Source organism: Vipera berus (genome assembly GCF_964194415.1).
Source record: "Vipera berus genome assembly, chromosome: 2".
Taxonomy (NCBI): Eukaryota; Metazoa; Chordata; class Lepidosauria; order Squamata; family Viperidae; genus Vipera; species Vipera berus.
Window position 1 is genome coordinate 141,467,178 of NC_138203.1, and position 72,089 is coordinate 141,539,266.

Here is a 72,089-nt window from a genome sequence, read left to right on the forward strand (position 1 = left end):
GTTTTTACAAATCAAGCATTTTTTGGTGTCCGGGCAAGTAAATTTCTGATGCCGGGGTCAGGGATTTTTGTGCCCAGGGGGTGAAATTTTTTTTTTGACCCAAATGTAAAAATGGACACTAGAATTAGTTTCGGGGTTGAATTTCGTCCTTAAAAATGGTGCTTTTTATAGTTTTTAAAAATCAAGAATTTTTTGGTGTCCGGGCAAGAAAATTCCTGATGCCGGGGTCAGGGATTTTTGTGCCCAGCGGGTGAAAATTTTTTTTTTGACCCAAATGTAAAAACTGACACCAGAATTAGATTCAGGGTTGAATTTCATCCTTGAAAATGGTGTTTTTCATAGATTTTAAAAATCAAGATTTTTTTGTGTCCGGGGAAGAAAATTCCTGATGCCGGAGTCAGGGATTTTTGTGCCCAGGAGGTGAATTTTTTTTTTGACCCAAATGTAAAAACGGACACCAGAATTACATTCGGGGTTTAATTTCACGCTTAAAAATGGTGTTTTTTATACTTTTTAAAAATCAAGCATTTTTTGGTGTCCGGGCAAGTAAATTTCTGATGCCGGGGTCAGGGATTTTTGTGCCCAGGGGGTGAAATTTTTTTTTTGACCCAAATGTAAAAATGGACACTAGAATTAGTTTCGGGGTTGAATTTCGTCCATAAAAATGGTGGTTTTTATAGTTTTTAAAAATCAAGAATTTTTTGGTGTCCGGCTAAGAAAATTCCTGATGCCGAGGTCAGGGATTTTTGTGCCCAGCGGGTGAAAATTTTTTTTTTGACCCAAATGTAAAAACTGACACCAGAATTAGATTCAGGGTTGAATTTCATCCTTGAAAATGGTGTTTTTCATAGATTTTAAAAATCAAGATTTTTTTGTGTCCGGGGAAGAAAATTCCTGATGCCGGAGTCAGGGATTTTTGTGCCCAGGAGGTGAATTATTTTTTTTGACCCAAATGTAAAAACGGACACCAGAATTACATTCGGGGTTTAATTTCACGCTTAAAAATGGTGTTTTTTATACTTTTTAAAAATCAAGCATTTTTTGGTGTCCGGGCAAGTAAATTTCTGATGCCAGGGTCAGGGATTTTTGTGCCCAGGGGGTGAAATTTTTTTTTTGACCCAAATGTAAAAATGGACACTAGAATTAGTTTCGGGGTTGAATTTCGTCCTTAAAAATGGTGGTTTTTATAGTTTTTAAAAATCAAGATTTTTTTGGTGTCCGGGCAAGAAAATTCCTGATGCCGGGGTCAGGGATTTTTGTGCCCAGCGGGTGAAAAAAATTTTTTTGACCCAAATGTAAAAACTGACACCAGAATTAGATTCAGGGTTGAATTTCATCCTTGAAAATGGTGTTTTTCATAGATTTTAAAAATCAAGATTTTTTTGTGTCTGGGGAAGAAAATTCCTGATGCCGGAGTCAGGGATTTTTGTGCCCAGGAGGTGAATTTTTTTTTTTGACCCAAATGTAAAAACGGACACCAGAATTACATTCGGGGTTTAATTTCACGCTTAAAAATGGTGTTTTTTATACTTTTTAAAAATCAAGCATTTTTTGGTGTCCGGGCAAATAAATTTCCTGATGCCGGGGTCAGGGATTTTTGTGCCCAGGTGGTGAAATTTTTTTTTTGACCCAAATGTAAAAATGGACACTAGAATTAGTTTCGGGGTTGAATTTCGTCCTTAAAAATGGTGCTTTTTATAGTTTTTAAAAATCAAGAATTTTTTGGTGTCCGGGCAAGAAAATTCCTGATGCCGGGGTCAGGGATTTTTGTGCCCAGGAGGTGAAAAAGATTTTTTGACACAAATGTAAAAACCGAGGCCAGTATGAGATTCGGGGTTGAATTTCATCCTTAGAAATGGTGTTTTTTATAGATTTTAAAAATCAAGATTTTTTTGTGTCCGGGGAAGAAAATTCGTGATGCCAGGGATTTTTATGCCCAGCAGGTAAATTGTTTTTTGACCCAAATGTAAAAACAGACACCAGAATTAGATTCGAGGTTTAATTGCATCCTTAAAAATGGTGTTTTTTATACTTTTTGTAAATGAAGATATTTTTAGTGTCCGGGGAAGGAAATTCCTGATGCCGGGGTCAGGGATTTTTGTGCCCAGGAGGTGATTTTTTTTTTTTGACCCAAATGTAAAAACGGACACCAGAATTACATTCGGGGTTGAATTTCATGCTTACAAATGGTGTTTTTTATAGTTTTTAAAAATCAAGCATTTTTTGGTGTCCGGGGAAGAAAATTCGTGATGCCGGGGTCAGGGATTTTTGTGCCCAGGAGGTAAATTTTTTTTGACACAAATGTAAAAACCGAGGCCAGTATGAGATTCGGGGTTGAATTTCATCCTTAAAAATGGTTTTTTTCATAGTTTTTAAAAACCAAGAATTTTTTAGTGTCCGGGGAAGAAAATTCGTGATGCCGGGGTCAGGGATTTTTGTGCCCAGGGGGTGAATTTTTTTTTTTGACCCAAATGTAAAAATGGACACTAGAATTAGTTTCGGGGTTGAATTTCGTCCTTAAAAATGGTGCTTTTTATAGTTTTTAAAAATCAAGAATTTTTTGGTGTCCGGGCAAGAAAATTCCTGTAAAAATTCCTTTTTGACCCAAATGTAAAAACGGACGCCAGAATTAGATTCGAGGTTTAATTTCACGCTTAAAAATGGTGTTTTTTATAGTTTTTAAAAATCAAGCATTTTTGGTGTCCGGGGAAGAAAATTCCTGTTGCCGTGTTCAGGGATTTTTGTGCCCAGCGGGTGAAAATTTTTTTTTTGACCCAAATGTAAAAACTGACGCCAGAATTAGATTCAGGGTTGAATTTCATCCTTGAAAATGGTGTTTTTCATAGATTTTAAAAATCAATTCGTGATGCCGGGGTCAGGGATTTTTGTGCCCAGGAGGTAAATTTTTTTTGACCCAAATGTAAAAACAGACACCAGAATTAGATTCGAGTTTTAATTTCATCCTCAAAAATGGTTTTTTTCATAGATTTTAAAAATCAAGATTTTTTGATGTCCGGGGAAGAAAATTCGTGATGCCGGGGTCAGGGATTTTTGTGCCCAGGAGGTGAAAAAGATTTTTTGACACAAATGTAAAAACCCAGGCCAGTATGAGATTCGGGGTTGAATTTCATCCTTAGAAATGGTGTTTTTTATAGATTTTAAAAATCAAGCATTTTTTGGTGTCCGGGGAAGAAAATTCGTGATGCTAGGGTCAGGGATTTTTGTGCCCAGGAGGTGAAATTTTTTTTTTGACACAAATGTAAAAACCGAGGCCAGTATGAGATTCGGGGTTGAATTTCATCCTTAGAAATGGTGTTTTTTATAGATTTTAAAAATCAAGATTTTTTTGTGTCCGGGGAAAAAAATTCGTGATGCCAGGGATTTTTGTGCCCAGGAAGTGAAATTTTTTTTGACCCAAATCTAAAAACGGATGCCAGAATTAGATTCGAGGTTTAATTTCACGCTTAAAAATGGTGTTTTTTATAGTTTTTAAAAATCAAGCATTTTTGGTGTCCGGGGAAGAAAATTCCTGTTGCCGGGTTCAGGGATTTTTGTGCCCAGCGGGTGAAAATTTTTTTTTTGACCCAAATGTAAAAACTGATGCCAGAATTAGATTCAGGGTTGAATTTCATCCTTGAAATTGGTGTTTTTCATAGATTTTAAAAATCAAGATTTTTTTGTGTCCAGGGAAGAAAATTCGTGATGCCGGGGTCAGGGATTTTTGTGCCCAGGAGGTAAATTTTTTTTGACCCAAATGTAAAAACAGACACCAGAATTAGATTCGAGTTTTAATTTCATCCTCAAAAATGGTTTTTTTCATAGATTTTAAAAATCAAGATTTTTTGGTGTCCGGGGAAGAAAATTCCTGATGCCGGAGTCAGGGATTTTTGTGCCCAGGAGGTGAATTTTTTTTTTTGACCCAAATGTAAAAACGGACACCAGAATTACATTCGGGGTTTAATTTCACGCTTAAAAATGGTGTTTTTTATACTTTTTAAAAATCAAGCATTTTTTGGTGTCCGGGCAAATAAATTTCCTGATGCCGGGGTCAGGGATTTTTGTGCCCAGGTGGTGAAATTTTTTTTTTGACCCAAATGTAAAAATGGACACTAGAATTAGTTTCGGGGTTGAATTTCGTCCTTAAAAATGGTGCTTTTTATAGTTTTTAAAAATCAAGAATTTTTTGGTGTCCGGGCAAGAAAATTCCTGATGCCGGGGTCAGGGATTTTTGTGCCCAGGAGGTGAAAAAGATTTTTTGACACAAATGTAAAAACCGAGGCCAGTATGAGATTCGGGGTTGAATTTCATCCTTAGAAATGGTGTTTTTTATAGATTTTAAAAATCAAGATTTTTTTGTGTCCGGGGAAGAAAATTCGTGATGCCAGGGATTTTTATGCCCAGCAGGTAAATTGTTTTTTGACCCAAATGTAAAAACAGACACCAGAATTAGATTCGAGGTTTAATTGCATCCTTAAAAATGGTGTTTTTTATACTTTTTGTAAATGAAGATATTTTTAGTGTCCGGGGAAGGAAATTCCTGATGCCGGGGTCAGGGATTTTTGTGCCCAGGAGGTGAATTATTTTTTTTGACCCAAATGTAAAAACGGACACCAGAATTACATTCGGGGTTTAATTTCACGCTTAAAAATGATGTTTTTTATACTTTTTAAAAATCAAGCATTTTTTGGTGTGCGGGGAAGAAAATTCGTGATGCTGGGGTCAGGGATTTTTGTGCCCAGCGGGTGAAAAAATTTTTTTTGACCCAAATGTAAAAACTGACACCAGAATTAGATTCAGGGTTGAATTTCATCCTTGAAAATGGTGTTTTTCATAGATTTTAAAAATCAAGATTTTTTTGTGTCCGGGGAAGAAAATTCCTGATGCCGGAGTCAGGGATTTTTGTGCCCAGCGGGTGAAAAATTTTTTTTTGACCCAAATGTAAAAACTGACACCAGAATTAGATTCAGGGTTGAATTTCATCCTTGAAAATGGTGTTTTTCATAGATTTTAAAAATCAAGATTTTTTTGTGTCCGGGGAAGAAAATTCCTGATGCCGGAGTCAGGGATTTTTGTGCCCAGGAGGTGAATTATTTTTTTTGACCCAAATGTAAAAACGGACACCAGAATTACATTCGGGGTTTAATTTCACGCTTAAAAATGGTGTTTTTTATACTTTTTAAAAATCAAGCATTTTTTGGTGTCCGGGCAAGTAAATTTCTGATGCCGGGGTCAGGGATTTTTGTGCCCAGGGGGTGAAATTTTTTTTTTCACCCAAATGTAAAAATGGACACTAGAATTAGTTTCGGGGTTGAATTTCGTCCTTAAAAATGGTGCTTTTTATAGTTTTTAAAAATCAAGAATTTTTTGGTGTCCGGGCAAGAAAATTCCTGATGCCGGGGTCAGGGATTTTTGTGCCCAGGAGGTGAAAAAGACTTTTTGACAAAAATGTAAAAACCCAGGCCAGTATGAGATTCGGGGTTGAATTTCATCCTTAGAAATGGTGTTTTTTATAGATTTTAAAAATCAAGATTTTTTTGTGTCCGGGGAAGAAAATTCGTGATGCCAGGGATTTTTATGCCCAGCAGGTAAATTGTTTTTTGACCCAAATGTAAAAACAGACACCAGAATTAGATTCGAGGTTTAATTGCATCCTTAAAAATGGTGTTTTTTATACTTTTTGTAAATGAAGATATTTTTAGTGTCCGGGGAAGGAAATTCCTGATGCCGGGGTCAGGGATTTTTGTGCCCAGGAGGTGAATTTTTTTTTTTTGACCCAAATGTAAAAACGGACACCAGAATTACATTCGGGGTTGAATTTCACGCTTACAAATGATGTTTTTTATAGTTTTTACAAATCAAGCATTTTTTGGTGTCCGGGCAAGTAAATTTCTGATGCCGGGGTCAGGGATTTTTGTGCCCAGGGGGTGAAATTTTTTTTTTTGACCCAAATGTAAAAATGGACACTAGAATTAGTTTCGGGGTTGAATTTCGTCCTTAAAAATGGTGCTTTTTATAGTTTTTAAAAATCAAGAATTTTTTGGTGTCCGGGCAAGAAAATTCCTGATGCCGGGGTCAGGGATTTTTGTGCCCAGCGGGTGAAAATTTTTTTTTGACCCAAATGTAAAAACTGACACCAGAATTAGATTCAGGGTTGAATTTCATCCTTGAAAATGGTGTTTTTCATAGATTTTAAAAATCAAGATTTTTTTGTGTCCGGGGAAGAAAATTCCTGATGCCGGAGTCAGGGATTTTTGTGCCCAGGAGGTGAATTTTTTTTTTGACCCAAATGTAAAAACGGACACCAGAATTACATTCGGGGTTTAATTTCACGCTTAAAAATGGTGTTTTTTATACTTTTTAAAAATCAAGCATTTTTTGGTGTCCGGGCAAGTAAATTTCTGATGCCGGGGTCAGGGATTTTTGTGCCCAGGGGGTGAAATTTTTTTTTTGACCCAAATGTAAAAATGGACACTAGAATTAGTTTCGGGGTTGAATTTCGTCCATAAAAATGGTGGTTTTTATAGTTTTTAAAAATCAAGAATTTTTTGGTGTCCGGCTAAGAAAATTCCTGATGCCGAGGTCAGGGATTTTTGTGCCCAGCGGGTGAAAATTTTTTTTTTGACCCAAATGTAAAAACTGACACCAGAATTAGATTCAGGGTTGAATTTCATCCTTGAAAATGGTGTTTTTCATAGATTTTAAAAATCAAGATTTTTTTGTGTCCGGGGAAGAAAATTCCTGATGCCGGAGTCAGGGATTTTTGTGCCCAGGAGGTGAATTATTTTTTTTGACCCAAATGTAAAAACGGACACCAGAATTACATTCGGGGTTTAATTTCACGCTTAAAAATGGTGTTTTTTATACTTTTTAAAAATCAAGCATTTTTTGGTGTCCGGGCAAGTAAATTTCTGATGCCGGGGTCAGGGATTTTTGTGCCCAGGGGGTGAAATTTTTTTTTTCACCCAAATGTAAAAATGGACACTAGAATTAGTTTCGGGGTTGAATTTCGTCCTTAAAAATGGTGCTTTTTATAGTTTTTAAAAATCAAGAATTTTTTGGTGTCCGGGCAAGAAAATTCCTGATGCCGGGGTCAGGGATTTTTGTGCCCAGGAGGTGAAAAAGACTTTTTGACAAAAATGTAAAAACCCAGGCCAGTATGAGATTCGGGGTTGAATTTCATCCTTAGAAATGGTGTTTTTTATAGATTTTAAAAATCAAGATTTTTTTGTGTCCGGGGAAGAAAATTCGTGATGCCAGGGATTTTTATGCCCAGCAGGTAAATTGTTTTTTGACCCAAATGTAAAAACAGACACCAGAATTAGATTCGAGGTTTAATTGCATCCTTAAAAATGGTGTTTTTTATACTTTTTGTAAATGAAGATATTTTTAGTGTCCGGGGAAGGAAATTCCTGATGCCGGGGTCAGGGATTTTTGTGCCCAGGAGGTGAATTTTTTTTTTTTGACCCAAATGTAAAAACGGACACCAGAATTACATTCGGGGTTGAATTTCACGCATACAAATGGTGTTTTTTATAGTTTTTACAAATCAAGCATTTTTTGGTGTCCGGGCAAGTAAATTTCTGATGCCGGGGTCAGGGATTTTTGTGCCCAGGGGGTGAAATTTTTTTTTTGACCCAAATGTAAAAATGGACACTAGAATTAGTTTCGGGGTTGAATTTCGTCCTTAAAAATGGTGCTTTTTATAGTTTTTAAAAATCAAGAATTTTTTGGTGTCCGGGCAAGAAAATTCCTGATGCCGGGGTCAGGGATTTTTGTGCCCAGCGGGTGAAAATTTTTTTTTTGACCCAAATGTAAAAACTGACACCAGAATTAGATTCAGGGTTGAATTTCATCCTTGAAAATGGTGTTTTTCATAGATTTTAAAAATCAAGATTTTTTTGTGTCCGGGGAAGAAAATTCCTGATGCCGGAGTCAGGGATTTTTGTGCCCAGGAGGTGAATTTTTTTTTTGACCCAAATGTAAAAACGGACACCAGAATTACATTCGGGGTTTAATTTCACGCTTAAAAATGGTGTTTTTTATACTTTTTAAAAATCAAGCATTTTTTGGTATCCGGGCAAGTAAATTTCTGATGCCGGGGTCAGGGATTTTTGTGCCCAGGGGGTGAAATTTTTTTTTTGACCCAAATGTAAAAATGGACACTAGAATTAGTTTCGGGGTTGAATTTCGTCCATAAAAATGGTGGTTTTTATAGTTTTTAAAAATCAAGAATTTTTTGGTGTCCGGCTAAGAAAATTCCTGATGCCGAGGTCAGGGATTTTTGTGCCCAGCGGGTGAAAATTTTTTTTTTTGACCCAAATGTAAAAACTGACACCAGAATTAGATTCAGGGTTGAATTTCATCCTTGAAAATGGTGTTTTTCATAGATTTTAAAAATCAAGATTTTTTTGTGTCCGGGGAAGAAAATTCCTGATGCCGGAGTCAGGGATTTTTGTGCCCAGGAGGTGAATTATTTTTTTTGACCCAAATGTAAAAACGGACACCAGAATTACATTCGGGGTTTAATTTCACGCTTAAAAATGGTGTTTTTTATACTTTTTAAAAATCAAGCATTTTTTGGTGTCCGGGCAAGTAAATTTCTGATGCCGGGGTCAGGGATTTTTGTGCCCAGGGGGTGAAATTTTTTTTTTCACCCAAATGTAAAAATGGACACTAGAATTAGTTTCGGGGTTGAATTTCGTCCTTAAAAATGGTGCTTTTTATAGTTTTTAAAAATCAAGAATTTTTTGGTGTCCGGGCAAGAAAATTCCTGATGCCGGGGTCAGGGATTTTTGTGCCCAGGAGGTGAAAAAGACTTTTTGACAAAAATGTAAAAACCCAGGCCAGTATGAGATTCGGGGTTGAATTTCATCCTTAGAAATGGTGTTTTTTATAGATTTTAAAAATCAAGATTTTTTTGTGTCCGGGGAAGAAAATTCGTGATGCCAGGGATTTTTATGCCCAGCAGGTAAATTGTTTTTTGACCCAAATGTAAAAACAGACACCAGAATTAGATTCGAGGTTTAATTGCATCCTTAAAAATGGTGTTTTTTATACTTTTTGTAAATGAAGATATTTTTAGTGTCCGGGGAAGGAAATTCCTGATGCCGGGGTCAGGGATTTTTGTGCCCAGGAGGTGAATTTTTTTTTTTTGACCCAAATGTAAAAACGGACACCAGAATTGCATTCGGGGTTGAATTTCACGCTTACAAATGGTGTTTTTTATAGTTTTTACAAATCAAGCATTTTTTGGTGTCCGGGCAAGTAAATTTCTGATGCCGGGGTCAGGGATTTTTGTGCCCAGGGGGTGAAATTTTTTTTTTGACCCAAATGTAAAAATGGACACTAGAATTAGTTTCGGGGTTGAATTTCGTCCTTAAAAATGGTGCTTTTTATAGTTTTTAAAAATCAAGAATTTTTTGGTGTCCGGGCAAGAAAATTCCTGATGCCGGGGTCAGGGATTTTTGTGCCCAGCGGGTGAAAATTTTTTTTTTGACCCAAATGTAAAAACTGACACCAGAATTAGATTCAGGGTTGAATTTCATCCTTGAAAATGGTGTTTTTCATAGATTTTAAAAATCAAGATTTTTTTGTGTCCGGGGAAGAAAATTCCTGATGCCGGAGTCAGGGATTTTTGTGCCCAGGAGGTGAATTTTTTTTTTGACCCAAATGTAAAAACGGACACCAGAATTACATTCGGGGTTTAATTTCACGCTTAAAAATGGTGTTTTTTATACTTTTTAAAAATCAAGCATTTTTTGGTGTCCGGGCAAGTAAATTTCTGATGCCGGGGTCAGGGATTTTTGTGCCCAGGGGGTGAAATTTTTTTTTTGACCCAAATGTAAAAATGGACACTAGAATTAGTTTCGGGGTTGAATTTCGTCCATAAAAATGGTGGTTTTTATAGTTTTTAAAAATCAAGAATTTTTTGGTGTCCGGCTAAGAAAATTCCTGATGCCGAGGTCAGGGATTTTTGTGCCCAGCGGGTGAAAATTTTTTTTTTGACCCAAATGTAAAAACTGACACCAGAATTAGATTCAGGGTTGAATTTCATCCTTGAAAATGGTGTTTTTCATAGATTTTAAAAATCAAGATTTTTTTGTGTCCGGGGAAGAAAATTCCTGATGCCGGAGTCAGGGATTTTTGTGCCCAGGAGGTGAATTATTTTTTTTGACCCAAATGTAAAAACGGACACCAGAATTACATTCGGGGTTTAATTTCACGCTTAAAAATGGTGTTTTTTATACTTTTTAAAAATCAAGCATTTTTTGGTGTCCGGGCAAGTAAATTTCTGATGCCAGGGTCAGGGATTTTTGTGCCCAGGGGGTGAAATTTTTTTTTTGACCCAAATGTAAAAATGGACACTAGAATTAGTTTCGGGGTTGAATTTCGTCCTTAAAAATGGTGGTTTTTATAGTTTTTAAAAATCAAGATTTTTTTGGTGTCCGGGCAAGAAAATTCCTGATGCCGGGGTCAGGGATTTTTGTGCCCAGCGGGTGAAAAAAATTTTTTTGACCCAAATGTAAAAACTGACACCAGAATTAGATTCAGGGTTGAATTTCATCCTTGAAAATGGTGTTTTTCATAGATTTTAAAAATCAAGATTTTTTTGTGTCTGGGGAAGAAAATTCCTGATGCCGGAGTCAGGGATTTTTGTGCCCAGGAGGTGAATTTTTTTTTTTGACCCAAATGTAAAAACGGACACCAGAATTACATTCGGGGTTTAATTTCACGCTTAAAAATGGTGTTTTTTATACTTTTTAAAAATCAAGCATTTTTTGGTGTCCGGGCAAATAAATTTCCTGATGCCGGGGTCAGGGATTTTTGTGCCCAGGTGGTGAAATTTTTTTTTTGACCCAAATGTAAAAATGGACACTAGAATTAGTTTCGGGGTTGAATTTCGTCCTTAAAAATGGTGCTTTTTATAGTTTTTAAAAATCAAGAATTTTTTGGTGTCCGGGCAAGAAAATTCCTGATGCCGGGGTCAGGGATTTTTGTGCCCAGGAGGTGAAAAAGATTTTTTGACACAAATGTAAAAACCGAGGCCAGTATGAGATTCGGGGTTGAATTTCATCCTTAGAAATGGTGTTTTTTATAGATTTTAAAAATCAAGATTTTTTTGTGTCCGGGGAAGAAAATTCGTGATGCCAGGGATTTTTATGCCCAGCAGGTAAATTGTTTTTTGACCCAAATGTAAAAACAGACACCAGAATTAGATTCGAGGTTTAATTGCATCCTTAAAAATGGTGTTTTTTATACTTTTTGTAAATGAAGATATTTTTAGTGTCCGGGGAAGGAAATTCCTGATGCCGGGGTCAGGGATTTTTGTGCCCAGGAGGTGATTTTTTTTTTTTGACCCAAATGTAAAAACGGACACCAGAATTACATTCGGGGTTGAATTTCATGCTTACAAATGGTGTTTTTTATAGTTTTTAAAAATCAAGCATTTTTTGGTGTCCGGGGAAGAAAATTCGTGATGCCGGGGTCAGGGATTTTTGTGCCCAGGAGGTAAATTTTTTTTGACACAAATGTAAAAACCGAGGCCAGTATGAGATTCGGGGTTGAATTTCATCCTTAAAAATGGTTTTTTTCATAGTTTTTAAAAACCAAGAATTTTTTAGTGTCCGGGGAAGAAAATTCGTGATGCCGGGGTCAGGGATTTTTGTGCCCAGGGGGTGAATTTTTTTTTTTGACCCAAATGTAAAAATGGACACTAGAATTAGTTTCGGGGTTGAATTTCGTCCTTAAAAATGGTGCTTTTTATAGTTTTTAAAAATCAAGAATTTTTTGGTGTCCGGGCAAGAAAATTCCTGTAAAAATTCCTTTTTGACCCAAATGTAAAAACGGACGCCAGAATTAGATTCGAGGTTTAATTTCACGCTTAAAAATGGTGTTTTTTATAGTTTTTAAAAATCAAGCATTTTTGGTGTCCGGGGAAGAAAATTCCTGTTGCCGTGTTCAGGGATTTTTGTGCCCAGCGGGTGAAAATTTTTTTTTTGACCCAAATGTAAAAACTGACGCCAGAATTAGATTCAGGGTTGAATTTCATCCTTGAAAATGGTGTTTTTCATAGATTTTAAAAATCAATTCGTGATGCCGGGGTCAGGGATTTTTGTGCCCAGGAGGTAAATTTTTTTTGACCCAAATGTAAAAACAGACACCAGAATTAGATTCGAGTTTTAATTTCATCCTCAAAAATGGTTTTTTTCATAGATTTTAAAAATCAAGATTTTTTGATGTCCGGGGAAGAAAATTCGTGATGCCGGGGTCAGGGATTTTTGTGCCCAGGAGGTGAAAAAGATTTTTTGACACAAATGTAAAAACCCAGGCCAGTATGAGATTCGGGGTTGAATTTCATCCTTAGAAATGGTGTTTTTTATAGATTTTAAAAATCAAGCATTTTTTGGTGTCCGGGGAAGAAAATTCGTGATGCTAGGGTCAGGGATTTTTGTGCCCAGGAGGTGAAATTTTTTTTTTGACACAAATGTAAAAACCGAGGCCAGTATGAGATTCGGGGTTGAATTTCATCCTTAGAAATGGTGTTTTTTATAGATTTTAAAAATCAAGATTTTTTTGTGTCCGGGGAAAAAAATTCGTGATGCCAGGGATTTTTGTGCCCAGGAAGTGAAATTTTTTTTGACCCAAATCTAAAAACGGATGCCAGAATTAGATTCGAGGTTTAATTTCACGCTTAAAAATGGTGTTTTTTATAGTTTTTAAAAATCAAGCATTTTTGGTGTCCGGGGAAGAAAATTCCTGTTGCCGGGTTCAGGGATTTTTGTGCCCAGCGGGTGAAAATTTTTTTTTTGACCCAAATGTAAAAACTGATGCCAGAATTAGATTCAGGGTTGAATTTCATCCTTGAAATTGGTGTTTTTCATAGATTTTAAAAATCAAGATTTTTTTGTGTCCAGGGAAGAAAATTCGTGATGCCGGGGTCAGGGATTTTTGTGCCCAGGAGGTAAATTTTTTTTGACCCAAATGTAAAAACAGACACCAGAATTAGATTCGAGTTTTAATTTCATCCTCAAAAATGGTTTTTTTCATAGATTTTAAAAATCAAGATTTTTTGGTGTCCGGGGAAGAAAATTCCTGATGCCGGAGTCAGGGATTTTTGTGCCCAGGAGGTGAATTTTTTTTTTTGACCCAAATGTAAAAACGGACACCAGAATTACATTCGGGGTTTAATTTCACGCTTAAAAATGGTGTTTTTTATACTTTTTAAAAATCAAGCATTTTTTGGTGTCCGGGCAAATAAATTTCCTGATGCCGGGGTCAGGGATTTTTGTGCCCAGGTGGTGAAATTTTTTTTTTGACCCAAATGTAAAAATGGACACTAGAATTAGTTTCGGGGTTGAATTTCGTCCTTAAAAATGGTGCTTTTTATAGTTTTTAAAAATCAAGAATTTTTTGGTGTCCGGGCAAGAAAATTCCTGATGCCGGGGTCAGGGATTTTTGTGCCCAGGAGGTGAAAAAGATTTTTTGACACAAATGTAAAAACCGAGGCCAGTATGAGATTCGGGGTTGAATTTCATCCTTAGAAATGGTGTTTTTTATAGATTTTAAAAATCAAGATTTTTTTGTGTCCGGGGAAGAAAATTCGTGATGCCAGGGATTTTTATGCCCAGCAGGTAAATTGTTTTTTGACCCAAATGTAAAAACAGACACCAGAATTAGATTCGAGGTTTAATTGCATCCTTAAAAATGGTGTTTTTTATACTTTTTGTAAATGAAGATATTTTTAGTGTCCGGGGAAGGAAATTCCTGATGCCGGGGTCAGGGATTTTTGTGCCCAGGAGGTGATTTTTTTTTTTTGACCCAAATGTAAAAACGGACACCAGAATTACATTCGGGGTTGAATTTCATGCTTACAAATGGTGTTTTTTATAGTTTTTAAAAATCAAGCATTTTTTGGTGTCCGGGGAAGAAAATTCGTGATGCCGGGGTCAGGGATTTTTGTGCCCAGGAGGTAAATTTTTTTTGACACAAATGTAAAAACCGAGGCCAGTATGAGATTCGGGGTTGAATTTCATCCTTAAAAATGGTTTTTTTCATAGTTTTTAAAAACCAAGAATTTTTTAGTGTCCGGGGAAGAAAATTCGTGATGCCGGGGTCAGGGATTTTTGTGCCCAGGGGGTGAATTTTTTTTTTTGACCCAAATGTAAAAATGGACACTAGAATTAGTTTCGGGGTTGAATTTCGTCCTTAAAAATGGTGCTTTTTATAGTTTTTAAAAATCAAGAATTTTTTGGTGTCCGGGCAAGAAAATTCCTGTAAAAATTCCTTTTTGACCCAAATGTAAAAACGGACGCCAGAATTAGATTCGAGGTTTAATTTCACGCTTAAAAATGGTGTTTTTTATAGTTTTTAAAAATCAAGCATTTTTGGTGTCCGGGGAAGAAAATTCCTGTTGCCGTGTTCAGGGATTTTTGTGCCCAGCGGGTGAAAATTTTTTTTTTGACCCAAATGTAAAAACTGACGCCAGAATTAGATTCAGGGTTGAATTTCATCCTTGAAAATGGTGTTTTTCATAGATTTTAAAAATCAATTCGTGATGCCGGGGTCAGGGATTTTTGTGCCCAGGAGGTAAATTTTTTTTGACCCAAATGTAAAAACAGACACCAGAATTAGATTCGAGTTTTAATTTCATCCTCAAAAATGGTTTTTTTCATAGATTTTAAAAATCAAGATTTTTTGATGTCCGGGGAAGAAAATTCGTGATGCCGGGGTCAGGGATTTTTGTGCCCAGGAGGTGAAAAAGATTTTTTGACACAAATGTAAAAACCCAGGCCAGTATGAGATTCGGGGTTGAATTTCATCCTTAGAAATGGTGTTTTTTATAGATTTTAAAAATCAAGCATTTTTTGGTGTCCGGGGAAGAAAATTCGTGATGCTAGGGTCAGGGATTTTTGTGCCCAGGAGGTGAAATTTTTTTTTTGACACAAATGTAAAAACCGAGGCCAGTATGAGATTCGGGGTTGAATTTCATCCTTAGAAATGGTGTTTTTTATAGATTTTAAAAATCAAGATTTTTTTGTGTCCGGGGAAAAAAATTCGTGATGCCAGGGATTTTTGTGCCCAGGAAGTGAAATTTTTTTTGACCCAAATCTAAAAACGGATGCCAGAATTAGATTCGAGGTTTAATTTCACGCTTAAAAATGGTGTTTTTTATAGTTTTTAAAAATCAAGCATTTTTGGTGTCCGGGGAAGAAAATTCCTGTTGCCGGGTTCAGGGATATTTGTGCCCAGCGGGTGAAAATTTTTTTTTTGACCCAAATGTAAAAACTGATGCCAGAATTAGATTCAGGGTTGAATTTCATCCTTGAAATTGGTGTTTTTCATAGATTTTAAAAATCAAGATTTTTTTGTGTCCAGGGAAGAAAATTCGTGATGCCGGGGTCAGGGATTTTTGTGCCCAGGAGGTAAATTTTTTTTGACCCAAATGTAAAAACAGACACCAGAATTAGATTCGAGTTTTAATTTCATCCTCAAAAATGGTTTTTTTCATAGATTTTAAAAATCAAGATTTTTTGGTGTCCGGGGAAGAAAATTCGTGATGCCGGGGTCAGGGATTTTTGTGCCCAGGAGGTAAATTTTTTTTTTTACACAAATGTAAAAACGGAGGCCAGTATGAGATTCGGGGTTGAATTTCATCCTTAGAAATGGTGTTTTTTATAGTTTTTAAAAATCAAGCATTTTTTGGTGTCCGGGGAAGAAAATTCGTGATGCTGGGGTCAGGGATTTTTGTGCCCAGGAGGTGAAATATTTTTTTTTGACCCAAATGTAAAAACGGACTCCAGAATTAGATTTGGGGTTGAATTTCATCCTTGCACATGGTGTTTTTCATAGATTTTAAAAATCAAGATTTTTTAGTGTCCGGGGAAGGAAATTCGTGATGCCGGGGTCAGGGATTTTTGTGCCCAGGAGGTAAATTTTTTTTGACACAAATGTGAAAACCGAGGCCAGTATGAGATTCGGGGTTGAATTTCATCCTTAAAAATGGTTTTTTTCATAGTTTTTAAAAACCAAGAATTTTTTAGTGTCCGGGGAAGAAAATTCGTGATGCTAGGGTCAGGGATTTTTGTGCCCAGCGGGTGAAAATTTTTTTTTTGACCCAAATGTAAAAACGGACACCAGAATTACATTCGGGGTTTAATTTCACGCTTAAAAATGGTGTTTTTTTATACTTTTTAAAAATCAAGCATTTTTTGGTGTCCGGGCAAGTAAATTTCTGATGCCAGGGTCAGGGATTTTTGTGCCCAGGGGGTGAAATTTTTTTTTTGACCCAAATGTAAAAATGGACACTAGAATTATTTTCGGGGTTGAATTTCGTCCTTAAAAATGGTGCTTTTTATAGTTTTTAAAAATCAAGAATTTTTTGGTGTCCGGGCAAGAAAATTCCTGATGCCGGGGTCAGGGATTTTTGTGCCCAGGAGGTGAAAAAGATTTTTTGACACAAATGTAAAAACCGAGGTCAGTATGAGATTCGGGGTTGAATTTCATCCTTAGAAATGGTGTTTTTTATAGATTTTAAAAATCAAGATTTTTTTGTGTCCAGGGAAGAAAATTCGTGATGCCGGGGTCAGGGATTTTTGTGCCCAGGAGGTAATTTTTTTTTGACCCAAATGTAAAAACAGACACCAGAATTAGATTCGAGTTTTAATTTCATCCTTAAAAATGGTTTTTTTCATAGATTTTAAAAATCAAGATTTTTTGGTGTCCGGGGAAGAAAATTCGTGATGCCGGGGTCAGGGATTTTTGTGCCCAGGAGGTAAATTTTTTTTTTACACAAATGTAAATACCGAGGCCAGTATGAGATTCGGGGTTGAATTTCATCCTTAGAAATGGTGTTTTTTATAGTTTTTAAAAATCAAGCATTTTTTGGTGTCCGGGGAAGAAAATTCGTGATGCTGGGGTCAGGGATTTTTGTGCCCAGGAGGTGAAATATTTTTTTTGACCCAAATGTAAAAACGGACGCCAGAATAAGATTCGGGGTTGAATTTCATCCTTGCAAATGGTGTTTTTCATAGATTTTCAAAATCAAGATTTTTTTGTGTCCGGGGAAGAAAATTCGTGATGCCAGGGATTTTTATGCCCAGCAGGTAAATTGTTTTTTGACCCAAATGTAAAAACAGACACCAGAATTAGATTCGAGGTTTAATTGCATCCTTAAAAATGGTGTTTTTTATACTTTTTGTAAATGAAGATATTTTTAGTGTCCGGGGAAGGAAATTCCTGATGCCGGGGTCAGGGATTTTTGTGCCCAGGAGGTGAATTTTTTTTTTTGACCCAAATGTAAAAACGGACACCAGAATTACATTCGGGGTTGAATTTCACGCTTACAAATGGTGTTTTTTATAGTTTTTAAAAATCAAGCATTTTTTGGTGTCCGGGGAAGAAAATTCGTGATGCCGGGGTCAGGGATTTTTGTGCCCAGGAGGTAAATTTTTTTTGACACAAATGTAAAAACCGAGGCCAGTATGAGATTTGGGGTTAAATTTCATCCTTAAAAATGGTGTTTTTCATAGATTTTAAAAATCAATATTTTTTTGTGTCCGGGGAAGAAAATTCCTGATGCCGGAGTCAGGGATTTTTGTGCCCAGGAGGTGATTTTTTTTTTTTGACCCAAATGTAAAAACGGACACCAGAATTACATTCGGGGTTTAATTTCACGCTTAAAAATGGTGTTTTTTATACTTTTTAAAAATCAAGCATTTTTTGGTGTCCGGGCAAGTAAATTTCTGATGCCGGGGTCAGGGATTTTTGTGCCCAGGGGGTGAAATTTTTTTTTTGACCCAAATGTAAAAATGGACACTAGAATTAGTTTCGGGGTTGAATTTCGTCCTTAAAAATGGTGCTTTTTATAGTTTTTAAAAATCAAGAATTTTTTGGTGTCCGGGCAAGAAAATTCCTGATGACGGGGTCAGGGATTTTTGTGCCCAGGAGGTGAAAAAGATTTTTTGACACAAATGTAAAAACCGAGGCCAGCATGAGATTTGGGGTTGAATTTCATCCTTAGAAATGGTGTTTTTTATAGATTTTAAAAATCAAGATTTTTTTGGTGTCCGGGGAAGAAAATTCGTGATGCCGGCGTCAGGGAGTTTTGTGCCCAGGAGGTAAATTTTTTTTGACCCAAATGTAAAAACAGACACCAGAATTAGATTCGAGTTTTAATTTCATCCTTAAAAATGGTTTTTTTCATAGATTTTAAAAATCAAGATTTTTTGGTGTCCGGGGAAGAAAATTCGTGATGCCGGGGTCAGGGATTTTTGTGCCCAGGAGGTAAATTTTTTTTGACACAAATGTAAAAACCGAGGCCAGTATGAGATTCGGGGTAGAATTTCATCCTTGCAAATGGTGTTTTTCATAGATTTTAAAAATCAAGATTTTTTTGTGTCCGGGGAAGAAAATTCGTGATGCCAGGGATTTTTATGCCCAGCAGGTAAATTGTTTTTTGACCCAAATGTAAAAACAGACACCAGAATTAGATTCGAGGTTTAATTGCATCCTTAAAAATGGTGTTTTTTATACTTTTTGTAAATGAAGATATTTTTAGTGTCCGGGGAAGGAAATTCCTGATGCCGGGGTCAGGGATTTTTGTGCCCAGGAGGTGAATTTTTTTTTTTGACCCAAATGTAAAAACGGACACCAGAATTACATTCGGGGTTGAATTTCACGCTTACAAATGGTGTTTTTTATAGTTTTTAAAAATCAAGCATTTTTTGGTGTCCGGGGAAGAAAAATCGTGATGCCCGGGTCAGGGATTTTTGTGCCCAGGAGGTAAATTTTTTTTGACACAAATGTAAAAACCGAGGCCAGTATGAGATTCGGGGTTAAATTTCATCCTTAAAAATGGTGTTTTTCATAGATTTTAAAAATCAATATTTTTTTGTGTCCGGGGAAGAAAATTCCTGATGCCGGAGTCAGGGATTTTTGTGCCCAGGAGGTGATTTTTTTTTTTTGACCCAAATGTAAAAATGGACACTAGAATTAGTTTCGGGGTTGAATTTCGTCCTTAAAAATGGTGCTTTTTATAGTTTTTAAAAATCAAGAATTTTTTGGTGTCCGGGCAAGAAAATTCCTGATGACGGGGTCAGGGATTTTTGTGCCCAGGAGGTGAAAAAGATTTTTTGACACAAATGTAAAAACCGAGGCCAGCATGAGATTTGGGGTTGAATTTCATCCTTAGAAATGGTGTTTTTTATAGATTTTAAAAATCAAGATTTTTTTGGTGTCCGGGGAAGAAAATTCGTGATGCCGGCGTCAGGGATTTTTGTGCCCAGGAGGTAAATTTTTTTTGACCCAAATGTAAAAACAGACACCAGAATTAGATTCGAGTTTTAATTTCATCCTTAAAAATGGTTTTTTTCATAGATTTTAAAAATCAAGATTTTTTGGTGTCCGGGGAAGAAAATTCGTGATGCCAGGGATTTTTGTGCCCAGCAGGTAATTTTTTTTTTTACCCAAATGTAAAAACAGACACCAGAATTAGATTCGAGGTTTAATTGCATCCTTAAAAATGGTGTTTTTTATACTTTTTGTAAATGAAGATATTTTTGGTGTCCGGGGAAGGAAATTCCTGTTGCCGGGTTCAGGGATTTTTGTGCCCAGCGGGTGAAAATTTCTTTTTTGACCCAAATGTAAAAACCGAGGCCAGTATGAGATTCGGGGTTGAATTTCATCCTTAGAAATGGTGTTTTTTATAGTTTTTAAAAATCAAGCATTTTTTGGTGTCCGGGGAAGAAAATTCGTGATGCTGGGGTCAGGGATTTTTGTGCCCAGGAGGTGAAATATTTTTTTTTGACCCAAATGTAAAAACGGACTCCAGAATTAGATTTGGGGTTGAATTTCATCCTTGCAAATGGTGTTTTTCATAGATTTTAAAAATCAAGATTTTTTTTGTGTCCGCGGAAGAAAATTCGTGATGCCAGGGATTTTTGTGCCCAGCAGGTAAATTGTTTTTTGACCCAAATGTAAAAACAGACACCAGAATTAGATTCGAGGTTTAATTGCACCCTTAAAAATGGTGTTTTTTATTCTTTTTGTAAATGAAGATATTTTTAGTGTCCGGGGAAGGAAATTCCTGATGCCGGGGTCAGGGATTTATGTGCCCAGGAGGTGAATTTTTTTCTTTGACCCAAATGTAAAAACGGACACCAGAATTACATTCGGGGTTGAATTTCACGCTTACAAATGGTGTTTTTTATTGTTTTTAAAAATCAAGCATTTTTTGGTGTCCGGGGAAGAAAAATCGTGATGCCCGGGTCAGGGATTTTTGTGCCCAGGAGGTAAATTTTTTTTGACACAAATGTAAAAACCGAGGCCAGTATGAGATTCGGGGTTGAATTTCATCCTTAAAAATTGTTTTTTTCATAGTTTTTAAAAGCCAAGAATTTTTTAGTGTCCGGGGAAGAAAATTCCTGATGCCGGGGTCAGGGATTTTTGTGCCCAGGAGGTGAAAAAGATTTTTTGACACAAATGTAAAAACCGAGGCCAGTATGAGATTCGGGGTTGAATTTCATCCTTAGAAATGGTGTTTTTTATAGATTTTAAAAATCAAGATTTTTTTGTGTCCGGGGAAGAAAATTCCTGTTGCCGGGTTCAGGGATTTTTGTGCCCAGCGGGTGAAAATGGTGTTTTTTATACTTTTTGTAAATGAAGATATTTTTGGTGTCCGGGGAAGGAAATTCCTGATGCCGGGGTCAGGGATATTTCTGCCCAGGAAGTGAATTTTTTTTTTTGACCCAAATGTAAAAACGGACGCCAGAATTACATTCGGGGTTGAATTTCACGCTTAAAAATGGTGTTTTTTATAGTTTTTAAAAATCAAGCATTTTTGGTGTCCGGGGAAGAAAATTCGTGATGCCAGGGATTTTTATGCCTAGCAGGTAAAAACTTTTTTGACCCAAATGTAAAAACAGACACAAGATTTTTGTGCCCAGGAGGTAAATTTTTTTTGACCCAAATGTAAAAACAGACACCAGAATTAGATTCAGGGTTGAATTTCATCCTTAGAAATTGTGTTTTTTATAGTTTTTAAAAATCAAGCATTTTTTGGTGTCTGGGGAAGAAAATTCGTGATGCCAGGGATTTTTATGCCTAGCAGGTAAAAACTTTTTTGACCCAAATGTAAAAACAGACACAAGATTTTTGTGCCCAGGAGGTAAATTTTTTTTGACCCAAATGTAAAAACAGACACCAGAATTAGATTCGAGTTTTAATTTCATCCTTAAAAATGGTTTTTTTCATAGATTTTAAAAATCAAGATTTTTTGGTGTCCGGGGAAGAAAATTCGTGATGCCTGGGTCAGGGATTTTTGTGCCCAGGAGGTAAATTTTTTTTTTGACACAAATGTAAAAACCGAGGCCAGTATGAGATTCGGGGTTGAATTTCATCCTTAGAAATTGTGTTTTTTATAGTTTTTAAAAATCAAGCATTTTTTGGTGTCTGGGGAAGAAAATTCGTGATGCCAGGGATTTTTATGCCTAGCAGGTAAAAACTTTTTTGACCCAAATGTAAAAACAGACACAAGAATTACATTCGAGTTTTAATTTCATCCTTAAAAATGGTGTTTTTAATAGTTTTTGTAAATGAAGATATTTTTGGTGTCCGGGGAAGGAAATTCCTGATGTCAGGGATTTTTGTGCCCAGGAGGTGAATTTTTTTTTGACCCAAATGTAAAAACGGATGCCAGAATTAGATTCGTGGTTGAATTTCATTCTTAAAAATGATGTTTTTTATACTTTTTAAAAATCAATCATTTTTTGGTGTCTGGGGAAGAAAATTCCTGTTGCCGGGTTCAGGGATTTTTGTGCCCAGGAGGTGAAATTTTTTTTTTGACCCAAATGTAAAAACGGACGCCAGAATTAGATTCGGGGTTGAATTTCATCCTTAAAAATGATGTTTTTTATACTTTTTAAAAATCAAGCATTTTTTGGTGTCTGGGGAAGAAAATTCCTGTTGCCGGGTTCAGGGATTTTTGTGCCCAGGAGGTGATTTTTTTTTGACCCAAATGTAAAAACGGACACCAGAATTAGATTCGGGGTTGAATTTCATCCTTATAAATGGTGTTTTTCATAGATTTTAAAAATCAAGATTTTTTTGTGTCCGGGGAAGAAACTTCCTGTTGCCGGGTTCAGGGATTTTTGTGCCCAGGGGGTGAAATTTTTTTTTCACCCAAATGTAAAAATGGACACTAGAATTAGTTTCGGGGTTGAATTTCGTCCTTAAAAATGGGGTTTTTTATAGTTTTTAAAAATCAAGAATTTTTTGGTGTCCGGGCAAGAAAATTCCTGATGCCGGGGTCAGGGATTTTTGTGCCCAGGAGGTGAATTTTTTGTTGTTGACCCAAATGTAAAAACGGATGCCAGAATTACATTCGGGGTTGAATTTCACGCTTACAAATGTTGTTTTTTATAGTTTTTAAAAATCAAGCATTTTTTGGTGTCCGGGCAAGTACATTTCTGATGCCGGGGTCAGGGATTTTTGTGCCCAGGGGGTGAAAATTTTTTTTTGACCCAAATGTAAAAACCGAGGCCAGTATGAGATTCGGGGTTGAATTTCATCCTTAAAAATGTTTTTTTCATAGTTTTTAAAAACCAAGAATTTTTTAGTGTCCGGGGAAGAAAATTCGTGATGCCGGGGTCAGGGATTTTTGTGCCCAGGGGGTGAAATTTTTTTTTTGACCCAAATGTAAAAATGGACGCTAGAATTAGTTTCGGGGTTGAATTTCGTCCTTAAAAATGGTGCTTTTTATAGTTTTTAAAAATCAAGAATTTTTTGGTGTCCGGGCAAGAAAATTCCTGATGCCGGCGTCAGGGATTTTTGTGCCCAGGAGGTGAAAAAGATTTTTTGACACAAATGTAAAAACCGAGGCCAGCATGAGATTCGGGGTTGAATTTCTTCCTTAGAAATTGTGTTTTTTATAGATTTTAAAAATCAAGCATTTTTTGGTGTCCGGGGAAGAAAATTCGTGATGCTAGGGTCAGGGATTTTTGTGCCCAGGAGGTGAATTTTTTTTTTGACACAAATGTAAAAACCGAGGCCAGTATGAGATTCGGGGTTGAATTTCATCCTTAGAAATGGTGTTTTTTATAGATTTTAAAAATCAAGATTTTTTTGTGTCCGGGGAAGAATATTCGTGATGCCAGGGATTTTTGTGGCCAGCAGGTAATTTTTTTTTGACCCAAATGTAAAAACAGACACCAGAATTAGATTCGAGGTTTAATTGCATCCTTAAAAATGGTGTTTTTTATACTTTTTGTAAATGAAGATATTTTTGGTGTCCGGGGAAGGAAATTCCTGATGCCGGGGTCAGGGATATTTCTGCCCAGGAAGTGAAATTTTTCTTTGACCCAAATGTAAAAACGGACGCCAGAATTACATTCGGGGTTGAATTTCACGCTTAAAAATGGTGTTTTTTATAGTTTTTAAAAATGAAGATATTTTTGGTGTCCGGGGAAGGAAATTCCTGATGTCAGGGATTTTTGTGCCCAGGAGGTGAATTTTTTTTTGACCCAAATGTAAAAACGGATGCCAGAATTAGATTCGTGGTTGAATTTCATCCTTAAAAATGATGTTTTTTATACTTTTTAAAAATCAATCATTTTTTGGTGTCTGGGGAAGAAAATTCCTGTTGCCGGGTTCAGGGATTTTTGTGCCCAGGAGGTGAAATTTTTTTTTTGACCCAAATGTAAAAACGGACGCCAGAATTAGATTCGGGGTTGAATTTCATCCTTAAAAATGATGTTTTTTATACTTTTTAAAAATCAAGCATTTTTTGGTGTCTGGGGAAGAAAATTCCTGTTGCCGGGTTCAGGGATTTTTGTGCCCAGGAGGTGATTTTTTTTTGACCCAAATGTAAAAACGGACACCAGAATTAGATTCGGGGTTGAATTTCATCCTTATAAATGGTGTTTTTCATAGATTTTAAAAATCAAGATTTTTTTGTGTCCGGGGAAGAAACTTCCTGTTGCCGGGTTCAGGGATTTTTGTGCCCAGGGGGTGAAATTTTTTTTTCACCCAAATGTAAAAATGGACACTAGAATTAGTTTCGGGGTTGAATTTCGTCCTTAAAAATGGTGTTTTTTATAGTTTTTAAAAATCAAGAATTTTTTGGTGTCCGGGCAAGAAAATTCCTGATGCCGGGGTCAGGGATTTTTGTGCCCAGGAGGTGAATTTTTTGTTGTTGACCCAAATGTAAAAACGGATGCCAGAATTACATTCGGGGTTGAATTTCACGCTTACAAATGTTGTTTTTTATAGTTTTTAAAAATCAAGCATTTTTTGGTGTCCGGGCAAGTACATTTCTGATGCCGGGGTCAGGGATTTTTGTGCCCAGGGGGTGAAAAATTTTTTTTCACCCAAATGTAAAAACCGAGGCCAGTATGAGATTCGGGGTTGAATTTCATCCTTAAAAATGTTTTTTCATAGTTTTTAAAAACCAAGAATTTTTTAGTGTCCGGGGAAGAAAATTCGTGATGCCGGGGTCAGGGTTTTTTGTGCCCAGGGGGTGAAATTTTTTTTTTGACCCAAATGTAAAAATGGACGCTAGAATTAGTTTCGGGGTTGAATTTCGTCCTTAAAAATGGTGCTTTTTATAGTTTTTAAAAATCAAGAATTTTTTGGTGTCCGGGCAAGAAAATTCCTGATGCCGGGGTCAGGGATTTTTGTGCCCAGGAGGTGAAAAAGATTTTTTGACACAAATGTAAAAACCGAGGCCAGCATGAGATTCGGGGTTGAATTTCTTCCTTAGAAATTGTGTTTTTTATAGATTTTAAAAATCAAGCATTTTTTGGTGTCCGGGGAAGAAAATTCGTGATGCTAGGGTCAGGGATTTTTGTGCCCAGGAGGTGAATTTTTTTTTTGACACAAATGTAAAAACCGAGGCCAGTATGAGATTCGGGGTTGAATTTCATCCTTAGAAATGGTGTTTTTTATAGATTTTAAAAATCAAGATTTTTTTGTGTCCGGGGAAGAATATTCGTGATGCCAGGGATTTTTGTGGCCAGCAGGTAATTTTTTTTTGACCCAAATGTAAAAACAGACACCAGAATTAGATTCGAGGTTTAATTGCATCCTTAAAAATGGTGTTTTTTATACTTTTTGTAAATGAAGATATTTTTGGTGTCCGGGGAAGGAAATTCCTGATGCCGGGGTCAGGGATATTTCTGCCCAGGAAGTGAAATTTTTCTTTGACCCAAATGTAAAAACGGACGCCAGAATTACATTCGGGGTTGAATTTCACGCTTAAAAATGGTGTTTTTTATAGTTTTTAAAAATCAAGCATTTTTGGTGTCCGGGGAAGAAAATTCCTGTTGCCGGGTTCAGGGATTTTTGTGCCCAGCAGGTGAAAATTTTTTTTTTGACCCAAATGTAAAAACTGACGCCAGAATTAGATTCAGGGTTGAATTTCATCCTTGAAAATGGTGTTTTTCATAGATTTTAAAAATCAAGATTTTTTTGTGTCCAGGGAAGAAAATTCGTGATGCCGGGGTCAGGGATTTTTGTGCCCAGGAGGTAAATTTTTTTTGACCCAAATGTAAAAACAGAGACCAGAATTAGATTCGAGTTTTAATTTCATCCTCAAAAATGGTTTTTTTCATAGATTTTAAAAATCAAGATTTTTTGGTGTCCGGGGAAGAAAATTCGTGATGCCGGGGTCAGGGATTTTTGTGCCCAGGAGGTAAATTTTTTTTTTTACACAAATGTAAAAACCGAGGCCAGTATGAGATTCGGGGTTGAATTTCATCCTTAGAAATGGTGTTTTTTATAGTTTTTAAAAATCAAGCATTTTTTGGTGTGCGGGGAAGAAAATTCGTGATGCTGGGGTCAGGGATTTTTGTGCCCATGAGGTGAAATATTTTTTTTTGACCCAAATGTAAAAACGGACTCCAGAATTAGATTCGGGGTTGAATTTCATCCTTAGAAATGGTGTTTTTTATAGATTTTAAATTTCAAGATTTTTTGGTGTCCGGGGAAGAAAATTCGTGATGCCAGGGATTTTTATGCCCAGCAGGTAAATTTCACGCTTACAAATGGTGTTTTTTATACTTTTTAAAAATCAAGCATTTTTTGGTGTCCGGGGAAGAAAATTCGTGATGCCGGGGTCAGGGATTTTTGTGCCCAGGAAGTAAATTTTTTTTGACACAAATGTGAAAACCGAGGCCAGTATGAGATTTGGGGTTGAATTTCATCCTTAAAAATGCTTTTTTTCATAGTTTTTAAAAACCAAGAATTTTTTAGTGTCCGGGGAAGAAAATTCGAAATTTTTTTTTTGACCCAAATGTAAAAATGGACGCTAGAATTAGTTTCGGGGTTGAATTTCGTCCTTAAAAATGGTGGTTTTTATAGTTTTTAAAAATCAAGAATTTTTTGGTGTCCGGGCAAGAAAATTCCTGATGCCGGGGTCAGGGATTTTTGTGCCCAGCGGGTGAAAATTTTTTTTTTGACCCAAATGTAAAAACTGACACCAGAATTAGATTCAGGGTTGAATTTCATCCTTGAAAATGGTGTTTTTCATAGATTTTAAAAATCAAGATTTTTTTGTGTCCGGGGAAGAAAATTCCTGATGCCGGAGTCAGGGATTTTTGTGCCCAGGAGGTGAATTTTTTTTTTTGACCCAAATGTAAAAACTGACACCAGAATTACATTCGGGGTTTAATTTCACGCTTAAAAATGGTGTTTTTTATACTTTTTAAAAATCAAGCATTTTTTGGTGTCCGGGCAAGTAAATTTCTGATGCCGGGGTCAGGGAGTTTTCTGCCCAGGGGGTGAAATTTTTTTTTTGACCCAAATGTAAAAATGGACACTAGAATTAGTTTCGGGGTTGAATTTCGTCCTTAAAAATGGTGCTTTTTATAGTTTTTAAAAATCAAGAATTTTTTGGTGTCCGGGCAAGAAAATTCCTGATGCCGGGGTCAGGAATTTTTGTGCCCAGGAGGTGAAAAAGATTTTTTGACACAAATGTAAAAACCGAGGCCAGTATGAGATTCGGGGTTGAATTTCATCCTTAGAAATGGTGTTTTTTATAGATTTTAAAAATCAAGATTTTTTTGTGTCCGGGGAAGAAAATTCGTGATGCCAGGGATTTTTATGCCCAGCAGGTAAATTGTTTTTTGACCCAAATGTAAAAACAGACACCAGAATTAGATTCGAGGTTTAATTGCATCCTTAAAAATGGTGTTTTTTATACTTTTTGTAAATGAAGATATTTTTAGTGTCCGGGGAAGGAAATTCCTGATGCCGGGGTCAGGGATTTTTGTGCCCAGGAGGTGAATTTTTTTTTTTGACCGAAATGTAAAAACGGACACCAGAATTACATTCGGGGTTGAATTTCACACTTACAAATGGTGTTTTTTATAGTTTTTAAAAATCAAGCATTTTTTGGTGTCCGGGGAAGAAAATTCGTGATGCCGGGGTCAGGGATTTTTGTGCCCAGGAGGTAAATTTTTTTTGACACAAATGTAAAAACCGAGGCCAGTATGAGATTCGGGGTTGAATTTCATCCTTAAAAATGGGTTTTTTCATAGTTTTTAAAAACCAAGAATTTTTTAGTGTCCGGGGAAAAAAATTCGTGATGCCGGGGTCAGGGATTTTTGTGCCCAGGGGGTGAAATTTTTTTTTTTACCCAAATGTAAAAATGGACACTAGAATTAGTCTCAGGGTTGAATTTCGTCCTTAAAAATGGTGCTTTTTATAGTTTTTAAAAATCAAGAATTTTTTGGTGTCCGGGCAAGAAAATTCCTGATGCCGGCGTCAGGGATTTTTGTGCCCAGGAGGTGAAAAAGATTTTTTGACACAAATGTAAAAACCGAGGCCAGTATGAGATTCGGGGTTGAATTTCATCCTTAGAAATGGTGTTTTTTATAGATTTTAAAAATCAAGCATTTTTTGGTGTCCGGGGAAGAAAATTCGTGATGCTAGGGTCAGGGATTTTTGTGCCCAGGAGGTGAAATTTTTTTTTGACACAAATGTAAAAACCGAGGCCAGAATGAGATTCGGGGTTGAATTTCATCCTTAGAAATGGTGTTTTTTATAGATTTTAAAAATCAAGATTTTTTTGTGTCCGGGGAAGAAAATTAGTGATGCCAGGGATTTTTGTGCCCAGCAGGTAATTTTTTTTTGACCCAAATGTAAAAACAGACACCAGAATTAGATTCGAGGTTTAATTGCATCCTTAAAAATGGTGTTTTTTATACTTTTTGTAAATGAAGATATTTTTGGTGTCCAGGGAAGGAAATTCCTGTTGCCGGGTTCAGGGATTTTTGTGCCCAGCGGGTGAAAATTTCTTTTTTGACCCAAATGTAAAAACTGATGCCAGAATTAGATTCAGGGTTGAATTTCATCCTTGAAAATGGTGTTTTTCATAGATTTTAAAAATCAAGATTTTTTTGTGTCCGGGGAAGAAAATTCCTGATGCCGGAGTCAGGGATTTTTGTGCCCAGGAGGTGAATTTTTTTTTTGACCCAAATGTAAAAACGGACACCAGAATTACATTCGGGGTTTAATTTCACGCTTAAAAATGGTGTTTTTTATACTTTTTAAAAATCAAGCATTTTTTGGTGTCCGGGCAAGTAAATTTCTGATGCCGGGGTCAGGGATTTTTGTGCCCAGGGGGTGAAATTTTTTTTTTGACCCAAATGTAAAAATGGAAACTAGAATTAGTTTCGGGGTTGAATTTCGTCCTTAAAAATGGTGCTTTTTATAGTTTTTAAAAATCAAGAATTTTTTGGTGTCCGGGCAAGAAAATTCCTGATGACGGGGTCAGGGATTTTTGTGCCCAGGAGGTGAAAAAGATTTTTTGACACAAATGTAAAAACCGAGGCCAGCATGAGATTTGGGGTTGAATTTCATCCTTAGAAATGGTGTTTTTTATAGATTTTAAAAATCAAGATTTTTTTTGTGTCCGGGGAAGAAAATTCGTGATGCCAGGGATTTTTGTGCCCAGCAGGTAAATTGTTTTTTGACCCAAATGTAAAAACAGACACCAGAATTAGATTCGAGGTTTAATTGCACCCTTAAAAATGGTGTTTTTTATACTTTTTGTAAATGAAGATATTTTTAGTGTCCGGGGAAGGAAATTCCTGATGCCGGGGTCAGGGATTTTTGTGCCCAGGAGGTGAATTTTTTTTTTTGACCCAAGTGTAAAAACGGACACCAGAATTACATTCGGGGTTGAATTTCACGCTTACAAATGGTGTTTTTTATAGTTTTTAAAAATCAAGCATTTTTTGGTGTCCGGGGAAGAAAAATCGTGATGCCCGGGTCAGGGATTTTTGTGCCCAGGAGGTAAATTTTTTTTGACACAAATGTAAAAACCGAGGCCAGTATGAGATTCGGGGTTGAATTTCATCCTTAAAAATTGTTTTTTTCATAGTTTTTAAAAGCCAAGAATTTTTTAGTGTCCGGGGAAGAAAATTCCTGATGCCGGGGTCAGGGATTTTTGTGCCCAAGAGGTGAAAAAGATTTTTTGACACAAATGTAAAAACCGAGGCCAGTATGAGATTCGGGGTTGAATTTCATCCTTAGAAATGGTGTTTTTTATAGATTTTAAAAATCAAGATTTTTTTGTGTCCGGGGAAGAAAATTCGTGATGCCAGGGATTTTTGTGCCCAGCAGGTAATTTTTTTTTGACCCAAATGTAAAAACAGACACCAGAATTAGATTCGAGGTTTAATTGCATCCTTAAAAATGGTGTTTTTTATACTTTTTGTAAATGAAGATATTTTTGGTGTCCGGGGAAGGAAATTCCTGATGCCGGGGTCAGGGATATTTCTGCCCAGGAAGTGAAATTTTTTTTTGACCCAAATGTAAAAACGGACGCCAGAATTACATTCGGGGTTGAATTTCACGCTTAAAAATGGTGTTTTTTATAGTTTTTAAAAATCAAGCATTTTTGGTGTCCGGGGAAGAAAATTCCTGTTGCCGGGTTCAGGGATTTTTGTGCCCAGCGGGTGAAAATTTTTTTTTTGACCCAAATGTAAAAACGGACGCCAGAATTAGATTCAGGGTTGAATTTCATCCTTGAAAATGGTGTTTTTCATAGATTTTAAAAATCAAGATTTTTTTGTGTCCGGGGAAGAAAATTCCTGATGCCGGAGTCAGGGATTCTTGTGCCCAGGGGGTGAAATTTTTTTTTTGACCCAAATGTAAAAATGGACACTAGAATTAGTTTCGGGGTTGAATTTCGTCCTTAAAAATGGTGCTTTTTATAGTTTTTAAAAATCAAGAATTTTTTGGTGTCCGGGCAAGAAAATTCCTGATGCCGGGGTCAGGGATTTTTGTGCCCAGGAGGTGAAAAAGATTTTTTGACACAAATGTAAAAACCGAGGCCAGTATGAGATTCGGGGTTGAATTTCATCCTTAGAAATGGTGTTTTTTATAGATTTTAAAAATCAAGATTTTTTTGGTGTCCGGGGAAGAAAATTCGTGATGCCGGGGTCAGGGATTTTTGTGCCCAGGAGGTAAATTTTTTTTGACCCAAATGTAAAAACAGACACCAGAATTAGATTCGAGTTTTAATTTCATCCTTAAAAATGGTTTTTTTCATAGATTTTAAAAATCAAGATTTTTTGGTGTCCGGGGAAGAAAATTCGTGATGCCTGGGTCAGGGATTTTTGTGCCCAGGAGGTAAATTTTTTTTGACACAAATGTAAAAACCGAGGCCAGTATGAGATTCGGGGTTGAATTTCATCCTTAGAAATTGTGTTTTTTATAGTTTTTAAAAATCAAGCATTTTTTGGTGTCTGGGGAAGAAAATTCGTGATGCCAGGGATTTTTATGCCTAGCAGGTAAAAACTTTTTTGACCCAAATGTAAAAACAGACACAAGAATTACATTCGAGTTTTAATTTCATCCTTAAAAATGGTGTTTTTAATAGTTTTTGTAAATGAAGATATTCCTGATACCGGGGTCAGGGATTTTTGTGCCCAGGAGGTGAATTTTTTGTTGTTGACCCAAATATAAAAACGGATGCCAGAATTACTTTCGGGGTTGAATTTCACGCTCACAAATGGTGTTTTTTATAGTTTTTTATAGATTTTAAAAATCAAGATTTTTTTGTGTCCGGGGAAGAAAATTCCTGATGTCAGGGATTTTTGTGCCCAGGAGGTGAATTTTTTTTTGACCCAAATGTAAAAACGGATGCCAGAATTAGATTCGGGGTTGAATTTCATCCTTAAAAATGATGTTTTTTATACTTTTTAAAAATCAATCATTTTTTGGTGTCTGGGGAAGAAAATTCCTGTTGCCGGGTTCAGGGATTTTTGTGCCCAGGAGGTGAAATTTTTTTTTTGACCCAAATGTAAAAACGGACGCCAGAATTAGATTCGGGGTTGAATTTCATCCTTAAAAATGATGTTTTTTATACTTTTTAAAAATCAAGCATTTTTTGGTGTCTGGGGAAGAAAATTCCTGTTGCCGGGTTCAGGGATTTTTGTGCCAAGGAGGTGAATTTTTTGTTGTTGACCCAAATGTAAAAACGGATGCCAGAATTACATTCGGGGTTGAATTTCACGCTTACAAATGTTGTTTTTTATAGTTTTTAAAAATCAAGCATTTTTTGGTCTCCGGGCAAGTACATTTCTGATGCCGGGGTCAGGGATTTTTGTGCCCAGGGGGTGAAATTTTTTTTTTGACCCAAATGTAAAAATGGACGCTAGAATTAGTTTCGGGGTTGAATTTCGTCCTTAAAAATGGTGCTTTTTATAGTTTTTAAAAATCAAGAATTTTTTGGTGTCCGGGCAAGAAAATTCCTGATGCCGGCGTCAGGGATTTTTGTGCCCAGGAGGTGAAAAAGATTTTTTGACACAAATGTAAAAACCGAGGCCAGCATGAGATTCGGGGTTGAATTTCTTCCTTAGAAATGGTGTTTTTTATAGATTTTAAAAATCAAGCATTTTTTTGTGTCCGGGGAAGAAAATTCGTGATGCTAGGGTCAGGGATTATTGTGCCCAGGAGGTGAATTTTTTTTTGACACAAATGTAAAAACCGAGGCCAGTATGAGATTCGGGGTTGAATTTCATCCTTAGAAATGGTGTTTTTTATAGATTTTAAAAATCAAGATTTTTTTGTGTCCGGGGAAGAATATTCGTGATGCCAGGGATTTTTGTGCCCAGCAGGTAATTTTTTTTTGACCCAAATGTAAAAACAGACACCAGAATTAGATTCGAGGTTTAATTGCATCCTTAAAAATGGTGTTTTTTATACTTTTTGTAAATGAAGATATTTTTGGTGTCCGGGGAAGGAAATTCCTGATGCCGGGGTCAGGGATATTTCTGCCCAGGAAGTGAAATTTTTCTTTGACCCAAATGTAAAAACGGACGCCAGAATTACATTCGGGGTTGAATTTCACGCTTAAAAATGGTGTTTTTTATAGTTTTTAAAAATCAAGCATTTTTGGTGTCCGGGGAAGAAAATTCCTGTTGCCGGGTTCAGGGATTTTTGTGCCCAGCAGGTGAAAATTTTTTTTTTGACCCAAATGTAAAAACTGACGCCAGAATTAGATTCAGGGTTGAATTTCATCCTTGAAAATGGTGTTTTTCATAGATTTTAAAAATCAAGATTTTTTTGTGTCCAGGGAAGAAAATTCGTGATGCCGGGGTCAGGGATTTTTGTGCCCAGGAGGTAAATTTTTTTTGACCCAAATGTAAAAACAGACACCAGAATTAGATTCGAGTTTTAATTTCATCCTCAAAAATGGTTTTTTTCATAGATTTTAAAAATCAAGATTTTTTGGTGTCCGGGGAAGAAAATTCGTGATGCCGGGGTCAGGGATTTTTGTGCCCAGGAGGCAAATTTTTTTTTTACAAAAATGTAAAAACCGAGGCCAGTATGAGATTCGGGGTTGAATTTCATCCTTAGAAATGGTGTTTTTTATAGTTTTTAAAAATCAAGCATTTTTTGGTGTGCGGGGAAGAAAATTCGTGATGCTGGGGTCAGGGATTTTTGTGCCCATGAGGTGAAATATTTTTTTTTGACCCAAATGTAAAAACGGACTCCAGAATTAGATTCGGGGTTGAATTTCATCCTTAGAAATGGTGTTTTTTATAGATTTTAAATTTCAAGATTTTTTGTGTCCGGGGAAGAAAATTCGTGATGCCAGGGATTTTTATGCCCAGCAGGTAAATTGTTTTTTGACCCAAATGTAAAAACAGACACCAGAATTAGATTCGAGGTTTAATTGCATCCTTAAAAATGGTGGTTTTTATACTTTTAGTAAATGAAGATATTTTTAGTGTCCGGGGAAGGAAATTCCTGATGCCGGGGTCAGGGATTTTTGTGCCCAGGAGGTGAATTTTTTTTTTTTTTGACCCAAATGTATAAACGGACACCAGAATTACATTTGGGGTTGAATTTCACGCTTACAAATGGTGTTTTTTATAGTTTTTAAAAATCAAGCATTTTTTGGTGTCCGGGGAAGAAAATTCGTGATGCCCGGGTCAGGGATTTTTGTGCCCAGGAAGTAAATTTTTTTTGACACAAATGTGAAAACCGAGGCCAGTATGAGATTTGGGGTTGAATTTCATCCTTAAAAATGGTTTTTTTCATAGTTTTTAAAAACCAAGAATTTTTTAGTGTCCGGGGAAGAAAATTTGTGATGCCGGGGTCAGGCATTTTTGTGCCCAGGGGGTGAAATTTTTTTTTTGACCCAAATGTAAAAATGGACACTAGAATTAGTTTCGGGGTTGAATTTCGTCCTTAAAAATGGTGGTTTTTATAGTTTTTAAAAATCAAGAATTTTTTGGTGTCCGGGCAAGAAAATTCCTGATGCCGGGGTCAGGGATTTTTGTGCCCAGCGGGTGAAAAATTTTTTTTTGACCCAAATGTAAAAACTGACACCAGAATTAGATTCAGGGTTGAATTTCATCCTTGAAAATGGTGTTTTTCATAGATTTTAAAAATCAAGATTTTTTTGTGTCCGGGGAAGAAAATTCCTGTTGCCGGAGTCAGGGATTTTTGTGCGCAGGAGGTGAATTTTTTTTTTTGACCCAAATGTAAAAACTGACACCAGAATTACATTCGGGGTTTAATTTCACGCTTAAAAATGGTGTTTTTTATACTTTTTAAAAATCAAGCATTTTTTGGTGTCCGGGCAAGTAAATTTCTGATGCCGGAGTCAGGGATTTTTGTGCCCAGGGGGTGAAATTTTTTTTTTGACCCAAATGTAAAAATGGACACTAGAATTAGTTTCGGGGTTGAATTTCGTCCTTAAAAATGGTGCTTTTTATAGTTTTTAAAAATCAAGAATTTTTTGGTGTCCGGGCAAGAAAATTCCTGATGCCGGGGTCAGGAATTTTTGTGCCCAGGAGGTGAAAAAGATTTTTTGACACAAATGTAAAAACCGAGGCCAGTATGAGATTCGGGGTTGAATTTCATCCTTAGAAATGGTGTTTTTTATAGATTTTAAAAATCAAGATTTTTTTGTGTCCGGGGAAGAAAATTCGTGATGCCAGGGATTTTTATGCCCTGCACGTAAATTGTTTTTTGACCCAAATGTAAAAACAGACACCAGAATTAGATTCGAGGTTTAATTGCATCCTTAAAAATGGTGTTTTTTATACTTTTTGTAAATGAAGATATTTTTAGTGTCCGGGGAAGGAAATTCCTGATGCCGGGGTCAGGGATTTTTGTGCCCAGGAGGTGAATTTTTTTTTTTGACCGAAATGTAAAAACGGACACCAGAATTACATTCGGGGTTGAATTTCACGCTTACAAATGGTGTTTTTTATAGTTTTTAAAAATCAAGCATTTTTTGGTGTCCGGGGAAGAAAATTCGTGATGCCGGGGTCAGGGATTTTTGTGCCCAGGAGGTAAATTTTTTTTGACACAAATGTAAAAACCGAGGCCAGTATGAGAGTCGGGGTTGAATTTCATCCTTAAAAATGGTTTTTTTCATAGTTTTTAAAAACCAAGAATTTTTTAGTGTCCGGGGAAGAAAATTCGTGATGCCGGGGTCAGGGATTTTTGTGCCCAGGGGGTGAAATTTTTTTTTGACCCAAATGTAAAAATGGACACTAGAATTAGTTTCAGGGTTGAATTTCGTCCTTAAAAATGGTGCTTTTTATAGTTTTTAAAAATCAAGAATTTTTTGGTGTCCGGGCAAGAAAATTCCTGATGCCGGGGTCAGGGATTTTTGTGCCCAGGAGGTGAAAAAGATTTTTTGACACAAATGTAAAAATCCAGGCCAGTATGAGATTCGGGGTTGAATTTCATCCTTAGAAATTGTGTTTTTTATAGATTTTAAAAATCAAGCATTTTTTGGTGTCCGGGGAAGAAAATTTGTGATGCTAGGGTCAGGGATTTTTGTGACCAGGAGGTGAAATTTTTTTTTGACACAAATGTAAAAACCGAGGCCAGTATGAGATTCGGGGTTGAATTTCATCCTTAGAAATGGTGTTTTTTATAGATTTTAAAAATCAAGATTTTTTTGTGTCCGGGGAAAAAAATTCGTGATGCCAGGGATTTTTGTGCCCAGCAGGTAATTTTTTTTTTGACCTAAATGTAAAAACAGACACCAGAATTAGATTCGAGGTTTAATTGCATCCTTAAAAATGGTGTTTTTTATACTTTTTGTAAATGAAGATATTTTTGGTGTCCGGGGAAGAAAATTCCTGTTGCCGGGTTCAGGGATTTTTGTGCCCAGCAGGTGAAAATTTTTTTTTTGACCCAAATGTAAAAACTGACGCCAGAATTAGATTCAGGGTTGAATTTCATCCTTGAAAATGGTGTTTTTCATAGATTTTAAAAATCAAGATTTTTTTGTGTCCAGGGAAGAAAATTCGTGATGCCGGGGTCAGGGATTTTTGTGCCCAGGAGGTAAATTTTTTTTGACCCAAATGTAAAAACAGACACCAGAATTAGATTCGAGTTTTAATTTCATCCTCAAAAATGGTTTTTTTCATAGATTTTAAAAATCAAGATTTTTTGGTGTCCGGGGAAGAAAATTCGTGATGCCGGGGTCAGGGATTTTTGTGCCCAGGAGGCAAATTTTTTTTTTACAAAAATGTAAAAACCGAGGCCAGTATGAGATTCGGGGTTGAATTTCATCCTTAGAAATGGTGTTTTTTATAGTTTTTAAAAATCAAGCATTTTTTGGTGTGCGGGGAAGAAAATTCGTGATGCTGGGGTCAGGGATTTTTGTGCCCATGAGGTGAAATATTTTTTTTTGACCCAAATGTAAAAACGGACTCCAGAATTAGATTCGGGGTTGAATTTCATCCTTAGAAATGGTGTTTTTTATAGATTTTAAATTTCAAGATTTTTTGTGTCCGGGGAAGAAAATTCGTGATGCCAGGGATTTTTATGCCCAGCAGGTAAATTGTTTTTTGACCCAAATGTAAAAACAGACACCAGAATTAGATTCGAGGTTTAATTGCATCCTTAAAAATGGTGGTTTTTATACTTTTAGTAAATGAAGATATTTTTAGTGTCCGGGGAAGGAAATTCCTGATGCCGGGGTCAGGGATTTTTGTGCCCAGGAGGTGAATTTTTTTTTTTTTGACCCAAATGTATAAACGGACACCAGAATTACATTTGGGGTTGAATTTCACGCTTACAAATGGTGTTTTTTATAGTTTTTAAAAATCAAGCATTTTTTGGTGTCCGGGGAAGAAAATTCGTGATGCCCGGGTCAGGGATTTTTGTGCCCAGGAAGTAAATTTTTTTTGACACAAATGTGAAAACCGAGGCCAGTATGAGATTTGGGGTTGAATTTCATCCTTAAAAATGGTTTTTTTCATAGTTTTTAAAAACCAAGAATTTTTTAGTGTCCGGGGAAGAAAATTTGTGATGCCGGGGTCAGGCATTTTTGTGCCCAGGGGGTGAAATTTTTTTTTTGACCCAAATGTAAAAATGGACACTAGAATTAGTTTCGGGGTTGAATTTCGTCCTTAAAAATGGTGGTTTTTATAGTTTTTAAAAATCAAGAATTTTTTGGTGTCCGGGCAAGAAAATTCCTGATGCCGGGGTCAGGGATTTTTGTGCCCAGCGGGTGAAAAATTTTTTTTTGACCCAAATGTAAAAACTGACACCAGAATTAGATTCAGGGTTGAATTTCATCCTTGAAAATGGTGTTTTTCATAGATTTTAAAAATCAAGATTTTTTTGTGTCCGGGGAAGAAAATTCCTGTTGCCGGAGTCAGGGATTTTTGTGCGCAGGAGGTGAATTTTTTTTTTTGACCCAAATGTAAAAACTGACACCAGAATTACATTCGGGGTTTAATTTCACGCTTAAAAATGGTGTTTTTTATACTTTTTAAAAATCAAGCATTTTTTGGTGTCCGGGCAAGTAAATTTCTGATGCCGGAGTCAGGGATTTTTGTGCCCAGGGGGTGAAATTTTTTTTTTGACCCAAATGTAAAAATGGACACTAGAATTAGTTTCGGGGTTGAATTTCGTCCTTAAAAATGGTGCTTTTTATAGTTTTTAAAAATCAAGAATTTTTTGGTGTCCGGGCAAGAAAATTCCTGATGCCGGGGTCAGGAATTTTTGTGCCCAGGAGGTGAAAAAGATTTTTTGACACAAATGTAAAAACCGAGGCCAGTATGAGATTCGGGGTTGAATTTCATCCTTAGAAATGGTGTTTTTTATAGATTTTAAAAATCAAGATTTTTTTGTGTCCGGGGAAGAAAATTCGTGATGCCAGGGATTTTTATGCCCTGCACGTAAATTGTTTTTTGACCCAAATGTAAAAACAGACACCAGAATTAGATTCGAGGTTTAATTGCATCCTTAAAAATGGTGTTTTTTATACTTTTTGTAAATGAAGATATTTTTAGTGTCCGGGGAAGGAAATTCCTGATGCCGGGGTCAGGGATTTTTGTGCCCAGGAGGTGAATTTTTTTTTTTGACCGAAATGTAAAAACGGACACCAGAATTACATTCGGGGTTGAATTTCACGCTTACAAATGGTGTTTTTTATAGTTTTTAAAAATCAAGCATTTTTTGGTGTCCGGGGAAGAAAATTCGTGATGCCGGGGTCAGGGATTTTTGTGCCCAGGAGGTAAATTTTTTTTGACACAAATGTAAAAACCGAGGCCAGTATGAGAGTCGGGGTTGAATTTCATCCTTAAAAATGGTTTTTTTCATAGTTTTTAAAAACCAAGAATTTTTTAGTGTCCGGGGAAGAAAATTCGTGATGCCGGGGTCAGGGATTTTTGTGCCCAGGGGGTGAAATTTTTTTTTGACCCAAATGTAAAAATGGACACTAGAAATTAGTTTCAGGGTTGAATTTCGTCCTTAAAAATGGTGCTTTTTATAGTTTTTAAAAATCAAGAATTTTTTGGTGTCCGGGCAAGAAAATTCCTGATGCCGGGGTCAGGGATTTTTGTGCCCAGGAGGTGAAAAAGATTTTTTGACACAAATGTAAAAATCCAGGCCAGTATGAGATTCGGGGTTGAATTTCATCCTTAGAAATTGTGTTTTTTATAGATTTTAAAAATCAAGCATTTTTTGGTGTCCGGGGAAGAAAATTTGTGATGCTAGGGTCAGGGATTTTTGTGACCAGGAGGTGAAATTTTTTTTTGACACAAATGTAAAAACCGAGGCCAGTATGAGATTCGGGGTTGAATTTCATCCTTAGAAATGGTGTTTTTTATAGATTTTAAAAATCAAGATTTTTTTGTGTCCGGGGAAAAAAATTCGTGATGCCAGGGATTTTTGTGCCCAGCAGGTAATTTTTTTTTTGACCTAAATGTAAAAACAGACACCAGAATTAGATTCGAGGTTTAATTGCATCCTTAAAAATGGTGTTTTTTATACTTTTTGTAAATGAAGATATTTTTGGTGTCCGGGGAAGGAAATTCCTGATGCCGGGGTCAGGGATATTTCTGCCCAGGAAGTGAAATTTTTTTTTGACCCAAATGTAAAAACTGACGCCAGAATTAGATTCAGGGTTGAATTTCATCCTTAAAAATGGTGTTTTTCATAGATTTTAAAAATCAAGATTTTTTTGTGTCCAGGGAAGAAAATTCGTGATGCCGGGGTCAGGGATTTTTGTGCCCAGGAGGTAAATATTTTTTGACCCAAATGTAAAAACAGACACCAGAATTAGATTCGAGTTTTAATTTCATCCTCAAAAATGGTTTTTTTCATAGATTTTAAAAATCAAGATTTTTTGGTGTCCGGGGAAGAAAATTCGTGATGCTAGGGTCAGGGGTTGAATTTCATCCTTAGAAATGGTGTTTTTTATAGTTTTTAAAAATCAAGCATTTTTTGGTGTCCGGGGAAGAAAATTCGTGATGCTGGGGTCAGGGATTTTTGTGCCCAGGAGGTGAAATATTTTTTTTGACCCAAATGTAATAACGGACTCCAGAATTAGATTTGGGGTTGAATTTCATCCTTGCAAATGGTGTTTTTCATAGATTTTAAAAATCAAGATTTTTTGGTGTCCGGGGAAGAAAATTCGTGATGCCAGGGATTTTTGTGCCCAGCAGGTAAATTGTTTTTTGACGCAAATGTAAAAACAGACACCAGAATTAGATTCGAGGTTTAATTGCACCCTTAAAAATGGTGTTTTTTATACTTTTTAAAAATCAAGCATTTTTTGGTGTCCGGGCAAGTAAATTTCTGATGCCGGGGTCAGGGATTTTTGTGCCCAGGGGGTGAAATTTTTTTTTTGACCCAAATGTAAAAATGGACACTAGAATTAGTTTCGGGGTTGAATTTCGTCCTTAAAAATGGTGCTTTTTATAGTTTTTAAAAATCAAGAATTTTTTGGTGTCCGGGCAAGAAAATTCCTGATCCCGGGGTCAGGGATTTTTGTGCCCAGGATGTGAAAAAGATTTTTTGACACAAATGTAAAAACCGAGGCCAGTATGAGATTCGGGGTTGAATTTCATCCTTAGAAATGGTGTTTTTTATAGATTTTAAAAATCAAGATTTTTTTTGTGTCCGGGGAAGAAAATTCGTGATGCCAGGGATTTTTATGCCCAGCAGGTAAATTGTTTTTTGACCCAAATGTAAAAACAGACACCAGAATTAGATTCGAGGTTTAATTGCATCCTTAAAAATGGTGTTTTTTATACTTTTTGTAAATGAAGATATTTTTAGTGTCCGGGGAAGGAAATTCCTGATGCCGGGGTCAGGGATTTTTGTGCCCAGGAGGTGAATTATTTTTTTTTGACCCAAATGTAAAAACGGACACCAGAATTACATTCGGGGTTGAATTTCACGCTTACAAATGGTGTTTTTTATAGTTTTTAAAAATCAAGCATTTTTTGGTGTCCGGGGAAGAAAATTCGTGATGCCGGGGTCAGGGATTTTTGTGCCCAGGAGGTAAATTTTTTTGACACAAATGTAAAAACCGAGGCCAGTATGAGATTCGGGGTTGAATTTCATCCTTCAAAATGGTTTTTTTCATAGTTTTTAAAAATCAAGAATTTTTTAGTGTCCGGGGAAGAAAATTCGTGATGCCGTGGTCAGGGATTTTTGTGCCCAGGGGGTGAAATTTTTTTTTTGACCCAAATGTAAAAATGGACACTAGAATTAGTTTCGGGGTTGAATTTCGTCCTTAAAAATGGTGCTTTTTATAGTTTTTAAAAATCAAGAATTTTTTGGTGTCCGGGGAAGAAAATTCCTGATGCCGGGGTCAGGGATTTTTGTGCCCAGGAGGTGAAAAAGATTTTTTGACACAAATGTAAAAACCCAGGCCAGTATGAGATTCGGGGTTGAATTTCATCCTTAGAAATGGTGTTTTTTATAGATTTTAAAAATCAAGCATTTTTTGGTGTCCGGGGAAGAAAATTCGTGATGCTAGGGTCAGGGATTTTTGTGCCCAGGAGGTGAAATTTTTTTTTGACACAAATGTAAAAACCGAGGCCAGTATGAGATTCGGGGTTGAATTTCATCCTTAGAAATGGTGTTTTTTATAGATTTTAAAAATCAAGATTTTTTTGTGTCCGGGGAAAAAAATTCGTGATGCCAGGGATTTTTGTGCCCAGCAGGTAATTTTTTTTTTGACCTAAATGTAAAAACAGACACCAGAATTAGATTCGAGGTTTAATTGCATCCTTAAAAATGGTGTTTTTTATACTTTTTGTAAATGAAGATATTTTTGGTGTCCGGGGAAGGAAATTCCTGATGCCGGGGTCAGGGATTTTTCTGCCCAGGGGGTGAAATTTTTTTTTTGACCCAAATGTAAAAATGGACACTAGAATTAGTTTCGGGGTTGAATTTCGTCCTTAAAAATGGTGCTTTTTATAGTTTTTAAAAATCAAGAATTTTTTGGTGTCCGGGAAAGAAAATTCCTGATACCGGGGTCAGGAATTTTTGTGCCCAGGAGGTGAAAAAGATTTTTTGACACAAATGTAAAAACCGAGGCCAGTATGAGATTCGGGGTTGAATTTCATCCTTAGAAATGGTGTTTTTTATAGATTTTAAAAATCAAGATTTTTTTGTGTCCGGGGAAGAAAATTCGTGATGCCAGGGATTTTTATGCCCAGCAGGTAAATTGTTTTTTGACCCAAATGTAAAAACAGACACCAGTATTAGATTCGAGGTTTAATTGCATCCTTAAAAATGGTGTTTTTTATACTTTTTGTAAATGAAGATATTTTTAGTGTCCGGGGAAGGAAATTCCTGATGCCGGGGTCAGGGATTTTTGTGCCCAGGAGGTGAATTTTTTTTTTGACCGAAATGTAAAAACGGACACCAGAATTACATTCGGGGTTGAATTTCACGCTTACAAATGGTGTTTTTTATAGTTTTTAAAAATCAAGCATTTTTTGGTGTCCGGGGAAGAAAATTCGTGATGCCGGGGTCAGGGATTTTTGTGCCCAGGAGGTAAATTTTTTTTGACACAAATGTAAAAACCGAGGCCAGTATGAGATTCGGGGTTGAATTTCATCCTTAAAAATGGGTTTTTTCATAGTTTTTAAAAACCAAGAATTTTTTAGTGTCCGGGGAAAAAAATTCGTGATGCCGGGGTCAGGGATTTTTGTGCCCAGGGGGTGAAATTTTTTTTTTTACCCAAATGTAAAAATGGACACTAGAATTAGTCTCAGGGTTGAATTTCGTCCTTAAAAATGGTGCTTTTTATAGTTTTTAAAAATCAAGAATTTTTTGGTGTCCGGGCAAGAAAATTCCTGATGCCAGCGTCAGGGATTTTTGTGCCCAGGAGGTGAAAAAGATTTTTTGACACAAATGTAAAAACCGAGGCCAGTATGAGATTCGGGGTTGAATTTCATCCTTAGAAATGGTGTTTTTTATAGATTTTAATAATCAAGCATTTTTTGGTGTCCGGGGAAGAAAATTCGTGATGCTAGGGTCAGGGATTTTTGTGCCCAGGAGGTGAAATTTTTTTTTGACACAAATGTAAAAACCGAGGCCAGAATGAGATTCGGGGATGAATTTCATCCTTAGAAATGGTGTTTTTTATAGATTTTAAAAATCAAGATTTTTTTGTGTCCGGGGAAGAAAATTAGTGATGCCAGGGATTTTTGTGCCCAGCAGGTAATTTTTTTTTGACCCAAATGTAAAAACAGACACCAGAATTAGATTCGAGGTTTAATTGCATCTTTAAAAATGGTGTTTTTTATACTTTTTGTAAATGAAGATATTTTTGGTGTCCAGGGAAGGAAATTCCTGTTCAGGGATTTTTGTGCCCAGCGGGTGAAAATTTCTTTTTTGACCCAAATGTAAAAACTGATGCCAGAATTAGATTCAGGGTTGAATTTCATCCTTGAAAATGGTGTTTTTCATAGATTTTAAAAATCAAGATTTTTTTGTGTCCGGGGAAGAAAATTCCTGATGCCGGAGTCAGGGATTTTTGTGCCCAGGAGGTGAAAAAGATTTTTTGACACAAATGTAAAAACCGAGGCCAGTATGAGATTCGGGGTTGAATTTCATCCTTAGAAATGGTGTTTTTTATAGATTTTAAAAATCAAGATTTTTTTGTGTCCGGGGAAGAAAATTCGTGATGCCAGGGATTTTTGTGCCCAGCAGGTAATTTTTTTTTTTGACCCAAATGTAAAAACAGACACCAGAATTAGATTCGAGGTTTAATTGCATCCTTAAAAATGGTGTTTTTTATACTTTTTGTAAATGAAGATATTTTTGGTGTCCGGGGAAGGAAATTCCTGATGCCGGGGTCAGGGATATTTCTGCCCAGGAAGTGAATTTTTTTTTTGACCCAAATGTAAAAACGGACGCCAGAATTACATTCGGGGTTGAATTTCACGCTTAAAAATGGTGTTTTTTATAGTTTTTAAAAATCAAGCATTTTTGGTGTCCGGGGAAGAAAATTCCTGTTGCCGGGTTCAGGGATTTTTGTGCCCAGCGGGTGAAAAATTTTTTTTTGACCCAAATGTAAAAACGGACGCCAGAATTAGATTCAGGGTTGAATTTCATCCTTGAAAATGGTGTTTTTCATAAATTTTAAAAATCAAGATTTTTTTGTGTCCGGGGAAGAAAATTCCTGATGCCGGGGTCAGGGATTTTTGTGCCCAGGAGGTGAAAAAGATTTTTTGACACAAATGTAAAAACCGAGGCCAGTATGAGATTCAGGGTTGAATTTCATCCTTAGAAATGGTGTTTTTTATAGATTTTAAAAATCAAGATTTTTTTGGTGTCCGGGGAAGAAAATTCGTGATGCCGGGGTCAGGGATTTTTGTGCCCAGGAGGTAAATTTTTTTTGACCCAAATGTAAAAACAGACACCAGAATTAGATTCGAGTTTTAATTTCATCCTTAAAAATGGTTTTTTTCATAGATTTTAAAAATCAAGATTTTTTGGTGTCCGGGGAAGAAAATTCGTGATGCCTGGGTCAGGGATTTTTGTGCCCAGGAGGTAAATTTTTTTTGACACAAATGTAAAAACCGAGGCCAGTATGAGATTCGGGGTTGAATTTCATCCTTAGAAATTGTGTTTTTTATAGTTTTTAAAAATCAAGCATTTTTTGGTGTCTGGGGAAGAAAATTCGTGATGCCAGGGATTTTTATGCCTAGCAGGTAAAAATTTTTTGACCCAAATGTAAAAACAGACACAAGAATTACATTCGAGTTTTAATTTCATCCTTAAAAATGGTGTTTTTAATAGTTTTTGTAAATGAAGATATTCCTGATACCGGGGTCAGGGATTTTTGTGCCCAGGAGGTGAATTTTTTGTTGTTGACCCAAATATAAAAACGGATGCCAGAATTACATTCGGGGTTGAATTTCACGCTCACAAATGGTGTTTTTTATAGTTTTTTATAGATTTTAAAAATCAAGATTTTTTTGTGTCCGGGGAAGGAAATTCCTGATGTCAGGGATTTTTGTGCCCAGGAGGTGAATTTTTTTTTGACCCAAATGTAAAAACGGATGCCAGAATTAGATTCGGGGTTGAATTTCATCCTTAAAAATGATGTTTTTTATACTTTTTAAAAATCAATCATTTTTTGGTGTCTGGGGAAGAAAATTCCTGTTGCCGGGTTCAGGGATTTTTGTGCCCAGGAGGTGAATTTTTTTTTTTGACACAAATGTAAAAACGGACGCCAGAATTAGATTCGGGGTTGAATTTCATCCTTAAAAATGATGTTTTTTATACTTTTTAAAAATCAAGCATTTTTTGGTGTCTGGGGAAGAAAATTCCTGTTGCCGGGTTCAGGGATTTTTGTGCCCAGGAGGTGATTTTTTTTTTGACCCAAATGTAAAAACGGACACCAGAATTAGATTCGGGGTTGAATTTCATCCTTATAAATGGTGTTTTTCATAGATTTTAAAAATCAAGATTTTTTTTGTGTCCGGGGAAGAAACTTCCTGTTGCCGGGTTCAGGGATTTTTGTGCCCAGGAGGTGAATTTTTTGTTGTTGACCCAAATGTAAAAACGGATGCCAGAATTACATTCGGGGTTGAATTTCACGCTTACAAATGTTGTTTTTTATAGTTTTTAAAAATCAAGCATTTTTTGGTGTCCGGGCAAGTACATTTCTGATGCCGGGGTCAGGGATTTTTGTGCCCAGGGGGTGAAATTTTTTTTTTGACCCAAATGTAAAAATGGACGCTAGAATTAGTTTCGGGGTTGAATTTCGTCCTTAAAAATGGTGCTTTTTATAGTTTTTAAAAATCAAGAATTTTTTGGTGTCCGGGCAAGAAAATTCCTGATGCCGGCGTCAGGGATTTTTGTGCCCAGGAGGTGAAAAAGATTTTTTGACACAAATGTAAAAACCGAGGCCAGCATATGATTTGGGGTTGAATTTCTTCCTTAGAAATGGTGTTTTTTATAGATTTTAAAAATCAAGCATTTTTTGGTGTCCGGGGAAGAAAATTCGTGATGCTAGGGTCAGGGATTTTTGTGCCCAGGAGGTGAATTTTTTTTTTGACACAAATGTAAAAACCGAGGCCAGTATGAGATTCGGGGTTGAATTTCATCCTTAGAAATGGTGTTTTTTATAGATTTTAAAAATCAAGATTTTTTTGTGTCCGGGGAAGAATATTCGTGATGCCAGGGATTTTTGTGCCCAGCAGGTAATTTTTTTTTGACCCAAATGTAAAAACAGACACCAGAATTAGATTCGAGGTTTAATTGCATCCTTAAAAATGGTGTTTTTTATACTTTTTGTAAATGAAGATATTTTTGGTGTCCGGGGAAGGAAATTCCTGATGCCGGGGTCAGGGATATTTCTGCCCAGGAAGTGAAATTTTTCTTTGACCCAAATGTAAAAACGGACGCCAGAATTACATTCGGGGTTGAATTTCACGCTTAAAAATGGTGTTTTTTATAGTTTTTAAAAATCAAGCAGTTTTGGTGTCCGGGGAAGAAAATTCCTGTTGCCGGGTTCAGGGATTTTTGTGCCCAGCAGGTGAAAATTTTTTTTTTGACCCAAATGTAAAAACTGACGCCAGAATTAGATTCAGGGTTGAATTTCATCCTTGAAAATGGTGTTTTTCATAGATTTTAAAAATCAAGATTTTTTTGTGTCCAGGGAAGAAAATTCGTGATGCCGGGGTCAGGGATTTTTGTGCCCAGGAGGTAAATTTTTTTTTTTACAAAAATGTAAAAACCGAGGCCAGTATGAGATTCGGGGTTGAATTTCATCCTTAGAAATGGTGTTTTTTATAGTTTTTAAAAATCTAGCATTTTTTGGTGTGCGGGGAAGAAAATTCGTGATGCTGGGGTCAGGGATTTTTGTGCCCATGAGGTGAAATATTTTTTTTTGACCCAAATGTAAAAACGGACTCCAGAATTAGATTCGGGGTTGAATTTCATCCTTAGAAATGGTGTTTTTTATAGATTTTAAATTTCAAGATTTTTTTGTGTCCGGGGAAGAAAATTCGTGATGCCAGGGATTTTTATGCCCAGCAGGTAAATTGTTTTTTGACCCAAATGTAAAAACAGACACCAGAATTAGATTCGAGGTTTAATTGCATCCTTAAAAATGGTGGTTTTTATACTTTTAGTAAATGAAGATATTTTTAGTGTCCGGGGAAGGAAATTCCTGATGCCGGGGTCAGGGATTTTTGTGCCCAGGAGGTGAATTTTTTTTTTGACACAAATGTAAAAACCGAGGCCAGTATGAGATTCGGGGTTGAATTTCATCCTTAGAAATGGTGTTTTTTATAGATTTTAAAAATCAAGATTTTTTTGTGTCCGGGGAAGAATATTCGTGATGCCAGGGATTTTTGTGCCCAGCAGGTAATTTTTTTTTGACCCAAATGTAAAAACAGACACCAGAATTAGATTCGAGGTTTAATTGCATCCTTAAAAATGGTGTTTTTTATACTTTTTGTAAATGAAGATATTTTTGGTGTCCGGGGAAGGAAATTCCTGATGCCGGGGTCAGGGATATTTCTGCCCAGGAAGTGAAATTTTTCTTTGACCCAAATGTAAAAACGGACGCCAGAATTACATTCGGGGTTGAATTTCACGCTTAAAAATGGTGTTTTTTATAGTTTTTAAAAATCAAGCATTTTTTGGTGTCTGGGGAAGAAAATTCGTGATGCCAGGGATTTTTATGCCTAGCAGGTAAAAATTTTTTGACCCAAATGTAAAAACAGACACAAGAATTACATTCGAGTTTTAATTTCATCCTTAAAAATGGTGTTTTTAATAGTTTTTGTAAATGAAGATATTCCTGATACCGGGGTCAGGGATTTTTGTGCCCAGGAGGTGAATTTTTTGTTGTTGACCCAAATATAAAAACGGATGCCAGAATTACATTCGGGGTTGAATTTCACGCTCACAAATGGTGTTTTTTATAGTTTTTTATAGATTTTAAAAATCAAGATTTTTTTGTGTCCGGGGAAGGAAATTCCTGATGTCAGGGATTTTTGTGCCCAGGAGGTGAATTTTTTTTTGACCCAAATGTAAAAACGGATGCCAGAATTAGATTCGGGGTTGAATTTCATCCTTAAAAATGATGTTTTTTATACTTTTTAAAAATCAATCATTTTTTGGTGTCTGGGGAAGAAAATTCCTGTTGCCGGGTTCAGGGATTTTTGTGCCCAGGAGGTGAATTTTTTTTTTGACCCAAATGTAAAAACGGACGCCAGAATTAGATTCGGGGTTGAATTTCATCCTTAAAAATGATGTTTTTTATACTTTTTAAAAATCAAGCATTTTTTGGTGTCTGGGGAAGAAAATTCCTGTTGCCGGGTTCAGGGATTTTTGTGCCCAGGAGGTGATTTTTTTTTTGACCCAAATGTAAAAACGGACACCAGAATTAGATTCGGGGTTGAATTTCATCCTTATAAATGGTGTTTTTCATAGATTTTAAAAATCAAGATTTTTTTTGTGTCCGGGGAAGAAACTTCCTGTTGCCGGGTTCAGGGATTTTTGTGCCCAGGAGGTGAATTTTTTGTTGTTGACCCAAATGTAAAAACGGATGCCAGAATTACATTCGGGGTTGAATTTCACGCTTACAAATGTTGTTTTTTATAGTTTTTAAAAATCAAGCATTTTTTGGTGTCCGGGCAAGTACATTTCTGATGCCGGGGTCAGGGATTTTTGTGCCCAGGGGGTGAAATTTTTTTTTTGACCCAAATGTAAAAATGGACGCTAGAATTAGTTTCGGGGTTGAATTTCGTCCTTAAAAATGGTGCTTTTTATAGTTTTTAAAAATCAAGAATTTTTTGGTGTCCGGGCAAGAAAATTCCTGATGCCGGCGTCAGGGATTTTTGTGCCCAGGAGGTGAAAAAGATTTTTTGACACAAATGTAAAAACCGAGGCCAGCATATGATTTGGGCTTGAATTTCTTCCTTAGAAATGGTGTTTTTTATAGATTTTAAAAATCAAGCATTTTTTGGTGTCCGGGGAAGAAAATTCGTGATGCTAGGGTCAGGGATTTTTGTGCCCAGGAGGTGAATTTTTTTTTTGACACAAATGTAAAAACCGAGGCCAGTATGAGATTCGGGGTTGAATTTCATCCTTAGAAATGGTGTTTTTTATAGATTTTAAAAATCAAGATTTTTTTGTGTCCGGGGAAGAAAATTCGTGATGCCAGGGATTTTTATGCCCAGCAGGTAAATTGTTTTTTGACCCAAATGTAAAAACAGACACCAGAATTAGATTCGAGGTTTAATTGCATCCTTAAAAATGGTGGTTTTTATACTTTTAGTAAATGAAGATATTTTTAGTGTCCGGGGAAGGAAATTCCTGATGCCGGGGTCAGGGATTTTTGTGCCCAGGAGGTGAATTTTTTTTTTGACACAAATGTAAAAACCGAGGCCAGTATGAGATTCGGGGTTGAATTTCATCCTTAGAAATGGTGTTTTTTATAGATTTTAAAAATCAAGATTTTTTTGTGTCCGGGGAAGAATATTCGTGATGCCAGGGATTTTTGTGCCCAGCAGGTAATTTTTTTTTGACCCAAATGTAAAAACAGACACCAGAATTAGATTCGAGGTTTAATTGCATCCTTAAAAATGGTGTTTTTTATACTTTTTGTAAATGAAGATATTTTTGGTGTCCGGGGAAGGAAATTCCTGATGCCGGGGTCAGGGATATTTCTGCCCAGGAAGTGAAATTTTTCTTTGACCCAAATGTAAAAACGGACGCCAGAATTACATTCGGGGTTGAATTTCACGCTTAAAAATGGTGTTTTTTATAGTTTTTAAAAATCAAGCATTTTTGGTGTCCGGGGAAGAAAATTCCTGTTGCCGGGTTCAGGGATTTTTGTGCCCAGCAGGTGAAAATTTTTTTTTTGACCCAAATGTAAAAACTGACGCCAGAATTAGATTCAGGGTTGAATTTCATCCTTGAAAATGGTGTTTTTCATAGATTTTAAAAATCAAGATTTTTTTGTGTCCAGGGAAGAAAATTCGTGATGCCGGGGTCAGGGATTTTTGTGCCCAGGAGGTAAATTTTTTTTGACCCAAATGTAAAAACAGACACCAGAATTAGATTCGAGTTTTAATTTCATCCTCAAAAATGGTTTTTTTCATAGATTTTAAAAATCAAGATTTTTTGGTGTCCGGGGAAGAAAATTCGTGATGCCGGGGTCAGGGATTTTTGTGCCCAGGAGGTAATTTTTTTTTTTACAAAAATGTAAAAACCGAGGCCAGTATGAGATTCGGGGTTGAATTTCATCCTTAGAAATGGTGTTTTTTATAGTTTTTAAAAATCAAGATTTTTTTGTGTCCGGGGAAGGAAATTCCTGATGTCAGGGATTTTTGTGCCCAGGAGGTGAATTTTTTTTTGACCCAAATGTAAGAACGGATGCCAGAATTAGATTCGGGGTTGAATTTCATCCTTTAAAATGATGTTTTTTATACTTTTTAAAAATCAATCATTTTTTGGTGTCTGGGGAAGAAAATTCCTGTTGCCGGGTTCAGGGATTTTTGTGCCCAGGAGGTGAATTTTTTTTTTTGACCCAAATGTAAAAACGGACGCCAGAATTAGATTCGGGGTTGAATTTCATCCTTAAAAATGATGTTTTTTATACTTTTTAAAAATCAAGCATTTTTTGGTGTCTGGGGAAGAAAATTCCTGTTGCCGGGTTCAGGGATTTTTGTGCCCAGGAGGTGATTTTTTTTTTGACCCAAATGTAAAAACGGACACCAGAATTAGATTCGGGGTTGAATTTCATCCTTATAAATGGTGTTTTTCATAGATTTTAAAAATCAAGATTTTTTTTGTGTCCGGGGAAGAAACTTCCTGTTGCCGGGTTCAGGGATTTTTGTGCCCAGGAGGTGAATTTTTTGTTGTTGACCCAAATGTAAAAACGGATGCCAGAATTAGATTCGGGGTTGAATTTCACGCTTACAAATGTTGTTTTTTATAGTTTTTAAAAATCAAGCATTTTTTGGTGTCCGGGCAAGTACATTTCTGATGCCGGGGTCAGGGATTTTTGTGCCCAGGGGGTGAAATTTTTTTTTTGACCCAAATGTAAAAATGGACGCTAGAATTAGTTTCGGGGTTGAATTTCGTCCTTAAAAATGGTGCTTTTTATAGTTTTTAAAAATCAAGAATTTTTTGGTGTCCGGGCAAGAAAATTCCTGATGCCGGCGTCAGGGATTTTTGTGCCCAGGAGGTGAAAAAGATTTTTTGACACAAATGTAAAAACCGAGGCCAGCATATGATTCGGGGTTGAATTTCTTCCTTAGAAATGGTGTTTTTTATAGATTTTAAAAATCAAGCATTTTTTGGTGTCCGGGGAAGAAAATTCGTGATGCTAGGGTCAGGGATTTTTGTGCCCAGGAGGTGAATTTTTTTTTGACACAAATGTAAAAACCGAGGCCAGTATGAGATTCGGGGTTGAATTTCATCCTTAGAAATGGTGTTTTTTATAGATTTTAAAAATCAAGATTTTTTTGTGTCCGGGGAAGAATATTCGTGATGCCAGGGATTTTTGTGCCCAGCAGGTAATTTTTTTTTGACCCAAATGTAAAAACAGACACCAGAATTAGATTCGAGGTTTAATTGCATCCTTAAAAATGGTGTTTTTTATACTTTTTGTAAATGAAGATATTTTTGGTGTCCGGGGAAGGAAATTCCTGATGCCGGGGTCAGGGATATTTCTGCCCAGGAAGTGAAATTTTTCTTTGACCCAAATGTAAAAACGGACGCCAGAATTACATTCGGGGTTGAATTTCACGCTTAAAAATGGTGTTTTTTATAGTTTTTAAAAATCAAGCATTTTTGGTGTCCGGGGAAGAAAATTCCTGTTGCCGGGTTCAGGGATTTTTGTGCCCAGCAGGTGAAAATTTTTTTTTTGACCCAAATGTAAAAACTGACGCCAGAATTAGATTCAGGGTTGAATTTCATCCTTGAAAATGGTGTTTTTCATAGATTTTAAAAATCAAGATTTTTTTGTGTCCGGGGAAGAAAATTCCTGATGCCGGAGTCAGGGATTTTTGTGCCCAGGAGGTAAATTTTTTTTGACCCAAATGTAAAAACAGACACCAGAATTAGATTCGAGTTTTAATTTCATCCTCAAAAATGGTTTTTTTCATAGATTTTAAAAATCAAGATTTTTTGGTGTCCGGGGAAGAAAATTCGTGATGCCGGGGTCAGGGATTTTTGTGCCCAGGAGGTAATTTTTTTTTTTACAAAAATGTAAAAACCGAGGCCAGTATGAGATTCGGGGTTGAATTTCATCCTTAGAAATTGTGTTTTTTATAGTTTTTAAAAATCAAGCATTTTTTGGTGTCTGGGGAAGAAAATTCGTGATGCCAGGGATTTTTATGCCTAGCAGGTAAAAATTTTTTGACCCAAATGTAAAAACAGACACAAGAATTACATTCGAGTTTTAATTTCATCCTTAAAAATGGTGTTTTTAATAGTTTTTGTAAATGAAGATATTCCTGATACCGGGGTCAGGGATTTTTGTGCCCAGGAGGTGAATTTTTTGTTGTTGACCCAAATATAAAAACGGATGCCAGAATTACATTCGGGGTTGAATTTCACGCTCACAAATGGTGTTTTTTATAGTTTTTTATAGATTTTAAAAATCAAGATTTTTTTGTGTCCGGGGAAGGAAATTCCTGATGTCAGGGATTTTTGTGCCCAGGAGGTGAATTTTTTTTTGACCCAAATGTAAAAACGGATGCCAGAATTAGATTCGGGGTTGAATTTCATCCTTAAAAATGATGTTTTTTATACTTTTTAAAAATCAATCATTTTTTGGTGTCTGGGGAAGAAAATTCCTGTTGCCGGGTTCAGGGATTTTTGTGCCCAGGAGGTGAATTTTTTTTTTTGACCCAAATGTAAAAACGGACGCCAGAATTAGATTCGGGGTTGAATTTCATCCTTAAAAATGATGTTTTTTATACTTTTTAAAAATCAAGCATTTTTTGGTGTCTGGGGAAGAAAATTCCTGTTGCCGGGTTCAGGGATTTTTGTGCCCAGGAGGTGATTTTTTTTTGACCCAAATGTAAAAACGGACACCAGAATTAGATTCGGGGTTGAATTTCATCCTTATAAATGGTGTTTTTCATAGATTTTAAAAATCAAGATTTTTTTTGTGTCCGGGGAAGAAACTTCCTGTTGCCGGGTTCAGGGATTTTTGTGCCCAGGAGGTGAATTTTTTGTTGTTGACCCAAATGTAAAAACGGATGCCAGAATTACATTCGGGGTTGAATTTCACGCTTACAAATGTTGTTTTTTATAGTTTTTAAAAATCAAGCATTTTTTGGTGTCCGGGCAAGTACATTTCTGATGCCGGGGTCAGGGATTTTTGTGCCCAGGGGGTGAAATTTTTTTTTTGACCCAAATGTAAAAATGGACGCTAGAATTAGTTTCGGGGTTGAATTTCGTCCTTAAAAATGGTGCTTTTTATAGTTTTTAAAAATCAAGAATTTTTTGGTGTCCGGGCAAGAAAATTCCTGATGCCGGCGTCAGGGATTTTTGTGCCCAGGAGGTGAAAAAGATTTTTTGACACAAATGTAAAAACCGAGGCCAGCATATGATTCGGGGTTGAATTTCTTCCTTAGAAATGGTGTTTTTTATAGATTTTAAAAATCAAGCATTTTTTGGTGTCCGGGGAAGAAAATTCGTGATGCTAGGGTCAGGGATTTTTGTGCCCAGGAGGTGAATTTTTTTTTTGACACAAATGTAAAAACCGAGGCCAGTATGAGATTCGGGGTTGAATTTCATCCTTAGAAATGGTGTTTTTTATAGATTTTAAAAATCAAGATTTTTTTGTGTCCGGGGAAGAATATTCGTGATGCCAGGGATTTTTGTGCCCAGCAGGTAATTTTTTTTTTGACCCAAATGTAAAAACAGACACCAGAATTAGATTCGAGGTTTAATTGCATCCTTAAAAATGGTGTTTTTTATACTTTTTGTAAATGAAGATATTTTTGGTGTCCGGGGAAGGAAATTCCTGATGCTGGGGTCAGGGATATTTCTGCCCAGGAAGTGAAATTTTTCTTTGACCCAAATGTAAAAACGGACGCCAGAATTACATTCGGGGTTGAATTTCACGCTTAAAAATGGTGTTTTTTATAGTTTTTAAAAATCAAGCATTTTTGGTGTCCGGGGAAGAAAATTCCTGTTGCCGGGTTCAGGGATTTTTGTGCCCAGCAGGTGAAAATTTTTTTTTTGACCCAAATGTAAAAACTGACGCCAGAATTAGATTCAGGGTTGAATTTCATCCTTGAAAATGGTGTTTTTCATAGATTTTAAAAATCAAGATTTTTTTGTGTCCAGGGAAGAAAATTCGTGATGCCGGGGTCAGGGATTTTTGTGCCCAGGAGGTAAATTTTTTTTTTTACAAAAATGTAAAAACCGAGGCCAGTATGAGATTCGGGGTTGAATTTCATCCTTAGAAATGGTGTTTTTTATAGTTTTTAAAAATCAAGCATTTTTTGGTGTGCGGGGAAGAAAATTCGTGATGCTGGGGTCAGGGATTTTTGTGCCCATGAGGTGAAATATTTTTTTTTGACCCAAATGTAAAAACGGACTCCAGAATTAGATTCGGGGTTGAATTTCATCCTTAGAAATGGTGTTTTTTATAGATTTTAATTTCAAGATTTTTTTGTGTCCGGGGAAGAAAATTCGTGATGCCAGGGATTTTTATGCCCAGCAGGTAAATTGTTTTTTGACCCAAATGTAAAAACAGACACCAGAATTAGATTCGAGGTTTAATTGCATCCTTAAAAATGGTGGTTTTTATACTTTTAGTAAATGAAGATATTTTTAGTGTCCGGGGAAGGAAATTCCTGATGCCGGGGTCAGGGATTTTTGTGCCCAGGAGGTGAATTTTTTTTTTGACACAAATGTAAAAACCGAGGCCAGTATGAGATTCGGGGTTGAATTTCATCCTTAGAAATGGTGTTTTTTATAGATTTTAAAAATCAAGATTTTTTTGTGTCCGGGGAAGAATATTCGTGATGCCAGGGATTTTTGTGCCCAGCAGGTAATTTTTTTTTGACCCAAATGTAAAAACAGACACCAGAATTAGATTCGAGGTTTAATTGCATCCTTAAAAATGGTGTTTTTTATACTTTTTGTAAATGAAGATATTTTTGGTGTCCGGGGAAGGAAATTCCTGATGCCGGGGTCAGGGATATTTCTGCCCAGGAAGTGAAATTTTTCTTTGACCCAAATGTAAAAACGGACACCAGAATTACATTCGGGGTTGAATTTCACGCTTAAAAATGGTGTTTTTTATAGTTTTTAAAAATCAAGCATTTTTGGTGTCCGGGGAAGAAAATTCCTGTTGCCGGGTTCAGGGATTTTTGTGCCCAGCAGGTGAAAATTTTTTTTTTGACCCAAATGTAAAAACTGACGCCAGAATTAGATTCAGGGTTGAATTTCATCCTTGAAAATGGTGTTTTTCATAGATTTTAAAAATCAAGATTTTTTTGTGTCCAGGGAAGAAAATTCGTGATGCCGGGGTCAGGGATTTTTGTGCCCAGGAGGTAAATTTTTTTTGACCCAAATGTAAAAACAGACACCAGAATTAGATTCGAGTTTTAATTTCATCCTCAAAAATGGTTTTTTTCATAGATTTTAAAAATCAAGATTTTTTGGTGTCCGGGGAAGAAAATTCGTGATGCCGGGGTCAGGGATTTTTGTGCCCAGGAGGTAATTTTTTTTTTTACAAAAATGTAAAAACCGAGGCCAGTATGAGATTCGGGGTTGAATTTCATCCTTAGAAATGGTGTTTTTTATAGTTTTTAAAAATCAAGATTTTTTTGTGTCCGGGGAAGGAAATTCCTGATGTCAGGGATTTTTGTGCCCAGGAGGTGAATTTTTTTTTGACCCAAATGTAAGAACGGATGCCAGAATTAGATTCGGGGTTGAATTTCATCCTTTAAAATGATGTTTTTTATACTTTTTAAAAATCAATCATTTTTTGGTGTCTGGGGAAGAAAATTCCTGTTGCCGGGTTCAGGGATTTTTGTGCCCAGGAGGTGAATTTTTTTTTTTGACCCAAATGTAAAAACGGACGCCAGAATTAGATTCGGGGTTGAATTTCATCCTTAAAAATGATGTTTTTTATACTTTTTAAAATTCAAGCATTTTTTGGTGTCTGGGGAAGAAAATTCCTGTTGCCGGGTTCAGGGATTTTTGTGCCCAGGAGGTGATTTTTTTTTTGACCCAAATGTAAAAACGGACACCAGAATTAGATTCGGGGTTGAATTTCATCCTTATAAATGGTGTTTTTCATAGATTTTAAAAATCAAGATTTTTTTTGTGTCCGGGGAAGAAACTTCCTGTTGCCGGGTTCAGGGATTTTTGTGCCCAGGAGGTGAATTTTTTGTTGTTGACCCAAATGTAAAAACGGATGCCAGAATTACATTCGGGGTTGAATTTCACGCTTACAAATGTTGTTTTTTATAGTTTTTAAAAATCAAGCATTTTTTGGTGTCCGGGCAAGTACATTTCTGATGCCGGGGTCAGGGATTTTTGTGCCCAGGGGGTGAAATTTTTTTTTTGACCCAAATGTAAAAATGGACGCTAGAATTAGTTTCGGGGTTGAATTTCGTCCTTAAAAATGGTGCTTTTTATAGTTTTTAAAAATCAAGAATTTTTTGGTGTCCGGGCAAGAAAATTCCTGATGCCGGCGTCAGGGATTTTTGTGCCCAGGAGGTGAAAAAGATTTTTTGACACAAATGTAAAAACCGAGGCCAGCATATGATTCGGGGTTGAATTTCTTCCTTAGAAATGGTGTTTTTTATAGATTTTAAAAATCAAGCATTTTTTGGTGTCCGGGGAAGAAAATTCGTGATGCTAGGGTCAGGGATTTTTGTGCCCAGGAGGTGAATTTTTTTTTGACACAAATGTAAAAACCGAGGCCAGTATGAGATTCGGGGTTGAATTTCATCCTTAGAAATGGTGTTTTTTATAGATTTTAAAAATCAAGATTTTTTTGTGTCCGGGGAAGAATATTCGTGATGCCAGGGATTTTTGTGCCCAGCAGGTAATTTTTTTTTGACCCAAATGTAAAAACAGACACCAGAATTAGATTCGAGGTTTAATTGCATCCTTAAAAATGGTGTTTTTTATACTTTTTGTAAATGAAGATATTTTTGGTGTCCGGGGAAGGAAATTCCTGATGCCGGGGTCAGGGATATTTCTGCCCAGGAAGTGAAATTTTTCTTTGACCCAAATGTAAAAACGGACGCCAGAATTACATTCGGGGTTGAATTTCACGCTTAAAAATGGTGTTTTTTATAGTTTTTAAAAATCAAGCATTTTTGGTGTCTGGGGAAGAAAATTCCTGTTGCCGGGTTCAGGGATTTTTGTGCCCAGCAGGTGAAAATTTTTTTTTTGACCCAAATGTAAAAACTGACGCCAGAATTAGATTCAGGGTTGAATTTCATCCTTGAAAATGGTGTTTTTCATAGATTTTAAAAATCAAGATTTTTTTGTGTCCGGGGAAGAAAATTCCTGATGCCGGAGTCAGGGATTTTTGTGCCCAGGGGGTGAAATTTTTTTTTTGACCCAAATGTAGAAATGGACACTAGAATTAGTTTCGGGGTTGAATTTCGTCCTTAAAAATGGTGCTTTTTATAGTTTTTAAAAATCAAGAATTTTTTGGTGTCCGGGCAAGAAAATTCCTGATGCCGGGGTCAGGGATTTTTGTGCCCAGGAGGTGAAAAATATTTTTTGACACAAATGTAAAAACCGAGGCCAGTATGAGATTCGGGGTTGAATTTCATCCTTAGAAATGGTGTTTTTTATAGATTTTAAAAATCAAGATTTTTTTGGTGTCCGGGGAAGAAAATTCGTGATGCCGGGGTCAGGGATTTTTGTGCCCAGGAGGTAAATTTTTTTTGACCCAAATGTAAAAACAGACACCAGAATTAGATTCGAGTTTTAATTTCATCCTTAAAAATGGTTTTTTTCATAGATTTTAAAAATCAAGATTTTTTGGTGTCCGGGGAAGAAAATTCGTGATGCCTGGGTCAGGGATTTTTGTGCCCAGGAGGTAAATTTTTTTTGACACAAATGTAAAAACCGAGGCCAGTATGAGATTCGGGGTTGAATTTCATCCTTAGAAATTGTGTTTTTTATAGTTTTTAAAAATCAAGCATTTTTTGGTGTCTGGGGAAGAAAATTCGTGATGCCAGGGATTTTTATGCCTAGCAGGTAAAAATTTTTTGACCCAAATGTAAAAACAGACACAAGAATTACATTCGAGTTTTAATTTCATCCTTAAAAATGGTGTTTTTAATAGTTTTTGTAAATGAAGATATTCCTGATACCGGGGTCAGGGATTTTTGTGCCCAGGAGGTGAATTTTTTGTTGTTGACCCAAATATAAAAACGGATGCCAGAATTACATTCGGGGTTGAATTTCACGCTCACAAATGGTGTTTTTTATAGTTTTTTATAGATTTTAAAAATCAAGATTTTTTTGTGTCCGGGGAAGGAAATTCCTGATGTCAGGGATTTTTGTGCCCAGGAGGTGAATTTTTTTTTGACCCAAATGTAAAAACGGATGCCAGAATTAGATTCGGGGTTGAATTTCATCCTTAAAAATGATGTTTTTTATACTTTTTAAAAATCAATCATTTTTTGGTGTCTGGGGAAGAAAATTCCTGTTGCCGGGTTCAGGGATTTTTGTGCCCAGGAGGTGAATTTTTTTTTTTGACCCAAATGTAAAAACGGACGCCAGAATTAGATTCGGGGTTGAATTTCATCCTTAGAAATGGTGTTTTTTATAGATTTTAAAAATCAAGATATTTTTGTGTCCGGGGAAGAATATTCGTGATGCCAGGGATTTTTGTGCCCAGCAGGTAATTTTTTTTTGACCCAAATGTAAAAACAGACACCAGAATTAGATTCGAGGTTTAATTGCATCCTTAAAAATGGTGTTTTTTATACTTTTTGTAAATGAAGATATTTTTGGTGTCCGGGGAAGGAAATTCCTGATGCCGGGGTCAGGGATATTTCTGCCCAGGAAGTGAAATTTTTCTTTGACCCAAATGTAAAAACGGACGCCAGAATTACATTCGGGGTTGAATTTCACGCTTAAAAATGGTGTTTTTTATAGTTTTTAAAAATCAAGCATTTTTGGTGTCCGGGGAAGAAAATTCCTGTTGCCGGGTTCAGGGATTTTTGTGCCCAGCAGGTGAAATTTTTTTTTTTGACCCAAATGTAAAAACTGACGCCAGAATTAGATTCAGGGTTGAATTTCATCCTTGAAAATGGTGTTTTTCATAGATTTTAAAAATCAAGATTTTTTTGTGTCCAGGGAAGGAAATTCCTGATGCCGGGGTCAGGGATATTTCTGCCCAGGAAGTGAAATTTTTCTTTGACCCAAATGTAAAAACGGACGCCAGAATTACATTCGGGGTTGAATTTCACGCTTAAAAATGGTGTTTTTTATAGTTTTTAAAAATCAAGCATTTTTGGTGTCCGGGGAAGAAAATTCCTGTTGCCGGGTTCAGGGATTTTTGTGCCCAGCAGGTGAAAATTTTTCTTTGACCCAAATGTAAAAACGGACGCCAGAATTAGATTCGGGGTTGAATTTCATCCTTAAAAATGATGTTTTTTATACTTTTTAAAAATCAAGCATTTTTTGGTGTCTGGGGAAGAAAATTCCTGTTGCCGGGTTCAGGGATTTTTGTGCCCAGGTGGTGATTTTTTTTTTGACCCAAATGTAAAAACGGACACCAGAATTAGATTCGGGGTTGAATTTCATCCTTATAAATGGTGTTTTTCATAGATTTTAAAAATCAAGATTTTTTTTGTGTCCGGGGAAGAAACTTCCTGTTGCCGGGTTCAGGGATTTTTGTGCCCAGGAGGTGAATTTTTTGTTGTTGACCCAAATGTAAAAACGGATGCCAGAATTACATTCGGGGTTGAATTTCACGCTTACAAATGTTGTTTTTTATAGTTTTTAAAAATCAAGCATTTTTTGGTGTCCGGGCAAGTACATTTCTGATGCCGGGGTCAGGGATTTTTGTGCCCAGGGGGTGAAATTTTTTTTTTGACCCAAATGTAAAAATGGACGCTAGAATTAGTTTCGGGGTTGAATTTCGTCCTTAAAAATGGTGCTTTTTATAGTTTTTAAAAATCAAGAATTTTTTGGTGTCCGGGCAAGAAAATTCCTGATGCCGGCGTCAGGGATTTTTGTGCCCAGGAGGTGAAAAAGATTTTTTGACACAAATGTAAAAACCGAGGCCAGCATATGATTCGGGGTTGAATTTCTTCCTTAGAAATGGTGTTTTTTATAGATTTTAAAAATCAAGCATTTTTTGGTGTCCAGGGAAGGAAATTCCTGATGCCGGGGTCAGGGATATTTCTGCCCAGGAAGTGAAATTTTTCTTTGACCCAAATGTAAAAACGGACGCCAGAATTACATTCGGGGTTGAATTTCACGCTTAAAAATGGTGTTTTTTATAGTTTTTAAAAATCAAGCATTTTTGGTGTCCGGGGAAGAAAATTCCTGTTGCCGGGTTCAGGGATTTTTGTGCCCAGCAGGTGAAAATTTTTCTTTGACCCAAATGTAAAAACGGACGCCAGAATTAGATTCGGGGTTGAATTTCATCCTTAAAAATGATGTTTTTTATACTTTTTAAAAATCAAGCATTTTTTGGTGTCTGGGGAAGAAAATTCCTGTTGCCGGGTTCAGGGATTTTTGTGCCCAGGTGGTGATTTTTTTTTTGACCCAAATGTAAAAACGGACACCAGAATTAGATTCGGGGTTGAATTTCATCCTTATAAATGGTGTTTTTCATAGATTTTAAAAATCAAGATTTTTTTTGTGTCCGGGGAAGAAACTTCCTGTTGCCGGGTTCAGGGATTTTTGTGCCCAGGAGGTGAATTTTTTGTTGTTGACCCAAATGTAAAAACGGATGCCAGAATTACATTCGGGGTTGAATTTCACGCTTACAAATGTTGTTTTTTATAGTTTTTAAAAATCAAGCATTTTTTGGTGTCCGGGCAAGTACATTTCTGATGCCGGGGTCAGGGATTTTTGTGCCCAGGGGGTGAAATTTTTTTTTTGACCCAAATGTAAAAATGGACGCTAGAATTAGTTTCGGGGTTGAATTTCGTCCTTAAAAATGGTGCTTTTTATAGTTTTTAAAAATCAAGAATTTTTTGGTGTCCGGGCAAGAAAATTCCTGATGCCGGCGTCAGGGATTTTTGTGCCCAGGAGGTGAAAAAGATTTTTTGACACAAATGTAAAAACCGAGGCCAGCATATGATTCGGGGTTGAATTTCTTCCTTAGAAATGGTGTTTTTTATAGATTTTAAAAATCAAGCATTTTTTGGTGTCCGGGGAAGAAAATTCGTGATGCTAGGGTCAGGGATTTTTGTGCCCAGGAGCTGAATTTTTTTTTTGACACAAATGTAAAAACCGAGGCCAGTATGAGATTCGGGGTTGAATTTCATCCTTAGAAATGGTGTTTTTTATAGATTTTAAAAATCAAGATTTTTTTGTGTCCGGGGAAGAATATTCGTGATGCCAGGGATTTTTGTGCCCAGCAGGTAATTTTTTTTTGACCCAAATGTAAAAACAGACACCAGAATTAGATTCGAGGTTTAATTGCATCCTTAAAAATGGTGTTTTTTATACTTTTTGTAAATGAAGATATTTTTGGTGTCCGGGGAAGGAAATTCCTGATGCCGGGGTCAGGGATATTTCTGCCCAGGAAGTGAAATTTTTCTTTGACCCAAATGTAAAAACGGACGCCAGAATTACATTCGGGGTTGAATTTCACGCTTAAAAATGGTGTTTTTTATAGTTTTTAAAAATCAAGCATTTTTGGTGTCCGGGGAAGAAAATTCCTGTTGCCGGGTTCAGGGATTTTTGTGCCCAGCAGGTGAAAATTTTTTTTTTGACCCAAATGTAAAAACTGACGCCAGAATTAGATTCAGGGTTGAATTTCATCCTTGAAAATGGTGTTTTTCATAGATTTTAAAAATCAAGATTTTTTTGTGTCCAGGGAAGAAAATTCGTGATGCCGGGGTCAGGGATTTTTGTGCCCAGGAGGTAATTTTTTTTTTTTACAAAAATGTAAAAACCGAGGCCAGTATGAGATTCGGGGTTGAATTTCATCCTTAGAAATGGTGTTTTTTATAGTTTTTAAAAATCAAGATTTTTTTGTGTCCGGGGAAGGAAATTCCTGATGTCAGGGATTTTTGTGCCCAGGAGGTGAATTTTTTTTTGACCCAAATGTAAAAACGGACGCCAGAATTAGATTCGGGGTTGAATTTCATCCTTTAAAATGATGTTTTTTATACTTTTTAAAAATCAATCATTTTTTGGTGTCTGGGGAAGAAAATTCCTGTTGCCGGGTTCAGGGATTTTTGTGCCCAGGAGGTGAATTTTTTTTTTTGACCCAAATGTAAAAACGGACGCCAGAATTAGATTCGGGGTTGAATTTCATCCTTAAAAATGATGTTTTTTATACTTTTTAAAAATCAAGCATTTTTTGGTGTCTGGGGAAGAAAATTCCTGTTGCCGGGTTCAGGGATTTTTGTGCCCAGGGGGTGAAATTTTTTTTTTGACCCAAATGTAAAAATGGACGCTAGAATTAGTTTCGGGGTTGAATTTCGTCCTTAAAAATGGTGCTTTTTATAGTTTTTAAAAATCAAGAATTTTTTGGTGTCCGGGCAAGAAAATTCCTGATGCCGGCGTCAGGGATTTTTGTGCCCAGGAGGTGAAAAAGATTTTTTGACACAAATGTAAAAACCGAGGCCAGCATATGATTCGGGGTTGAATTTCTTCCTTAGAAATGGTGTTTTTTATAGATTTTAAAAATCAAGCATTTTTTGGTGTCCGGGGAAGAAAATTCGTGATGCTAGGGTCAGGGATTTTTGTGCCCAGGAGGTGAATTTTTTTTTTGACACAAATGTAAAAACCGAGGCCAGTATGAGATTCGGGGTTGAATTTCATCCTTAGAAATGGTGTTTTTTATAGATTTTAAAAATCAAGATTTTTTTGTGTCCGGGGAAGAATATTCGTGATGCCAGGGATTTTTGTGCCCAGCAGGTAATTTTTTTTTGACCCAAATGTAAAAACAGACACCAGAATTAGATTCGAGGTTTAATTGCATCCTTAAAAATGGTGTTTTTTATACTTTTTGTAAATGAAGATATTTTTGGTGTCCGGGGAAGGAAATTCCTGATGCCGGGGTCAGGGATATTTCTGCCCAGGAAGTGAATTTTTTTTTTGACCCAAATGTAAAAACTGACGCCAGAATTAGATTCAGGGTTGAATTTCATCCTTGAAAATGGTGTTTTTCATAGATTTTAAAAATCAAGATTTTTTTGTGTCCAGGGAAGGAAATTCCTGATGCCGGGGTCAGGGATATTTCTGCCCAGGAAGTGAAATTTTTCTTTGACCCAAATGTAAAAACGGACGCCAGAATTACATTCGGGGTTGAATTTCACGCTTAAAAATGGTGTTTTTTATAGTTTTTAAAAATCAAGCATTTTTGGTGTCCGGGGAAGAAAATTCCTGTTGCCGGGTTCAGGGATTTTTGTGCCCAGCAGGTGAAAATTTTTTTTTTGACCCAAATGTAAAAACTGACGCCAGAATTAGATTCAGGGTTGAATTTCATCCTTGAAAATGGTGTTTTTCATAGATTTTAAAAATCAAGATTTTTTTGTGTCCAGGGAAGAAAATTCGTGATGCCGGGGTCAGGGATTTTTGTGCCCAGGAGGTAAATTTTTTTTTTTACAAAAATGTAAAAACCGAGGCCAGTATGAGATTCGGGGTTGAATTTCATCCTTAGAAATGGTGTTTTTTATAGTTTTTAAAAATCAAGCATTTTTTGGTGTGCGGGGAAGAAAATTCGTGATGCTGGGGTCAGGGATTTTTGTGCCCATGAGGTGAAATATTTTTTTTTGACCCAAATGTAAAAACGGACTCCAGAATTAGATTCGGGGTTGAATTTCATCCTTAGAAATGGTGTTTTTTATAGATTTTAAATTTCAAGATTTTTTTGTGTCCGGGGAAGAAAATTCGTGATGCCAGGGATTTTTATGCCCAGCAGGTAAATTGTTTTTTGACCCAAATGTAAAAACAGACACCAGAATTAGATTCGAGGTTTAATTGCATCCTTAAAAATGGTGGTTTTTATACTTTTAGTAAATGAAGATATTTTTAGTGTCCGGGGAAGGAAATTCCTGATGCCGGGGTCAGGGATTTTTGTGCCCAGGAGGTGAATTTTTTTTTTGACACAAATGTAAAAACCGAGGCCAGTATGAGATTCGGGGTTGAATTTCATCCTTAGAAATGGTGTTTTTTATAGATTTTAAAAATCAAGATTTTTTTGTGTCCGGGGAAGAATATTCGTGATGCCAGGGATTTTTGTGCCCAGCAGGTAATTTTTTTTTGACCCAAATGTAAAAACAGACACCAGAATTAGATTCGAGGTTTAATTGCATCCTTAAAAATGGTGTTTTTTATACTTTTTGTAAATGAAGATATTTTTGGTGTCCGGGGAAGGAAATTCCTCATGCCGGGGTCAGGGATTTTTGTGCCCAGCAGGTGAAAATTTTTTTTTTGACCCAAATGTAAAAACTGATGCCAGAATTAGATTCAGGGTTGAATTTCATCCTTGAAAATGGTGTTTTTCATAGATTTTAATAATCAAGATTTTTTTGTGTCCAGGGAAGAAAATTCGTGATGCCGGGGTCAGGGATTTTTGTGCCCAGGAGGTAAATTTTTTTTGACCCAAATGTAAAAACAGACACCAGAATTAGATTCGAGTTTTAATTTCATCCTCAAAAATGGTTTTTTTCATAGATTTTAAAAATCAAGATTTTTTGGTGTCCGGGGAAGAAAATTCGTGATGCCGGGGTCAGGGATTTTTGTGCCCAGGAGGTAAATTTTTTTTTTACAAAAATGTAAAAACCGAGGCCAGTATGAGATTCGGGGTTGAATTTCATCCTTAGAAATGGTGTTTTTTATAGTTTTTAAAAATCAAGCATTTTTTGGTGTGCGGGGAAGAAAATTCGTGATGCTGGGGTCAGGGATTTTTGTGCCCATGAGGTGAAATATTTTTTTTTGACCCAAATGTAAAAACGGACGCCAGAATTACATTCGGGGTTGAATTTCACGCTTAAAAATGGTGTTTTTTATAGTTTTTAAAAATCAAGCATTTTTGGTGTCCGGGGAAGAAAATTCCTGTTGCCGGGTTCAGGGATTTTTGTGCCCAGCAGGTGAAAATTTTTTTTTTGACCCAAATGTAAAAACTGACGCCAGAATTAGATTCAGGGTTGAATTTCATCCTTGAAAATGGTGTTTTTCATAGATTTTAAAAATCAAGATTTTTTTGTGTCCAGGGAAGAAAATTCGTGATGCCGGGGTCAGGGATTTTTGTGCCCAGGAGGTAAATTTTTTTTTTTACAAAAATGTAAAAACCGAGGCCAGTATGAGATTCGGGGTTGAATTTCATCCTTAGAAATGGTGTTTTTTATAGTTTTTAAAAATCAAGCATTTTTTGGTGTGCGGGGAAGAAAATTCGTGATGCTGGGGTCAGGGATTTTTGTGCCCATGAGGTGAAATATTTTTTTTTGACCCAAATGTAAAAACGGACTCCAGAATTAGATTCGGGGTTGAATTTCATCCTTAGAAATGGTGTTTTTTATAGATTTTAAATTTCAAGATTTTTTTGTGTCCGGGGAAGAAAATTCGTGATGCCAGGGATTTTTATGCCCAGCAGGTAAATTGTTTTTTGACCCAAATGTAAAAACAGACACCAGAATTAGATTCGAGGTTTAATTGCATCCTTAAAAATGGTGGTTTTTATACTTTTAGTAAATGAAGATATTTTTAGTGTCCGGGGAAGGAAATTCCTGATGCCGGGGTCAGGGATTTTTGTGCCCAGGAGGTGAATTTTTTTTTTGACACAAATGTAAAAACCGAGGCCAGTATGAGATTCGGGGTTGAATTTCATCCTTAGAAATGGTGTTTTTTATAGATTTTAAAAATCAAGATTTTTTTGTGTCCGGGGAAGAATATTCGTGATGCCAGGGATTTTTGTGCCCAGCAGGTAATTTTTTTTTGACCCAAATGTAAAAACAGACACCAGAATTAGATTCGAGGTTTAATTGCATCCTTAAAAATGGTGTTTTTTATACTTTTTGTAAATGAAGATATTTTTGGTGTCCGGGGAAGGAAATTCCTCATGCCGGGGTCAGGGATTTTTGTGCCCAGCAGGTGAAAATTTTTTTTTTGACCCAAATGTAAAAACTGATGCCAGAATTAGATTCAGGGTTGAATTTCATCCTTGAAAATGGTGTTTTTCATAGATTTTAATAATCAAGATTTTTTTGTGTCCAGGGAAGAAAATTCGTGATGCCGGGGTCAGGGATTTTTGTGCCCAGGAGGTAAATTTTTTTTGACCCAAATGTAAAAACAGACACCAGAATTAGATTCGAGTTTTAATTTCATCCTCAAAAATGGTTTTTTTCATAGATTTTAAAAATCAAGATTTTTTGGTGTCCGGGGAAGAAAATTCGTGATGCCGGGGTCAGGGATTTTTGTGCCCAGGAGGTAAATTTTTTTTTTACAAAAATGTAAAAACCGAGGCCAGTATGAGATTCGGGGTTGAATTTCATCCTTAGAAATGGTGTTTTTTATAGTTTTTAAAAATCAAGCATTTTTTGGTGTGCGGGGAAGAAAATTCGTGATGCTGGGGTCAGGGATTTTTGTGCCCATGAGGTGAAATATTTTTTTTTGACCCAAATGTAAAAACGGACTCCAGAATTAGATTCGGGGTTGAATTTCATCCTTAGAAATGGTGTTTTTTATAGATTTTAAATTTCAAGATTTTTTGTGTCCGGGGAAGAAAATTCGTGATGCCAGGGATTTTTGTGCCCAGCAGGTAAATTGTTTTTTGACCCAAATGTAAAAACAGACACCAGAATTAGATTCGAGGTTTAATTGCATCCTTAAAAATGGTGGTTTTTATACTTTTAGTAAATGAAGATATTTTTAGTGTCCGGGGAAGGAAATTCCTGATGCCGGGGTCAGGGATTTTTGTGCCCAGGAGGTGAATTTTTTTTTTTTTGACCCAAATGTAAAAACGGACACCAGAATTACATTCGGGGTTGAATTTCACGCTTACAAATGGTGTTTTTTATAGTTTTTAAAAATCAAGCATTTTTTGGTGTCCGGGGAAGAAAATTCGTGATGCCGGGGTCAGGGATTTTTGTGCCCAGGAAGTAAATTTTTTTTGACACAAATGTGAAAACCGAGTCCAGTATGAGATTTGGGGTTGAATTTCATCCTTAAAAATGGTTTTTTTCATAGTTTTTAAAAACCAAGAATTTTTTAGTGTCCGGGGAAGAAAATTTGTGATGCCGGGGTCAGGCATTTTTGTGCCCAGGGGGTGAAATTTTTTTTTTGACCCAAATGTAAAAATGGACACTAGAATTAGTTTCGGGGTTGAATTTCATCCTTAAAAATGGTGGTTTTTATAGTTTTTAAAAATCAAGAATTTTTTGGTGTCCGGGCAAGAAAATTCCTGATGCCGGGGTCAGGGATTTTTGTGCCCAGCGGGTGAAATTTTTTTTTTTGACCCAAATGTAAAAACTGACACCAGAATTAGATTCAGGGTTGAATTTCATCCTTGAAAATGGTGTTTTTCATAGATTTTAAAAATCAAGATTTTTTTGTGTCCGGGGAAGAAAATTCCTGTTGCCGGAGTCAGGGATTTTTGTGCGCAGGAGGTGAATTTTTTTTTTTGACCCAAATGTAAAAACTGACACCAGAATTACATTCGGGGTTTAATTTCACGCTTAAAAATGGTGTTTTTTATACTTTTTAAAAATCAAGCATTTTTTGGTGTCCGGGCAAGTAAATTTCTGATGCCGGGGTCAGGGATTTTTGTGCCCAGGAGGTGAATTTTTTTTTTTGACCGAAATGTAAAAACGGACACCAGAATTACATTCGGGGTTGAATTTCACGCTTACAAATGGTGTTTTTTATAGTTTTTAAAAATCAAGCATTTTTTGGTGTCCGGGGAAGAAAATTCGTGATGCCGGGGTCAGGGATTTTTGTGCCCAGGAGGTAAATTTTTTTTGACACAAATGTAAAAACCGAGGCCAGTATGAGAGTCGGGGTTGAATTTCATCCTTAAAAATGGTTTTTTTCATAGTTTTTAAAAACCAAGAATTTTTTAGTGTCCGGGGAAGAAAATTCGTGATGCCGGGGTCAGGGATTTTTGTGCCCAGGGGGTGAAATTTTTTTTTGACCCAAATGTAAAAATGGACACTAGAATTAGTTTCAGGGTTGAATTTCGTCCTTAAAAATGGTGCTTTTTATAGTTTTTAAAAATCAAGAATTTTTTGGTGTCCGGGCAAGAAAATTCCTGATGCCGGGGTCAGGGATTTTTGTGCCCAGGAGGTGAAAAAGATTTTTTGACACAAATGTAAAAATCCAGGCCAGTATGAGATTCGGGGTTGAATTTCATCCTTAGAAATGGTGTTTTTTATAGATTTTAAAAATCAAGCATTTTTTGGTGTCCGGGGAAGAAAATTTGTGATGCTAGGGTCAGGGATTTTTGTGACCAGGAGGTGAAATTTTTTTTTTGACACAAATGTAAAAACCGAGGCCAGTATGAGATTCGGGGTTGAATTTCATCCTTAGAAATGGTGTTTTTTATAGATTTTAAAAATCAAGATTTTTTTGTGTCCGGGGAAAAAAATTCGTGATGCCAGGGATTTTTGTGCCCAGCAGGTAATTTTTTTTTTGACCTAAATGTAAAAACAGACACCAGAATTAGATTCGAGGTTTAATTGCATCCTTAAAAATGGTGTTTTTTATACTTTTTGTAAATGAAGATATTTTTGGTGTCCGGGGAAGGAAATTCCTGATGCCGGGGTCAGGGATATTTCTGCCCAGGAAGTGAAATGTTTTTTTGACCCAAATGTAAAAACTGACGCCAGAATTAGATTCAGGGTTGAATTTCATCCTTGAAAATGGTGTTTTTCATAGATTTTAAAAATCAAGATTTTTTTGTGTCCAGGGAAGAAAATTCGTGATGCTAGGGTCAGGGGTTGAATTTCATCCTTAGAAATGGTGTTTTTTATAGTTTTTAAAAATCAAGCATTTTTTGGTGTCCGGGGAAGAAAATTCGTGATGCTGGGGTCAGGGATTTTTGTGCCCAGGAGGTGAAATATTTTTTTTGACCCAAATGTAATAACGGACTCCAGAATTAGATTTGGGGTTGAATTTCATCCTTGCAAATGGTGTTTTTCATAGATTTTAAAAATCAAGATTTTTTTGTGTCCGGGGAAGAAAATTCGTGATGCCAGGGATTTTTGTGCCCAGCAGGTAAATTGTTTTTTGACGCAAATGTAAAAACAGACACCAGAATTAGATTCGAGGTTTAATTGCACCCTTAAAAATGGTGTTTTTTATACTTTTTAAAAATCAAGCATTTTTTGGTGTCCGGGCAAGTAAATTTCTGATGCCGGGGTCAGGGATTTTTGTGCCCAGGATGTGAAAAAGATTTTTTGACACAAATGTAAAAACGGAGGCCAGTATGAGATTCGGGGTTGAATTTCATCCTTAGAAATGGTGTTTTTTATAGATTTTAAAAATCAAGATTTTTTTTGTGTCCGGGGAAGAAAATTCGTGATGCCAGGGATTTTTATGCCCAGCAGGTAAATTGTTTTTTGACCCAAATGTAAAAACAGACACCAGAATTAGATTCGAGGTTTAATTGCATCCTTAAAAATGGTGTTTTTTATACTTTTTGTAAATGAAGATATTTTTAGTGTCCGGGGAAGGAAATTCCTGATGCCGGGGTCAGGGATTTTTGTGCCCAGGAGGTGAATTTTTTTTTTTTGACCCAAATGTAAAAACGGACACCAGAATTACATTCGGGGTTGAATTTCACGCTTACAAATGGTGTTTTTTATAGTTTTTAAAAATCAAGCATTTTTTGGTGTCCGGGGAAGAAAATTCGTGATGCCGGGGTCAGGGATTTTTGTGCCCAGGAGGTAAATTTTTTTGACACAAATGTAAAAACCGAGGCCAGTATGAGATTCGGGGTTGAATTTCATCCTTCAAAATGGTTTTTTTCATAGTTTTTAAAAATCAAGAATTTTTTAGTGTCCGGGGAAGAAAATTCGTGATGCCGTGGTCAGGGATTTTTGTGCCCAGGGGGTGAAATTTTTTTTTTGACCCAAATGTAAAAATGGACACTAGAATTAGTTTCGGGGTTGAATTTCGTCCTTAAAAATGGTGCTTTTTATAGTTTTTAAAAATCAAGAATTTTTTGGTGTCCGGGCAAGAAAATTCCTGATGCCGGGGTCAGGGATTTTTGTGCCCAGGAGGTGAAAAAGATTTTTTGACACAAATGTAAAAACCCAGGCCAGTATGAGATTCGGGGTTGAATTTCATCCTTAGAAATGGTGTTTTTTATAGATTTTAAAAATCAAGCATTTTTTGGTGTCCGGGGAAGAAAATTCGTGATGCCGGGGATTTTTGTGCCCAGCAGGTAATTTTTTTTTTGACCTAAATGTAAAAACAGACACCAGAATTAGATTCGAGGTTTAATTGCATCCTTAAAAATGGTGTTTTTTATACTTTTTGTAAATGAAGATATTTTTGGTGTCCGGGGAAGGAAATTCCTGATGCCGGGGTCAGGGATTTTTGTGCCCAGGAGGTGAAATTTTTTTTTTGACCCAAATGTAAAAATGGACACTAGAATTAGTTTCGGGGTTGAATTTCGTCCTTAAAAATGGTGCTTTTTATAGTTTTTAAAAATCAAGAATTTTTTGGTGTCCGGGCAAGAAAATTCCTGATACCGGGGTCAGGAATTTTTGTGCCCAGGAGGTGAAAAAGATTTTTTGACACAAATGTAAAAACCGAGGCCAGTATCAGATTCGGGGTTGAATTTCATCCTTAGAAATGGTGTTTTTTATAGATTTTAAAAATCAAGATTTTTTTGTGTCCGGGGAAGAAAATTCGTGATGCCAGGGATTTTTATGCCCAGCAGGTAAATTGTTTTTTGACCCAAATGTAAAAACAGACACCAGAATTAGATTCGAGGTTTAATTGCATCCTTAAAAATGGTGTTTTTTATACTTTTTGTAAATGAAGATATTTTTAGTGTCCGGGGAAGGAAATTCCTGATGCCGGGGTCAGGGATTTTTGTGCCCAGGAGGTGAATTTTTTTTTTTGACCGAAATGTAAAAACGGACACCAGAATTACATTCGGGGTTGAATTTCACGCTTACAAATGGTGTTTTTTATAGTTTTTAAAAATCAAGCATTTTTTGGTGTCCGGGGAAGAAAATTCGTGATGCCGGAGTCAGGGATTTTTGTGCCCAGGAGGTGAATTTTTTTTTTTGACCCAAATGTAAAAACGGACACCAGAATTACATTCGGGGTTTAATTTCATGCTTAAAAATGGTGGTTTTTATACTTTTTAAAAATCAAGATTTTTTGGTGTCCGGGCAAGTAAATTTCTGATGCCGGGGTCAGGGATTTTTGTGCCCAGGGGGTAAATTTTTTTGACACAAATGTAAAAACCGAGGCCAGTATGAGATTCGGGGTTGAATTTCATCCTTCAAAATGGTTTTTTTCATAGTTTTTAAAAATCAAGAATTTTTTAGTGTCCGGGGAAGAAAATTCGTGATGCCGTGGTCAGGGATTTTTGTGCCCAGGGGGTGAAATTTTTTTTTTGACCCAAATGTAAAAATGGACACTAGAATTAGTTTCGGGGTTGAATTTCGTCCTTAAAAATGGTGCTTTTTATAGTTTTTAAAAATCAAGAATTTTTTGGTGTCCGGGCAAGAAAATTCCTGATGCCGGGGTCAGGGATTTTTGTGCCCAGGAGGTGAAAAAGATTTTTTGACACAAATGTAAAAACCCAGGCCAGTATGAGATTCGGGGTTGAATTTCATCCTTAGAAATGGTGTTTTTTATAGATTTTAAAAATCAAGCATTTTTTGGTGTCCGGGGAAGAAAATTCGTGATGCTAGGGTCAGGGATTTTTGTGCCCAGGAGGTGAAATTTTTTTTTGACACAAATGTAAAAACCGAGGCCAGTATGAGATTCGGGGTTGAATTTCATCCTTAGAAATGGTGTTTTTTATAGATTTTAAAAATCAAGATTTTTTTGTGTCCGGGGAAAAAAATTCGTGATGCCAGGGATTTTTGTGCCCAGCAGGTAATTTTTTTTTTGACCTAAATGTAAAAACAGACACCAGAATTAGATTCGAGGTTTAATTGCATCCTTAAAAATGGTGTTTTTTATACTTTTTGTAAATGAAGATATTTTTGGTGTCCGGGGAAGGAAATTCCTGATGCCAGGGTCAGGGATTTTTCTGCCCAGGGGGTGAAATTTTTTTTTTGACCCAAATGTAAAAATGGACACTAGAATTAGTTTCGGGGTTGAATTTCGTCCTTAAAAATGGTGCTTTTTATAGTTTTTAAAAATCAAGAATTTTTTGGTGTCCGGGCAAGAAAATTCCTGATACCGGGGTCAGGAATTTTTGTGCCCAGGAGGTGAAAAAGATTTTTTGACACAAATGTAAAAACCGAGGCCAGTATGAGATTCGGGGTTGAATTTCATCCTTAGAAATGGTGTTTTTTATAGATTTTAAAAATCAAGATTTTTTTGTGTCCGGGGAAGAAAATTCGTGATGCCAGGGATTTTTATGCCCAGCAGGTAAATTGTTTTTTGACCCAAATGTAAAAACAGACACCAGAATTAGATTCGAGGTTTAATTGCATCCTTAAAAATGGTGTTTTTTATACTTTTTGTAAATGAAGATATTTTTAGTGTCCGGGGAAGGAAAT